The 70,119-nt window shown below is 48.7% G+C and overlaps 3 protein-coding genes across 3 annotated transcripts in view; all 3 read left to right on the top strand.

Moving 5' to 3' along the window:
- The window catches only part of VAX2 (ventral anterior homeobox 2), a 26,613-nt gene extending 1,533 nt beyond the window's left edge, over window positions 1–25,080 (top strand). The window contains exons 2-3 of the mRNA XM_033838579.1: window positions 18,165–18,352; window positions 24,643–25,080. Coding sequence (XP_033694470.1) covers window positions 18,165–18,352; window positions 24,643–25,080 — 626 coding nt within the window. The remainder of the gene's footprint in view (window positions 1–18,164; window positions 18,353–24,642) is intronic.
- A 2,311-nt stretch (window positions 25,081–27,391) lies between these two features.
- On the top strand, window positions 27,392–55,588 carry ATP6V1B1 (ATPase H+ transporting V1 subunit B1). Its single transcript, XM_033838358.2, has 14 exons — window positions 27,392–27,509; window positions 34,105–34,160; window positions 47,080–47,178; window positions 47,387–47,480; window positions 48,069–48,146; window positions 49,035–49,174; window positions 50,114–50,215; window positions 50,733–50,830; window positions 51,816–51,939; window positions 52,085–52,235; window positions 52,472–52,554; window positions 53,402–53,506; window positions 53,703–53,832; window positions 53,923–55,588. The coding sequence occupies exons 1-14, from the start codon at window positions 27,392–27,394 to the stop codon at window positions 54,084–54,086; spliced, it is 1,542 nt and encodes a 513-aa protein (XP_033694249.1). The 3' UTR covers window positions 54,087–55,588.
- A 12,073-nt stretch (window positions 55,589–67,661) lies between these two features.
- Window positions 67,662–70,119, top strand: part of ANKRD53 (ankyrin repeat domain 53) — a 5,364-nt gene continuing 2,906 nt past the window's right edge. Inside the window, exons 1-4 of the mRNA XM_073791761.1 lie at window positions 67,662–67,780; window positions 68,062–68,200; window positions 68,537–68,736; window positions 70,032–70,119. The exon at window positions 70,032–70,119 is cut by the window's right edge and continues 77 nt beyond it. Coding sequence (XP_073647862.1) covers window positions 67,722–67,780; window positions 68,062–68,200; window positions 68,537–68,736; window positions 70,032–70,119 — 486 coding nt within the window. The 5' untranslated portion in view covers window positions 67,662–67,721. The remainder of the gene's footprint in view (window positions 67,781–68,061; window positions 68,201–68,536; window positions 68,737–70,031) is intronic.

Genomic DNA, 70,119 nt, shown 5'->3' with positions numbered 1-70,119 from the left:
GCTCTGGGCAAAGGGGCTAAGGTAGAGCATGGAGGCGGCCCAATGTGAAGTTGACGGATGACCATCTTGGACACAGACTCAGGGACCCTGGTCTTCAGAAAACACAGGAAACTCCAGGCCAGGTATGGTCACCCAGCACTGTTCTGGGTCAGGCTTGGGTCAAAGGACGGTATGGGGAGGTGGTCAAAGGACAGGGTATGGGGAGGTGGTCCCCACCCAACAGGGATTCCAACAGGTATGTGGACCTGTTGGGCACCTGGGATTAAATTAGATCTCATTCCATAGACTGTGAGATGTCCTGGGTACAGGGTGTTAGCAGCCAGCTTGGAGTTCCATTAAGGAAATCTGCAGGGCTTCCAGAAACAGAGAAATCAGCCCCTTAAGCCCACACTCCCAAATTTAGGACCTCAAGTCCCTGTAGGACACTCACCACCTCACACTCCATCTATGGATAGTCATTTCCTTCTGCCTGGACAATTGTGAGTTCTGTGTCCACCTACCATCCCTTCTGCTCTACTAACTCCACATGTAGATCGAATAGATTTTGTGTATAGATGTCAGTCAAATAAATCCTAGGTAAAAAAATAATAATAATAACTCCTAGGTGTAGACTCACAAAAGGTAGGAGTAAAAAATTACCCTCCAAGAGACCACCCAGTCTAGGAGCAACCCACAGCCAGGAAGAGATGGACCCCCTACTGTATGTGGGGCAGCTTGTGTGCATTGGCAGGTGTACTTCTACAAATGCATGTAGGCAATACAGCAGCGCCATTACACTTATACAGCATAATGGAAATAGAGCACAGAGGAGGTATTTGTGCACCTAAAAGAAATAAAAGGTAAACAGGGCCCTCCTAAATCCCTCTGTCCTTTCCATTTAATGACAAGGAGGTTATTACAGGCCTGAGATACCAGGGACCTCATTTGCCGCTAATCCCTCCTAGCCAGGGTCACCTGTGTCACTCCAGCCCCACTGGGCCCAGGGCAGAGGCTCTGACAGATGAAAGGCCCTGCACTGGTGAAGGGAAGTCTGCAGCGTCTTGGCCCCTGGCTGAATGTCCCTCCAGTATGCTCTAAGCGAAGAGTACATTTTACCCTTGACTTCCAAGGACACATCCTCCCAAAGTACCCTTGGAGGAAACCATAAAAAGGGGGGAGGTAGGCGGTTAGCATCTCAGCTGTCAGGTTGCTGGTGGGGTGAAGATTCTGGGAAAGAGCCCCACTCTCTCTGGGTCTTTCTTTCTGTCTCTTTTCCACTCAGCACTTGCTCCCTTGAGGGCTCTACCCCAGGGTAGCAGATCTGCTGGGGGAGTCCCAAGGTGCAGGGGAAGAAGAGGAAAGCCTGGTGCTGGAATTAAGCGAAGTTGGTTTGCAATACAGGCCTTACTACAGCCCTTTGACCTTGAACTAGTGTCTTTGCCTCTCCGTGCCCCAGTTTCCTCATCTGTACAAAGAAAGCATAGTGCTTCCCTACAAGGGCTATGCTAAGGGTCAGAGATGGTGTCTATAAAACTGCAACCAACCGACAGGATCTCCATAAATATTCCATTGAATGAAAGGGGAGAGAACTCAGGAGACTCAAACTGCTTCAGGCAGTGGGCCTACTTCCTCAGAGGCCTCCCCAACTGCACCCCCTGGGCCCAGAGGCTGTGTTAAGTGTTGGGAGGTGAACGGCCAAGGGGTCAAGGACCGGCTAATGAAAGGAGGCCCAGTGCCACCTTGCAGACCACGCAGTGCGGCCCCCCGCATCCCCTTTGAGGAACCCTCGCTCCACCAATCACTCACGTTTCCCTGCCTCTGCAAAATGTGGGTCAGGGAGCCAGGGAGGCTGACCTTGCTGCATCCCCTGCCTCAACATGGAGGCTGCTTCGTGCCACACATGGGCACAAACAAGGCCACTGGGATGACAGACGTACACACAACAGGCACCCCACACACCCCACCGGGGACACAGCTAGGCTTCCACGGGGACTTTAGAGCTGCCTAGGCTGCCCCACACCTCTGCTTGCACAGCCCATTGACTGATGAGGGGAAGGGGTGGGAGATCCTTTTGTCTTATGTTTGGAAAGGACAAGGCGCGGGCAGGAAGCAGATGGAAGGAGAGCCATGGCTCTAAGTTAGCTGCAGCCTTGGGCGCTATGGCTTTTTCGGTTGAGCCGGGATCCCTGCAATCAGAAGAGGTGGGACAACTCTCCCCCCAGAACTCCCAAACCCCACAGTCTACGCACACTCAGATGCACCTACGTGATTCGCAAGTTAATCGAGAGTCGAATTCAACAACCCCTCTGGAGAGAGCCGGAAATGGCTGCCTGCCAGCGTCACCCCACCCAGCAGATGTTACGAACAATGCCTAGCGCTGGTCCCAGCTCACCCAAAGCGTCCCTCTGACCTGCCAGTCTCAAAACCCCAGTCGGGCCTCACCAACTCTGTGCTGCCACCTTGGCCTGAGTGGAGCAGGATTTAGAGGCTGCCGGCTGGGCACTCCCGCACCTTGAGGCCTGCGGCACTCCGGGCCTGGCTCAGCACCCCTCTGTCTAGGAGCAGGGAGACAGGAAAACTGTGGAATCCTTTGACTGAGTGAATGGCTACCCCCTCACCCCATAGCACCAACACCCACTAGCGGAAATGCTTTCATCCGGGAGCCTGGTGTATGTGACCAGTGGCTGGGGATGTGGGAGGACACAGGAAGTCCAGGGCCTCTGGCTGTGGCTGAACAATTCCCTCTGTGAATGTGGGTTTGCGGCAGGGGGTCATTGAATTTAGTGGTGTTGCAGCCCCCTGAGAATCCGAGTGCAGTGATGGACCCGCGCTGCAGAAATGCATGGGTCAAAACACAGCACAATGGTGTTCACCAGGCAGGGCACTGGACGGATGCTGCAGACATGTCTGAGGACGCTGGGCAAGGGGCCAAGCCTTCCGGGGCTTGAGCTAGTATCGACCCATGGGAACAGACAACCCCCTTCTGCAGCCAGGGCTGGGCTCAGCGTTGACCAGCGTCACCTCCCTTTCTACTTGAATTTACAGCAGCCCCTGGACCTAGGAGGACTCCGCCCAGACCTATCAGCCCTCCCCCGGCAGGTTGTGGCAGCTCCACAAGGGCACACCTGCCATCTTCCTGATGGGGTGTTTTGGCAGTGGAGTCGGTGAGGCAGAGTGTTGTATTGGAAGGAGCACTGGATTGCGAGTCCCAGCACCTGGGCCCTCCAGACACCGGACCTCGGGACTATAGCCTCAGTATAAGTCTGCTAAGAGAGGCGATAACCCAGGACCAGCCCGCCAGGCAGTGGTTAAAAGGTTTAAATGATTCATGCAGGGGATTGCATTTTGGGGTTTTGGGTTTTAGTTTTAGTTTGGGGGCTTGTGGCAGGTATTAGGTTTCTTTTATATTTTCCTGGGATTGTATTTGTTTTATGTTTATGCCTTGTTTTTGGCAGAAGGACCCGCATTCTCGGGCGGGTCTGTGCTGGGCCCTTTCATTTTTGCTCTTTATTTTTCTCCTTTATATCCATGCCCCCACCCCACCCCCAACACACACAAGCAGAAGCAGACCTGCAGCCAAATTCATCGTCTTGTTGGTGTGTCTTGCGTGCACCGTTTCATTTTCAGGGAACTGTGCAGGGCGTTTGGCGGCTCCTTGTGTTCTCAGCTCTTGCTGCCGCCCTGGGTGGGCTCTTGAACTCGGGTGCCGGTGGACCCGCTGCCGCATCCCGCGCGCGCGCGCACACACGCACACCTGAAAGGTCTGAGCTCCCAGGTGTCCCACAGGTGACCCAGCCGGGCAGGGAGGCTGGGACTGCATGTGGGTACTCGGAACTGGAGGGGAGGGAACGGACTGCAGCAGCGTGTGTCCCTGGGCCTTTGTACGGTGACACCAAACAGATTGGGTCTCCGCACACTGTGCACCCCCCGTGGCGACAGAGGGCTTCTAAGGCTCCTGTTGGCCCTACGCTCTTTCCTCAGTTATGCCGGACTCAAGTCTGGGGCCGTAGTAAACAACGCGAGCTCCCTCTCAGTTCGCAGTTGCTTTGATTTGTACTTTAAGTGGGCGTGGGGCCGGCGGGGGCGGGATAGAGAAAAGCTTGTGAATTTTGCCTTTTATTTCCTGTTTGCTTAATATAAACTAAAGATCGGCTTGACTCTCCTCGGAAAGCGGGTAGCGGATTGCTCTCCGTGCATCCGCGGAGGTGCGTACCCCAGTTTGAACATCTCTGACAGAGGACGCCGAGGCAGAGTAGGCCTGCCCAGGGATCCCCGGGACCAGGGGTGGTCAGTGCGCTTGGTTTACCCCACACCCCGCGCCCATCCAGGAGGGAGGTTGGAGGGTCTCGGCTAGGGGTGCCGGGGTGGCAGTGGACACTACGGAAAGAGGTGGCAGTGCCAGGACCGAATCTGGCCTACAAAGCCGGGGAGTGGGCGGACCCGGAAAAGCCGGGGCTTCGAGCGCGGCCGGGGGATGGGGGCGACCTTGGGATGCTGCTTGCCACCCCTCCCCCCAGGCCTAGTAAAATCCCCCGAACCAACTCTCCCACGTTCTCCCATGATCTCGCCCTTTTCTTGCTAGTTGATTCATTCCACAAACATTAATGAGTACCTACTACGTGCCAGACCGACCCGGTGGGGCTGCAGGTGCTCAGCTTACCAACCGAGAGACTGCCTCGCAAGCGGGGACTTGCCGGGGTCCTGACCCGCCCCGGCGGCGGGGCCCGGGTGGCGAGGGAGCGATGTCGGCGCTAAACTCAAGGGAAGCGGGCGCCGGAGCCCGGTTCCCTTGATGCCCCGCGGGGACCACGTAGGAGGTAGTCACCGCACTCGCCAAACCCACGCGATCTCCCCAGACGCGTTCCGTACACATACAGTAGGCACTCAGTAAATATTTGCCGAACGAATGAGAGGAGGCGAAACCATCCACATCTCGTGTTTCACGAGGTAGGAGGCCGCAACGCCCCTCCCTGGGAAGAACATCTGTTATGAAATGACCTCCTTATTTTTTGACGTTACAAAGTCGTTCCTTACATGAAATGGTGATGATGCCAGAGCGCAGAATAACTGTTAAAATATAAAGTCGACGACGCCATATTTCTGTAATTTCGTGCAATCCTCAACTTGGGAACCACTGAAATACAAAACCTGAAAAAGTTCAAATATGGTTTGTTTTACTGGTTCCTTGGATCCCCAGGGCCGGGGAGGCCCCCTAGAGGAACAGGAGGCCGCGGGAAGCACAGGGCCGAAAGGGCGGTAGTGAGTCTCCCGGCTTTCTGCAGCTGCTTAGGGTGAGGTTCCACCCGCAAAGACAACCAGGTAAACAACTAGATAAATCCGCGCTCCTCCTCCCCGTCCAATTCACACGTCCCCAGTCCTCTGTTGGAGCTTGAAATAGCCGGGTATTTAAAGTCACGGTTTGTTCTGTGTTTTGCTTGTCCCGCCGCCCACGGCGGAGCTGCGGGGAGCCAGGGCGCGGCGGGTGGAGGACCCCCCGCGAGGAATGTAAAGGCCACGCTCACGATGTAGACAGGAAGATAGAGAAATTAAATTCAAAAAGTAATATGTGCTCAAGGTAAAAACAAACAAACCGAAGTGGTAGAAGCCAGCATACCCAGTTTCAGGTGTGTTTCAGGAGATTTCCTCGCTCTCCTATACAGACAGTAGCGAAAGCGGAATCATATTACATAAGCTGTCTTGCGATTTACCATTTAAAAAAAAATACAGTCCGCAGGGATCATCTCTTTGGCCCGTTTCACACAGTTCCGTGACTGTACAGTACTCCTCTGGTGGGGGAATGCCGGATTCTCCTATCCTCTGGGAGGACGTTCCTGTTATTTTTCCCTGGTACAGGGAAGCATTGTTTGTAACTCTGAAAAAGTAGAACCAACGTAAATATCCATCAACAAGGGACTGGTTAAATTAAATTTTATTATATCTGCTTAATGCAGTACTATGCAGTGGTTAGAGCACTTCCAGATACAAAGATTTTTTGTTTGTTTGTTTGTTTGTTTGCGGTACGTGGGCCTCTCACTGTTGTGGCCTCTCCCGTTGCGAAGCACAGGCTCCGGACGCGCAGGCTCAGAGGCCATAGCTCACGGGCCTAGCCGCTCCGCGGCATGTGGGATCCTCCCAGACCGGGGCACGGTGTCGACTCTCAACCACTGCGCCACCAGGGAAGCCCTAGATACAAAGACATTTATTAAATAAAGTTTATCAAATAAAAAAGTAGTTTACACAAAATCTTACTTTTGTAATATATAACTTACATATTTATTATTTTTCAATTACTAGGGAAGGTGTGGGAGATTGCGAAATGAGCTCTCAATGCCGGGGTCTTTGTGCCCTTGAGTGTTTCCAAAGGATAAATTCCTAGCAGTGGAATTGCTGCTTCAAAAGGTTTACACACACTAAAAATTTTTTTAATGTGTTTCCTTTAATTTTAAAATAGTAACTATTTCATTTGATTCAAATATCAAAAGTTGTTTTAAGCACACAGTGAATAATCTCTCTCCCATCCGTGTCCCCCATCCTTCAGTTCCCACCTGGCTCAAAGGCAGCCATTATTTACTGCTTTCCACTATGTTCTTCGAAATAATTTCTATGCTTATGCAAGTCAGTGCAGCTATATTACCTTTTTTTCCTTTTGTTTTCTACTCATATGGTGACATCTCTATATATTTTTCTGCACCTTGTTATTTTCACTTACCAGTGTATCTTGGGATGTTAAGAACTTCTTGTTAGTTTTTTTACAGACGCATAGTATTCCATTTATAGAGACTGGATGGACCATGATGTATATTATATAACCCGTGCCTTAATGGCAGACATTTAGCTTTTTTCTTATCTTCTGTTATTACCTACAATGCTGCAATAAATCAGCTTGTTCCTTGGTCATTTCCACATGTGTGAGTATATCTGTCAGAGAAGTTCCTGCAAGTAGGTTACTGGGTCAAAGAGTATCTGTATTTGTAATTTGAAAGACAGTGCCCAGGAGCCCTCCATAAGATGGTACCCACCCACTGCCCAGCAACGCCTGAAAGTGCTTGTATCCCCAAATCTTGTTATCACAGTTCACACTTTGTATCTCGATAGATGTTAAGTTGTTCTTCCAGGGGAAAAAAATGTTTAGCAATTTATACCCCCACCTTTGCCCTTTCCCCATATTGGACATTGTATATCTTACATACCTTTGCTAAGAGGTGCCTCACCGACATTTTAATTTTTATTTCTTTGATTATTAGTGAAGTTGAGCATTTTTTCATTTTTATTGGCCAGTTGTATTTCTTCTGCTATCTATTAATTCATTTCATTTGACCATTTTAATTTTCAAATATTCCTTTCCTTACTGATTTGTAGAAATTCTGTATTATGGACGGTAGCTCATGGCTTTCAATATATGTTGCAATTGTTTCTTTAGTTTATAAATTGTTCTTTAATTTTGTTTCTGATGTCTTGTTTTCTGAAATACAAAATATCTTTCTAATTACAAACCAATCTGTGCTGTTTTGCTGTATCATGTAAAAATGGAAAGTTCTTCATTTCCTCCACATAATACACTTCTACTCCCAATATGCAATCTCCCAAACTTTCCCTAGTAATTGGAAAACATAAATATGTCAATTATATATTACAAAAGTGAGAGTTTTGGCAAACTGCTTTTCTTCATTTAATAAACATCTTTCTGTCTAGAACTGCCTCATTATTTTTAACAGCTGCATAGTACTACATTATGCAGATATAATAAACTTTTATTTAACCAGTCCCTTGTTGATGGATATTTACGTTGGTTCTAGTTTTTCACACTTACAAACAATGCTTCAGTGAACATCTTTGTATGCTAATTTGAACAGATTTTTTTTAAAGTCTCATGAGACAATGTGAAAAATATGTAAACAGGTGAGACATTTTATTAAGAAATGGTTGTTAATGTTTCTAATTGTGACAATAGTATTGTGATTGCTTTTTTAAAGGAGTCTTTAGAGATACGTATAAAAATGTTTCTGGATGAAATGATATGATGTCTGGGACTTGCTTAAAATTACAGGGATATAGAAGGAATGGGACTATTCCTGAGTTTATAATTGTTGAAGTTGAGGGATAGGTATATCAGAATTCATTATACTATTCTCTCTCATTTTGTATGTTTGAAATTTCTCATGATAAAAATTTTAAAATTATAAACATCATTTCACATATGTCTGGTATGCATATAATTACAGGATAAAGTCCTAGAAGTGAAATTTTAAAATACAAGTATATATGCTTAAAACTGTGATTGTTATTTCTAAATGCCAAAAATGTACAAATTTATACTCGCAGAAATTGTATATAAATGTGCCATTTCTCCACATCCTCCCAACCCAGGATATACTCAATCTTTTAGAGTAAAATCTTTTCAAGTGAAAAAAAATCTTATTTTATTTGGCGTTTTTAATTACTAGTGAGGTTAAACATATTTTCATATACTTATTTTTCATTTTTATTTCCTCTTCTGTGAATTTTTCATTCATATACTTAGCCATTTCTCTATTGGTTTGCTCATTGTTTTCTTATAGTAGTAAACATTATTTATACATATTTATATATCAATATATGTTATATAAATATACTTATGTAAACATATATATGTAGCATATGTAAACATACAAACGTATACATATTTTAAAATATTTTATAAAAGGGAAATGATCCCTTTTTCTGTGACGTGTTGCAAACATCCCCAGATCTTTTTCTTTTTCTTTTTCTTTTTTTTTTGACTTTGCTGTGAGTTGGAGGGTTTTCTGAACTCAAATTTAAACGTTAATCACATCTCATGGTCATTTCCTTTTGGACTTCTACATTTTAGTTCTCAACTAGAAAATTCTTCTCCAACAAAAGGTAACAATATTATATATATTATATATAATGTATATGTTATATATATTTATAATACAATACTCTTAAATTTTGTTACAAAAAATTCAGTATACATTACAATTTTTGAGTTTATAATTTATCTTTTATTTTTCTTTCTAATGTCTCTTCATTTTTGAAGTACAAAATATCCATTTTTAAAATTTTTTATTTTATATTGGAGTATAGTTGATTAACAATGTGTTAGTTTCAGGTGTTCAGCAAAGTGATTCAGTTATACACATACACGTATCTATTCTTCTTCAAATTATTTTCCCCTTTAGGTTGTTACATAATATTGAGCAGATATTAGGGAGTTTGAGATTGACACGTACACACTGCTATATTTAAAATGGATAACCAACAAGCACCTACTGTATAGCACAGGGAACTCTGCTCAGTATTGTGTATAAGATCCTTTTAATTACAAACCCAATCCATGCTGAAATCATGTGAAAGTTGAAAATTTTTCATTTCCCTCACACGATACACTTCCACTCCCAAGACGTAACCTCCCAAACTTTCCCTAGTAATTGAAAAACATAATTATGTACGTTATATATTACAAAAGTGGGATATTTTTGCACACTGCTAAAATAGTCTCTTCACAGACTGTGATAGTCTTGGCAACAAACCAAATAATAAAGAAGTGCATAAAGTAAGATGGGAGAGGGGCTTCCCTGGTGGCGCAGTGGTTGGGAGTCCGCCTGCCGATGCAGGGGACGCGGGTTCGTGCCCCGGTCCGGGAAGATCCCACATGCGGCAAAGAGGCTAGGCCCGTGAGCCATGGCCGCTGAGCCTGCGCGTCCGGAGCCTGTGTTCCGCAACGGGAGAGGCCACAACAGTGAGAGGCCCGCGTACCAAAAAAAAAAAAGTAAGATGGGAGAAATCTTCTCTCCCAGACCAGCTCCCACTCCACAGAGCAAACAGGAAAGAGAGGTGTTCAACCTGCCAGACTTAATTCTATGTAGGTACAAGCAGGCACACACACAAAGTTTAGTTTTCCCTTTTGTTCTTTATAAAACTGGGTTTGTACACATGTACTTGTTGTTTTCACGTAGCAGGATTTAATGGACATCCGTTCAGGTCAGTGTATGGAGATGTACCTCATTCTTGTTAATGTCAATATAACAGCCAAAGGCAAGACTCTACTGTGACTTTATCAACAGTATTCCTGTTGATAAACATTCAGCTTTTTCCTTTTTTTTTTTTTTGTCCTCTTACAAACTGCTACAAACAATGAGTCTATCTTTATGAAAGTATACCAATATTTCTCAGGGGTAGAAACCTCTATAAAATTTCTGAAACAAAGGAACTATGCATTTTTTAATTTAGCTAGGCATTGTGAAATGACCCTCCAAGAAAAACTTATTTTGTATTAATTTGTATTCTCACCAATAGAGCTTGAAAAAACCTATTTTCCCTCACCTTTGCCAGCACAACTTTCCCAGCCTGATAAATAAAATATGGTATCTGAAAAAAAAAATTATCTCATTGCTGTTCTAACTTTCATTTTCTCTAAGTCCCTCTGAGCTTGAGTATTTTTTCATATATTTTAGCCATTAGTATTTCTTCTCCTCTGAATAACCCTTTCGTTGAATTTGTTAAGTTTCCCACTGGACTGCTTGACTTTATTTATTAGACTATAGAGGCTGTGTGTGTACTAGACATTAAGACTGTTATGCATGTACCATTAACATTTTCTCCCAATCCGTCACTTGTCTTTTAACTGTCGCTCATCCTGCAGAAGCTTTTATTTCTAGGTACTCAAATCTGCCATTTATTTTTTTTAATTCTTCAGAGTTTTTATTCCATTTTTAGAGCTTTGTTTTTTACATCTCAAGTTTTAATCCATCTTGTGTATATTTTTGCATGCAGTGTGAGATAAATTACTTTATTCCAGATAATGAGCTAATCATCCAAAAGCCAGGTCTTTAATAATCTCATCTTTCCTCCAACTAACTTGAAATATCTTGATAATATACCAATTCCTCATATAGGCATGGATTTCCTTCATAACTCTTGTGTCATCATCATACCATTTTAGTTGCTGTAGATATGTAATATATTTTGCTGTAATGGTAATACAAGTATTCTCTCCTCATTCTTTACATTTTTTCTCAACTATTCTTCCATTTTTAATTTTCCCAATAAACTTGAGAATGAATTTTTTATAAGGAATTTTTATAGTGATCACATTATGTTTGTTAAGGCAGGAAGGACCTTGTCACACTTAAAAATCAGCACAGGACTTCCCTGGTGGCACAGTGGTTAAGAATCCGCCTGCCAATGCTGGGGACACGGGTTCGATCCCTGGTCTGGGAAGGTCCCACATGCCACGGAGCAACTAAGCCCGTGCGCCACAACTACTGAGCCTGTGCTCTAGAGCCCGTGAGCCACAACTAGTGAGCCCGTGTGCCACAACTACTGGAACCCATGCACCTAGAGCCCATGCTCCGCAACAAGAGAAGCCACTGCAATGAGAAGGCTGCGCTTCTCAAAGAGTAGCCCCGCTCCTTGCAAATAGAGAAAGCTCGTGCACATCAACGAAGACCCAATGCAGCCAAAAAAAAAAAAATCAGCATGTTAACAGCTTATCATGCAAAGGAACTACCTGGGTGCTACCTGGATGAAGTCGGGTAGGACTTTGAGGGGGTCTAGTGGGAGAGGTAGGTGGAGAGGGTAATTTTTGGTCCTGGAGGTCAAGAGCATTAGCTATCTGTTATCAAGCAGGGGTCATCACCTCTCCCATGGCAAAGGCTCTTTGGATGGAACTCACTCTCCCCTCTACCCCTAGGGCTCACCTCTCTTTGAGGAGATCTGAAAGACAGCAAAACTCAGCCTTCATTCCAGTTAGACTTACGCAATTCACCCTAACAAGACCCTACCCACAAAGAGGCTCTGCAGTTAAGCTGCCCCTCCTTCCCGGTGCTTCCCCCGCAACCCCACCTAGAAAAGGAACAATTCCGGAAAGGGGGCTCTGTCAGTAGGATGGACTAGATTTTGCTGCAGAGACAACCCAAAACTTCAGAGGTTTAACAAAACACAAGTATATTTCTAACTCACTTGATAAGTCCATCACAAGTGGGCAGGGGCTAGTCTTGGTACTCAGAAACCCAAGCTTCAGCTTGGCTCCCGCCTCTATGACTATCACAGTAGGGCGAAGGCGGCGTGCCAAATCACGAGCCAGCTTTTGGCGTGTTCTCCTGAAAGTGCCTGCATCCTTTCCTCTTGACTAAAACAAATTATATGGCCACATCTGATTGCAAAGGGCAGAAAATCAGTGCAACCCTACCACGTGCCTGGAAGGAGTTGAAAACACTGGCGAACAGCATTCATGGCTTATACATTAACTTGACTTTGATGAGTGGCCTTCTCTGCCACTCCTGGCTAAAATAGCAAATACAAAAACACACACTATGACTCTTTTTTTTTTTTTTTGTCTGCCTCGGGTCTTCGTTGCTGCACTCGTGTTTTCTCTAGTTGTGGTGAGCGGGGGCTACTCTTCGTTGCGGTGCTCAGGCTCTAGGCGCACGTGCTTCGGTAGTTGCAGCACACAGGCTCAGTAGTTGTGGCTCGCAAGCTCTAGAGCACAGGCTCAGTAGTTGTGGCGCACTGGCTTATTTGCTCCGCGACATTTGGGATCTTCCCCGACCAGGGGTCAAACCCACATCCCCTGCATTGGCAGGTGGATTCTTAACCACTGCGCCACCAGGGAAGTCCCACACACTATGACTCTTGTATGTTAGCTATTTGGAGAGGGTCAGTAATATCCCCTTATCTTGTTTTATTTTCTTCACAGCATTTATCAGTACCTTTCATATTCGTTTTTAAATTTATTATCTGTCTTTCTCCCTTACACAAGGTCTATGGGAACAGGGACCTTGTCACTTTTGCTCATTTCTATATCCTCAGACCTGAGAATACTATTTGGCACATAGCAGGCACTTATTAAATTGATGTTGAATGGTTGAATAGACACAGTTGTTTTATTTACATAAATGGGGTAGTACTACTTACTTTCTTTCACTTAATGTCAGTTCATATAGATATTGCCTCATTCTTTTACATTGCTACATGACATTTTATAAAATATGAATGGTATAAATGTACCACAGTTTGTTCAGCCATTTCCCTTACACGGAACACTCAGGATGCTTTCGAATTTTCAACATTTTGAACAATGCTTCAGCAAACATTCTTATATATACCTTGGAGCACGTGAGCCTGTGCTTTTCTGGATAAATACCTACTAAACTAAAATTGCTGGGGCAGTAGTTGTGTGCATCTTTAAACTTGACAAATGCAGCCTTAAACGTTGCGACAATTTATGGTTCTACCAGCAGTGAATGGGAGTGTGGATTCCCCAACAGCACATCATTGCTTTATTAATCATCTGCTAATGTCTTTCCAACCTTAAGGGAGATAAATGATTATCCATTGTTGCTTGAACTTGCATTATCCTGATTACTGTGAAGCTGTGCTCATTTTTTCATATATTTATTGGCCATTTGGATATCTTTTCTGTGAATGGCTCACATAAATTACTTGACCATTTTTGCTGCTAGACTATTGCCCTTTTTAAAAAAATTGTGTATTCATAATTGCATTTTATATATCTGGATATTATTTCTTTGCCTTTTAAAAAAAGATTTTCTTCAATTCTGTCTTTCATATTTTATCTTGGTTTTGGTGCCTTTGTCATACAAAAGTTTTTAGCTTTAATGTAGTCAAATACATCCTTTATTTTTCCTTTACAGTCCAGGTTTGCATTTTGCTCGGAAAGCTCTTCCCAAGCTTAGGATTCTAAAAATAGCCTCCTATATTTTCTTTTAATCCCTTTATCATATTATAGTCTATGATTTGCTCTCTAATCCATTTGAAACATTGTCCTTTATGGCGTGAGATGTGAAGTTAACTTGATTTTATTCCAAACGGATAATTTATGGTCATCAATCTACTTAACTCCACTGATAGACTAGACTAACCTGTCCCCATATAGAATGTTCCCTTTATCATAAACTCTGTCACTATATGTACATGGCTCTATTTTGTATTCCTTATTCCATTTTGTTTCCCAATATTCAGTTATTTGAATACCAACTTTACTATTTCTATTGTATCCATGTTTCATTTATTTACTTAATATTTTAGCATAATATATTTTAAAATGAAATACCTACTTTAGCTTCATGCTAAGCATATAAAATCATAGATTTAAATTTTTTCTAGTAAACCCTAAAATAAGTGCATATCTTTTGAAATGACAAAGGTTTATTTATGTACCATTTTAAATCATCTTACAAACCACAAGTGAAATGCAAAGGCATTTGGGGAAACACTATTGTATTCTTTCCACTAATGGATTTGTCAGTTTCTGTGACAAAGCATCATTCTAGCTTCATGGCATGTTTTGTTGTTGTTGCTGTTAATGTTTTATTTTGAAATAGCTGGAAAATCACAGGAAGTTGCAAAAATGGTAGGGAAATCCCATGTATCTACAACCTAGCTTCTCACAATGGTCACATCCTATATAACTATAGTAATGATCAAAATCTGGAAATTGACATTAGTACAATGTAATTAACTAGACCACTGACCTTCTTCAGATTTCACCCATTTTTTGCATGCACTTTTTTCTTTGTATATAGTACTATGACATTTTATCACCATTATAGATCCATATAACCACCACCCCAATCAAGATACAGAAACTGTTCTGTCACCACCAAGAAACCCCTATATAGTCACAGCGTCCCTTCCCTAACCCCTGGCAAGCACAGATCTGTCCTCCACTTCCGGAACTTTGTCATTTTGATAATGTAATATAAATGGAATCATACAGTACATAATCTGAAGGACTGCCTTGGCTTTTTTCACTCAGTATAATTTCCCTGGAGATGTATCCATTTTGTTGTGTCTATCAATAGTGATTGTGGTCCCACGGTTTGTTTGTCCATTCACCTGTTGAGGGACATCTGGATTGTTTCCATTTGGGAACTACCACAAATAACGCTACTATGAACAACTCCCTGTAGATTTTGATGTGAACCTAAGATTTCGTTTCTCTGGGATAAATGCCCAGGAATGAGGTCACGGGGTGGTTAATATAGGTTAAACTACCAGGTCAGTTTCCAGAGTGGCTGCACCATTTTACATTCCCACCAGCAAGGAATGAGAGACCTCGTTTCTTGGCATCCTCACCAGCCTATTGGCACCCTTTTTTTTTAAATTGAGATGCAATTCACGTAACATAAAACTTGACTTTTTTTTTTTTTGGCTGTGTTGGGTCTTCGTTGCTGCATGCAGGCTTTCTCCCGTTGCGGCGAGCGGGGGCTACTCTTCGCTGTGGTGTGTGGGCTTCTCATTGCAGTGGCTTCTCTTGTTGCAGAGCACGGGCTCTAGGCACGCGGGCTTCAGTAGTTGTGGTGCACAGGCTTCAGTGGTTGTGGTGCACGGGCTTTGTTGCTCCGTGGCATGTGGGATCTTCCCAGACCAGGGCTCGAACCCCTGTCTCCTGCATTGGCAGGCAGATTCTTAACCACTGCACCACCAGGGAAGCCCCTCAGTCTTTTAATTTTTGCTACTCTGATACGTATTTCTCCTGGTTTTCATTTGTTTTCCCCTAATGGCTAGTGATGTTGAACATTCTTTCATGTGCTGATTTGTAGGGCCTGTTTGGATATCTGGGGACCGGTCTGAGGTGCCTTTGTTCCATGCTCCTGCCTCTCCTGGCCCTGAGGAGGAGGGCTGCCTTTGTCTGCTCCCCAAGGCAGGAATGCTCCTCTTAGCTCCTCTACAAAGAGGAAAGGGGGGGCGCTATATGGTTTGACCTCAGTGGTCAGGAGCACAGGCTCAGAGCTTCAGGTGGCCTCCAGGACGCTTACCCGGAAGGAGATATGAAGCTTCCAGCACACGTATGATACCCCTCACCCTGTCTCCTGTTCACACCACCCCCCAAGACACTTTTAATAAAATCAGTGCCTGTGGAGCTGGGCTCGCTTGAGTGTTGTGAGGAAAGTTCTGAGACTGGTTTCACAGTTGTAGACAGTATAACCTGTGCAAAGGGGACCCAGTCACAATGGGATCACAAATATTATGCCACTATTTTAAAATGTAGAAAGTATCGGGGTGAGGGGAAGCTTGAGTTGTCCCCAAAGGCCTATGGTTCTACTAAGCCTCCAAGAGCAGGGCGCCCTTCCGTGTGCTGTGCTCTGCCCAGCGCCCTGGCAAGACTAGCCCAGTGGTGGGGGAGGGCAGCCTCTGGGCCATGACTCCGTCCCCCACCCAGGCTCACCTTCTCCCCGAAGGTTGACTGAGAACACGAAGGTGCTCGAACCTCTGAGCTCGGGGGCAGGACCTTCGAGCTAGGAGCCCATGAAGAGCTGAAGTGCACCCTGGAGGAGTGAACATTAACTGGCCCTAGCGGGAGGCAGGAAGAACCGGTCTCATAAAATACACTGAGGGACTTGGAGGGAGAGGTCTCAGGTTCACCCTCTAGAGTAGGGATTCTAAAAGTAGGCTTTACAGTCCTGTGGCTCAGAAGCAGCCTCTTAAACAGCACATCCCAAATGCAATTCCTTTCCTACGTCTTCCAGGGCAATGATGAACACGTTCAGAAGATTCCATTTTCTACCCATGACAAAAGTTTTCTTCACTATAACCTATCAATTGAATCACTAAGGATTACTAAAAGAGGGTATTCATCAAGTAAAATGAGGGTGTTTCTAGACCTTATTAAACAGTCAGTATGAACTTGGGTAAGTGACTTAAAATTTGTTCCTCCATTTCCCCATCTGTAAAGTGGGGATAATAACAGTTCCAACTTGACTGAGACATGCACAAAAGTTTAAGTGCTTAAAACGGTGCCTGGCCCAGAGCAAGCACTGCAGAGATGTCAGCTATTATGAGTGGCCACAGCCACTTAACGCTTCTGACCGCATTGCAAACTTCCACAGTGCATGCCCCCTGGAGATGGGCAGAATTCCTGCAAGCTTGGAGGTTTGCTTTGTTACCTGTGCTTGGTAACAAGTGCTGCCTTGAGTTGGTAAGTTTCCCAGTGACACTCACCTTCCTATGTAACAGTAAATTACTCTTAGTTTAGCTTTATCGTTATTAACAGCACGTGTTGGGAGAGGTTTGGTAAATCCTACAGAATATGATGCTGCATATTTCCACACTTTAATTTTTGACATAAAACTTTTCTAATAACTAGATTTCAAGCCATCAGTGTATGTGGTTCAGACGTGGATCATCTTTGCCCCTATACTGAAAGCTGATGTGTGTATATATGTATAAAACCCCCACCCCAAGAAAATTTGCTTTTGCTGAGTTCTTTCAGTGGGACTATATGGTGAATGTGGGCTACAGATTTTTCAACCTTTCCTAAGTAGGCTCGCAGGGGACACGGGTTCGTGCCCCGGTCCGGGAAGATCCCACGTGCCGCGGAGCGGCTGGGCCTGTGAGCCATGGCCGCTGGGCCTGCGCATCCAGAGCCTGTGCTCCGCAACGGGAGAGGCCACAACAGTGAGAGGCCCGCGTACCGCAAAAATAAATAAATAAAAAATATTAGAAACCCCATGCATGGAGGGCATCGGACCAGGGCCCAGGAGGGTGGCCCTGCTGAACAGAACTAGGCACACAAGGAGTGGCAGAAGTTTCCCCTCTCAAAGGCACCCCAGAAGCTTGATACAGTGGCAATGGTCCTCGGGCTCCTCTTGGGGATCCCAGCTCTACCCCACACCAGCAAGCCTCTTCATGGACCCCAGGAGGGTCTGTGGACAGAGACTGCACCCATACACACTAGACACACATACACACTAGACACACACACACACACACACACACACACACACACACACACACAGGGCTTAAGACCTGGCTCTGGACATTTCCTCTGGTAAGCCTTACCTGATTGATCATATCCAATTCTAATCCATCTTTTCCTCTGCACCTGAGGACTTGGTATTTCTCTTTCCATTTTTTTCTTATTCTGCTAAGGGAAGACAATCCTGACTGGGTCAGACTGAGTCCTTTCTGACCAGGCTATGATGATAGACCTGACATTTGTGCTGAGGCCCATTCGCATACATACATTAGATACAACATACTGCATTGGGTGATTAAGGAGGTAAGGCCCAGAGAGGGTAAACAACTTATCAGAGGTCACACAGCCAGGCCCAGACATGAGGAGCTCCCCATCAGATTATGCTGCCTCTCATTAAGATCCTCATTGGGGGCTTAAATCCTTAACTAGTGAACTAACTTGCCTCTTTTCATGACCCCTGCAGATGCCAAAGGAACCATCCGGGAAATTGTCCTGCCCAAGGGCCTGGACCTGGACCGGCCCAAGCGGAGCCGCACATCCTTCACAGCTGAGCAGCTGTACCGCCTGGAGATGGAGTTCCAGCGCTGCCAGTATGTGGTGGGCCGTGAGCGCACTGAGCTGGCCCATCAGCTGAACCTCTCGGAGACCCAGGTAAAAGGGCAGGGCCAGGCCACTCCATCCCTGCCCTGGCAGCCCAGGGAAGTCCTTGGGGTGTGAGGCCTGTGGGCTGCTGCTCGGAGACCCAGCTTTGGAGTTCAGACATGTACTAGGGAAGGGCTTAAAGTTACAGATAAACCAGAGAAAATAAATATAGTGCTGACAAGAGAAAGCTGGTATATGCCAACAGGGTGTGGGTGAGGGAGTCGGGGTGGCGGGGGGGCTTCTGAATGTACCAGGTGCTACTTCCAGTGGAGTATGGGAATGGGAGGAAGAGTCATTCAAGTTGCCGGGGGGTGTCTGTTGGTGCAGGAGGGATCCTGCAGGAAGGCATGGTGAGGGGTGGGCTTGCTGGGAGCAAAGATTCAGCGGCGAGATGAGGCATTACAAAATTGGGCTCGGGACCTCTCATTTCCCCATTCTGGGCCTTTTCCCATCCTCCCTTCATCCCAGTGTGCCTCTAAACCTCCTGTTGGAGAGAAGGGGTCTGAATGCCCCCTTCACCCAGGAGGGGCTTAGCACATAGCACTGAGCACCTACTCTATGTGAATGGAGGTATTTCAAGCTGGTAATAGAGCTAAATAATAATAATAGTAATAGTACTACTAATAGTATTGGGTTGGCCAATAAGTTCGTTCGGTTTCTCCATAACATCTTAGGGAAAAACCTGAACGAAAGTTTTGGCCAACCCAAAAATACTTCCCCAGTACTTACTGTGCTAAGGCGCTGTTCTAAGTTAGTTGTTAGTTTCCTAACCCCTCCCAACAACCCTATGATGTAGCTACCAATATTATCCCATTTTACAGATCAGGAGAGGTTCTGCCCAAGGTCATGTAACGACTAAGTTCCAGAAGTAGGATTTAGACAAGCAGCCCGGCCTCTTTATGCTGCCTGTAAACTGGGTAACCACCCTGGAGCTTGTCAAAAAAGACTTAGACACTCTAAGTCCAGCTACAGGTAAACAGCGAGGGAGGTCAGTCAATAAATGTATGGAAAGGGCCAAACCAGGACACATGAAGGGAAGGGGAGAGGAAGGAGAGGAGAAGGAAGCAGACAGTCTGGGGAAAGCTGCCAGAGGACCTGTGAGGCTCTCCGAGCACCGCCCGCTGCCGCCCTGGCCCTGGCCTTGGTACCGCCGTCCCGCGGCAGTGAGGTCAGGATCGTGGGCAGCTGGGAGCAGCTGCTGTCCTGCAGGCCGGGGCATCTCCGCCTGGACTGTTTTCCTCCACCTGCCCCTGTAGAGCCCCAAACAACCCGGCAAATGGCCTGGGGCAGCTGGGCCCTCCGTCCAGCTGAGTCACTGGGGCTGGAAACCAGGCTGTGTTCAGGGGGCCTGCAGTGGCCAGGCGGGGCCAGAGCTCCGGGTGGGGAGTCAGGGAGACCCCCTCAGACCCTGAGGTCTAGGCACAGAGTCACCCCTCCTCTTTGCCCTAATTTCCCTCTGCGTTGCCTAGCTTTACCCCCAAACTCTCCCCTGAAACTTTCTTTCCAAGGGCACCTCAGATGCCCAGGCCAGAAGCTCCTTCTCAGTGCTCATCCTTCCCCTGCCCTGCCTGCAGTACAGGCTACATTTATCTGCCCTTGAAGGTCAAGGCCAAGCCCCTTCTCCCCCAGGAAGCCTGGGGCTTACATGGCTTGACCTGTAAAAGTGTGTGTGTGTGTGTGTGTGTGTGTGTGTGTGTGTGTGTGTGTGTGTGTGTGTGTGTGTGTGTGTGTGTATGTCATGTGGTGGGCACCAACCAGTATGCACTTCCCAAAAGCAAGAATGTATTTGAAAGCCACATCTGCTCTTTAGGCCTCCCTGGGGAGCCCAGCACACAGCTGGGCACCCAGTGGGCCCTCAGTGAATCCTCGACTAACTGATTATTGCTTACCACCCTCCTCCTTCTTTCCCCAGTCCTGGGGTTTTGCAGATAATTTATAGTGTAACTAACACTTACTGAGCGCTTCTGTGCACCAAGCACTGTTCTAAGTGCTAGGTGTGTTCTCACTGGTTTAGTCTTCACCACAGCCTCGTGGGATAGGTGTGCAGTTTTTCTTCTGACACCACTTCCAACATTAAATGTGTGGTGTTCTCCCACACCAAGAGCAACCGATTCTCCAATACCAGCTGGGTTTTCAGCAATGCAACTCCATTCAGTTCTGACCCTAACTCCCGGAGTTAACACAGACACTACAGGTTAAGGGCTCAGCCTCATGGGACAGTCCCACATCAGATGCCAGTAGCAAGTCCCAGGGCCACCCATACTTCTGACCAGCTACAAATAGGGGGTTCCCATATCCCCCTCCTTAGGCTTGATAATTTCCTAGAATGACTCACAGAACCCAGGAAAACACTTCTCACTGTATTTACTTTTATGGATTTATTATAAAGAATACAACTCAGAAACAGGCAGATGGAAGAGATGCATAGAGCCAGGTAGAATGGGGAGAGTTCATGGAGCGATCCTCACTGTTCAAGAGACTTTATAACCCAGTCTCCAGCCCCCTCCGCTCCCTGGAGGGGTGGGGCTGAAAGTTCCAACCCTCTAGTCACAGGTCTGGTCTTTCTGCCACCAACCCCTATTCTGAAACTAGGGGTCCACCCTGAGTCACCTCATTAGCATAAACTCAGGTGTGCTCAGAAGGAACTGGTTGTGGATGACAAAAAGCTCTGGGCCAAGAACCAGGTACAAAGACCAGGTGTGTTTTTTCAGTACACCAGAATGGCGCTTTATTATTTTTACGTTAAAGAGAAGGAAACTGAGGCACACAGAAATTAAATCACATGCTCAAAATGTAAAGCAGGCACATTCATTAGCTCTTCTAATCTTTATAAAAAGATGACTTTCAGGGCTTCCCTGGTGGTCCAGTGATTAAGACTCCGCACTTCCGGGCTTCCCTGGTGGCGCAGCGGTTGAGAGTCCGCCTGCCGATGCAGGGGACACGGATTCGTGCCCTGGTCCCGGAAGATCCCACATGCCGCGGAGCGGCTGGGCCCGTGAGCCATGGCCGCTGAGCCTGCGCGTCCGGAGCCTGTGCTCCGCAACGGGAGAGGCCACAGCAGTGAGAGGCCCGCGTACCGCAAAAAAAAAAAAAAAAAAAGACTCCGCACTTCCAACGCAGGGGGTGCAGGGAACTAAGATCCCACATGCCATGTGGCATGGCCAAAAAATTTAAAAAAAAAAAAAAGATGACTTTATGGGTAATATTATCCCCAGTTCAGAAAGCTGAGCCTCAGAGAGGCTAATTAACTTGCCCAAGTTTATATGGCTAGAATTTTGTGGAATTCTCAGTATATTCACCCATACTTTGGGCTGAATATATTATTGAATGCCTGCTATGTACCAGGTGCTGTTCTAGGCATGCCCTCCCCTCTCTGTTACACCCAGAGCTGCAGCAGGACTGGATGGGTAGGAGATCACTGGTGAAATCTTCCCTCATCATTGGTGGCACCCCTGTTACTGCCACTCCCTTTGTACCTACTTGCCCTCCGTCTGCTGGGAGCGGTCAGTGCCACTCTCCACTACATCCTCAGATTCCCGAGGCAAGGAGCCATGACTTCTGAGTCTGTCCTCTCCCTCTAGTTCAGAAGTAGGAACAGAGAAAGTGAGCAGTAAACAATACCTCACACTGAGTGTGGGCCAGGCTAAGCCCTCTACAGGGATTGCCTATTTGATCCCTGCCACAGCCCAGGTTTTTTGTTTTGTTTTGTTTTTTGGCTGCGTTGGGTCTTCATTGCTGCACAGCTCTTCTTTGCTGTGCGCGAACTTCTCATTGCGGTGGCTTCTCTTGTTGTGGAACACGGGCTGTAAGCGCACAGGCTTCAGTAGATTGTGGCTCACGGGCTCAGTATTTGTGGCTCGCAGGGTCAGTAGTTGTGGCACACAGGCTTAGTTGCTCCGCGGCATGTGGGATCTTCCCAGTCCAGGGCTCGAACCCGTGTCCCCTGCATTGGCAGGCGGATTCTTAACCACTGTGCCACCAGGGAAGTCCAGCCCAGGTATCTTTATCCTCATTGTAGAGATGAGAAACTGAGACTCAGGGGTTCTTGGGGGTGGTGCCTGGCCTGAGGTAGGCGCTAGCCTGGCCGAGAACCCAGGAGGCTTCCCAGCAGGGGAAAGGATTGCAGTGACACGCAGAGCCACGGTCCCCACGGGTCTGGTGGGGCCACTTCCTGGAGCAATCAAATTCCAGAGTGACTACTAGTCACTTCCTTCAGCCAGACTTGGTTGAATCTTCCTCGGCCATCCCTTACCCATAACACCTTCCAATGTCACCTCTTCAGAGGTGCTGTGTTTGCCACCCCACCGATAAGATAGTCACCTCCCCGCCTCTCCCCTCCTTATTGTGCCTCCGAAGTGGCAGCCCACACACTGTTATCTGTGCATGCCATTAAGTACAGAAATGGAGAACAAGTGTTTAGACATACACATAGCAATTTTTCTAGTAACTCATTTTAATTGTATTTTACAAAAGTATTGGTCCACGGCAGATTGGAAACTTAAATAAAAAGTGGTTCCTCACCACGAATAGTTTGAGAGACGCTGCTCAAAGAACTTATTGCCACCCGACAGCCACGCCTGTTTGTTTTTATTGGTTGTTTATCTTCTATCTCCCCCTCTCCCGTGTGTCCACTCCACACGGCAAGGATTTGCTCTGCTTCGTGCACTGCTGATTCCGCCCGCCTAGAACAGCGCCTGGCACAGAGTGGGCACTCAGTACCTATCTGCTGAATGATGAGTGAGTGAGTGAATGCAGCAATCAACCTCAAGTAGATCCCGGAACTCCCTGGTCACTTTCAGTTATTGAAACTCAATGCAATCCCGTTTAAAACACCCAACTCACATCTGTTTCAAATCTTTTCTTCCCTCCCCCTTCGCCCACTCAGAACAGGCCTGACTCACTGCTGGAGGGACCTGCAGGGGAAGAGCCCCTCCCATCACAGCCGCTAGAAGGGAGTGTGCTCTGTCTGAGCCACCTGTCACCCTCGCCCACCAGCAACCTCCCCCAGGGTAGGAGGGCAAGGAGAGTGGCACCTTCTGGCCTGAAGAGCCTCATGGCTAGAGGTCTTTGCTAGAGGGGCAGTTGCTCCCACAGGTGGCATGTCAGGCATGGCCCCAGGCAGCCTTAGCTCTGCGCTCACCCTGCCCAGGCCAGCCTCCTCCTCTCCACCTCTCCTTCACCCGGGACTACATGAGTTGCAGCTTCCCTTATGTCCTCTGAGGTTGGAGGGAAACAGCGGGTCTCCCCATGCTTTTCTTTCTGGGCCCTCCACTCCGTGGTCCCTCCTGGTCCTGCTGGCACAGACTACCCAGCCAGCTGCCAGCCTCTGGGCCAGAGGCAGGACCAGCCTCTGTGCTCCTGGGGACACGGGTCTGGGTGCTGCAGTGATTGACAGGTTTTCCAGCTGAGGAGAAACTGTCAGTCTCTCCTTCTCTCAGACATTTCCAGGCCCTGCAAGTGATTCAGGACCCAAAACCTGCTTCCTGGGGGGGAGCACCCTGTCCTTCCCAGAGAAGGGAGAAAATCCCATCACTGTCAGGGGGCCCGCAGAACTGACCACTGAACTCCTCCCCAACCCCCAGCCTTCCTTTCCTTCTACAGACTAGGATGGGGTTGGAGTGCTGGGTGCTGGGTGCTGGGTGCCGGGTGCCGGGTGCCGGGTGCCGGGTGCTGGCAGAGGGCAAGTTCTCCTCCTCTCAAAGGCCTTGAAAAAGGTCTCTTCCCTTTGGTTGGTGGCTTCATTTAGGATGTCCCCAGCTTTGGGTGTGTGGCCATTGGAAGTGTCCCTCACCATCCTGACACATCTTCTTACACTTGGTATCACGTTGAGAAGCACTTATAGGTGATGGGGTGGGAGGGAACTGCTGAGAGTTTCAAACAGGGGGATGGCCAGATGGGCTAGGGAGCTCCCTTCAGAGGCAGCATGGGGGCCGAGACAGGAGGAGGGGGGTGGCTAAGAGTGGAAGGAGTGCGGGCCAAGAGGGGAACTCATCTGTGCCCTCCCACCTCCACCCTCCAGCTGCCGATCCACCCCTCCATCCTAGGGTCAGCATAGCAGTGGAGGGGTGCCCATGATTTGGGGGGCCAGTGTCTCTTATCAGTTCCCCCAGTCAGCCTGATTGTGGGAAGATCTTAATGACAGTCTGATTACTCTTCTTTCCTCTCTCACTGCACCCCTGCTCCCCCCTCCCCACTCCCCTGCCCCTTCCTTTGCTCGCCCCCACCCCACCCCCCGCCACCACTTTGCTCTGCCTGTCCCCTCTCCCTCGCTGACACCCCTCCCCTTGCTCCACCCCAAGGTGAAGGTCTGGTTCCAGAACCGCCGCACCAAGCAGAAGAAAGACCAGAGCAGAGACCTGGAGAAGCGGGCGTCCTCCTCGGCCTCCAAGGCCTTCGCCACCCCCGACATCCTGCGGCTGCTGGAGCAGGGCCGGCTGCTGTCCCCGCCCAGCGCCCCCAGCCTTCTGACGCTGACCCCCGGCCCGCCGCGCCTGCCTGCCAGCCACAGGGGCGCCTCCTTGGGTGACCCCAGGAACTCGTCCCCGCACCTCACCCCGCTGACCTCAGCCTCAGCGTCGCCCCCGCTGCCGCGCCCTCCGCCAGCCCTCTGCTTCTGCACCGCCCCACTCCTGGACCTGCCTGCTGGCTACGAACTGGGCTCCTCGGCCTTCGAGCCCTACAGCCGGCTGGACGGGAGGGTAGGCAGCCCCGGCGGCGGCAAGAAGGCCAGCGCTTAAGTCTCCACCCCCCGTGTGACACTGGGTCCCCAAGCACAGCACCACCCTGGCCTCCTGGGCCCAGAGACGAGAAGGGGCAGCCACACACCCTGCCCCGCCCACCCTGCAGCTCAGAGACTCTCCAGTGGATGACGTTGGTACCGCAGCTTGTGTGTGTGAGTGCAGTGTGTGTGCGTGTGCCTCTAACTGAAATAAAAGGAAAACAATGACAAGAAGGGAAACGGAGTCCCCACAGCACTGCCACTGCCCCGCAATCCCCTCTCCCGCTCCTCACTGGGAAGGAAAATGGGCTACAGTCAGGGGGACCTCTGATGGGAGAGGCGGAAGCTGGGGCCACGTTCGCAACTGCGAGGGATAGGGGTACCCACCTGACTCCCACTGCCTGTTAGAGCTCCCACCGGGCGTTACAAGTCCCATGGTACCACCAACGATGCTTTCGTTGGTAAGCATTGCCCTCTGCAAGCTTCTCTTTCAAACATGTACTCGAGAGGGGGGATGTCAAGGCCTTGGAGAGGGTGACTAATGAAGGGTGACACCAGGATCCAGAGAGCTGGAGAGAGGGCATCACAGGTAAACCCAGGCATGACCGCACAGTGCTTCAGAGGACCCACCCATTACAAACACCCCAATTTGAAGCACTTTTTAAAATGTTTTCTTGCTTAAAGAAGACACTTTTATTTAACTTTTTATTTTGCAATAACTGTAGACTTATAGGGAGTTGCAAAGATAGTCCAGAGAAATCTCAGTATCCTTCACCCAGTTCCCCCCAATGGTTGCATCTTCCATAATTACAGTATAGTATCAAAACTGGGAAACTGGCATTGGTGGGGTGTGTGTGTGTGTGTGTGTGTGTGTGTGTGTGTGTGTGTGTAGTTCCGTGTCATTTTATCACCTGTGTAAGATTCGTGGACCCACCACCACAAACAAGATACAGAACTGTTGATCACCACAAAGAGCTCCCCTGTGCTGCCCTTCGAAGTCACACCCATCCCCCACCCCAGCCCAAGAGAGTTCTTTGGAAGACTAGGAATCGTGAGGGGGTTGAACCTGAAGTGGGAGACGGAGAACCCTGAAATGGGTTCTCAGGTCGGAGGACGCAGGGTGAGATTTTGACTCTGAAGGAAGAAAAGGCAAGCACCTTCAGCCCCAGTCTGCTCTGGGAAGCATGTTTGGTTTCAAGTTGGCTGCCCTGAGTTACCCAGAAGGGGGTGCTGGGAGACAGGGAGCCCCAGACAGCTGTGCTGTGGGGCAGTGTAGTCTGGGGAAGTCCTTAGAGAGGCTGGGAGATCCTGAGTCTGCAAGGAGACACGTAGGTCACCGGAGCAGCCAAACACGGGTGCCCACGGTGCCTTGCCCAGCAGACCTGTGCGTGCTCCACGGCCCAGGGGACAACTTCTTTAGCCACCAGGCATGAAGAGGGATCCTCTATTTGTACTTTCTACCTTGGGTTGAAAATGTCAGGGCAGACCTGCTGTCTGGGACCCTGGAGGTGAAATATAAGGTGAGACAGGGTCCTGTGATCAGTGGAGAGAGACATGCCCTGGTTCTCAGGGAGCCCTCAATATTATGAGACAGAAAGGCTTAAGGAGACCCAAGTCTGATGGAACAGCACAGGCTGATGGAACCCACAGCTCGTGGGGGCTCACAGCCAAGTGGTGGCAATGAGAGAACTCCCCAAAAGGCAGGACATAGGAAAGAGATCAGATGTGTGGTGAATCCAGGGTGCTGGAGGATCCAGGGAAGGCTTCCTGTAGGAGGTGGCACTGAAGCTGGCCCAAGAATGATCCTCTATAGATGTGCGAAAAAAGATGATGATGGAATTTTGTGGGGGAAGAGGTACTCAGATGTGGTCAGGGCAAGGAGGGCAGGGTGAGAGCAGGTTGGGAGGACAGTGAGAAGACCTGAGGAGATGGCAGCCTGCCGGAAGCAGGGTGTGGGAGGGAGCCCAGCAGGAGATGTGAGGGGCATGGGGCTGTCAGAGCACCTGAGGTTCCGGGGGAAGGGCTGACTTCACACCGGCTGCAGGGCGGGGGGGCGGGAATGGAGGAACAGACAGAGGTGGGAGAAGCCTGCCCTACCCCTCTGCCCCTCCCCCAGCCTCCCACTCCCAGGTGGCCTAGGGCACCTCCCAGATCTGGAAGAGCTCAGAGCCAAAGCGCCCGGTTTCCGTGTTTACAGTCAACCCCGGGGGAGGAGAGGAGGGTGGAAGGGAGGGGTGGCCGCAGGGGGAGGCCGGCCGGCTCTCTCCAGCTCCAGCTGGGCCAGAAGTATTGGAGGCTCAGGCACTCAGCTCCCAGCCCTCCACCTCACCATGGCTGCAAAGGTAGACAGTAGCCCCGGGGGGGTCCCCAGCAGTGGCTCCAACCTGGGTGCCACCAGAGAGCACATGCAGGCGGTCACCCGAAACTACATCACCCACCCCCGTGTCAGTGAGTATGACCCCCAGTGGGTGAGGTCGGGCGGGCTGCTGGGTCTGCAGGTCCTCCTTCTTAGCCTCAGGGAAAGCGAAGGACCCGAGACCTGGGGAGACCTAAGGGGCTTTCGGTCCTGCGGAGTGATGCGGGTAGGGGGATGGGGGTCCCCAGCCCAAGGTACCCCGGAAGAAAGGGCAGGGGAGTAGCTGCAGGAACCTTCCTGTCATCAGTGATCTTGCACTGAGACCCCAAGTCCACAGAGAGCTCCCAACTGCCCCCAAGAGTGTGTGTGTGTGTGCACTCCTGTGTGCATATGTGTGTTTGGGGTGTGTGCATGTGTACACCAGAATACTCAGTGCGAGGAGTTGTATAATCAAGTGTCCCTGGGGGATGTATGTGGCAACGCAGAGTACGTGTGCGTTCTCAGGATGGGGAACACCTGACACCGTGTGTGTCACGTCATGTGTGCATTCTGGGGGAGGGTGCCTGGGTGTGGAACCAGGGGGGTGCCTGGGTGGGCGTGTGCCCCCACCTTCACTTGGGTGATGACATACGTGTGTGAATATGTATGTGACAGCGTGTGTGTGATCAGAAAGGAAATGTGTGAGACTGCGTGTGCGTGCTTGTACGCTCAGGGTGGGGGGTGTGTGTGCAAGCATGCGTGCTCACGGGGAGAACATGGATGAGTGTGTGGTCAGATGATGTCACATGTCTGTGTGAGCAGCTAGGAGAAGGGCACATGCCTGGCATCCGGGGGTAGGGGTGTGGGGACCACGGGCACTGGAGTGGACCCTTGCGGGCTTCCGAGGGGGCATCGGGGGCGTCTGTGGGTGTGGCTCGAGTGCCCATCCTGCAGGGGTGGGCCGAGTCCGGGTGTCTGGGGCAGAAAACCCTGGAAGTCCCCAGGACCAAAGTGAGCACCCCTGCTCCGGCCATATTTCCTTGTCCAAGGTCACATTCCCTGGTGTGGTGAATTGTTGAATTCTCAGAAGCCCCGTTCACTGGAGTAAACCGGCCTGGCCGGCACCAGCTAAGCAGAGCCAGAGGCTCCCAAGAGGGTGTGTATGGGGAGAAGCTGGCCTAGCACGGCCACCCCTCCCTCTGCAGCCAGCCAGCCCCACCGGGGCAGGGGGAGTGTCTGGAGAGGCAGCTGAGAGCTGCGTGTGCGGCGGGGCCACACCACGGAGAGCAAAGCAGGAGCAGAACGGCCAGACCCAGGGCTCAGGGGGAGCAGCGCCTCGGCTGGGTGGGCCACCACCTGAGGCCCGAGGCAGGCACCGCGGGGTGCGGAACACTCCAGCTAAGGAAAAACTGACAGCGAGTGGGGTCGGATTTATCAAGAAGGCCCCGCGGGCCCGGGGAGGACCAAGGTCCAGATCCTCCCCGACTGCAAAGCCGGGGTCACCAAGGCCCAGAAATATGCAGTAACTGTGCCCCCCCGGGGTCCAGAGCCCGGGCCTGGAGACCTGAGTAGAGTCGGCTGACCTTTGTCCAGGCCACCCCCGCAGGCTCCTCCCCCGTCTTCCCCTCCCCCTGTGAGAACGGGAGAGCCGCCTTGGTGCTGAGTGGGGGGTGGGGTCTGAGGTCTGGACCTACAGCTCGGCTTTCCTCGTCCCTGGAATGTGCCCTCCGAGGGTGCAACCTTACCCGGGATCCCCTCCCAGCCCGCCTCTTATTGATAGTCCACAGGCCCTGGCACTAGGGCCAAGGCCCAGGAGGTTTGACCCCGGCTGGAAGCAGGAACAGCAGTGTCCCCCCCGCCGTTGGCACCATGCGGCCCCCAGCCAGGCAACTGTGTTCACACCCAACAGCCCACCCAGAGTCACGGGTGAGCGCGAGGTGAGCCCCTCGCCCAGCGCCGCGTTAAAGGTGTTGCTATGAAGACAGAGGCCGCTCCTGTGCTTTCGCTGCACACCGGCGTCCTGTCCTCACAGGTCCACGCTGGGGCCGGCCGGCACCCCCCGCCCGAGGGAGGCTGGACTCCTCAGCGTGCGTCTGCACCTGCAGCTTTCTCCAACACCTCCCTTCCTCCTCGGGGGCCTGGTCAGGTGGACTCCTGTGCCCCTCTGTGCCCTCCTGCCCCACCAGGGGACTCTAAGCACTTCCAGGCAGAACTTTGGGTAGAGGCAGAAGGAGCCTAGGAGGAGAGCTGGGGGACCAGAGGGCCAGGGGACGGGGCAGCTGACTCCCAGCCCCAGAGCTCGCTTGGCCATGGGCATGGGTCCAGGGGAAGACTTCCTGGAGGAGGAGGTGGACTAAACAGGCCAGAAGCATTAAAGGTGATTTCTCTGCAGTGGCTGAGGGAGGGAATAGGGCAGAAAGCAGGGTGGGTAGAATCAGGATGGGGAGGGACCCCAGCAGTATCCACCCTGGGAAGGAAGGGACCCCTCTGCCTTCCTCAGAGCTGGAGCTGTGCTCCACGGAGAGGAGGCGGCAGGAGCTCTATCTGGTGGTGTGGGGCAGAAGGGGTGGGGTGAGGGGTCGGGGCGCCCCGCAGGAGCAGAGGTTAGGACGGACGGGCTGGCAGTCTGGCTGGAGGGCTGGAGCCCGGTCCGATGGCCCAGGGCCCTGAGTGCCAAACCACTGGCTGCCTTGGTTTCCTCAACAGAAAGGCAAGGGAGGTTACACGGAGAGAGTTCCACCGTCAGGGTCTTGGGCCGATTCTAAGAACCCTCCGCCCCTGCCCTCCCTCCCCTAATCCCTCCAGCGGGGATCTGGGAGGAGGTGCAGGGCCTGATCCGCTCCGCCCCGCCCCCCGGCCTCACGCATGGACGCCCGCCTCTGCTGGCTCCCAGGACGCTGCAGGTGTGGCTGAGCCGGCCCTAATTAGCGGAGCCCCGCTGAGCCTTTGCCGGGGAAGGCGGTGGGGAGGTGGGAGCAGAAGGGGCCCGCAGCCCGAAGAGCAACCCGAAGTGTCAGCTAGGACAATGGAGAGGGGGTGGGCAGAGCAGCTGGAGGGAGTGTCTGCAAAGTGTCCGTGCCCTTCAGGGGTCTTCTCGTCCAGCCCTTGCCTCCAGCACCACCTCCCGGGTCAGGGACGTGCCCCGGGCTGGGGTAGGGCCCTAGGCCTCGAGTGCCACAGGCTACTGTCCTGACTTGTGGTGGGCCCTAGGAGAAATCCGCCGACTTCCTGGGCCTCAGTTTGCCACTCCATGCGACGGACACCATCAGAGTTGGGGGTGGGTGCAGACAAAAGACCTGGCTTCCGGTCAAGGACACCTTTGTTTCTCAGCCACCACCTTGGCTGTGTCCAAACCAGACAGCCTCTAAGAGAAGATACTGTCTAGTCCTACAGAGGAGACACCCTGGTCTGAAGGGACGGACACGATCTGTCTCCAGTACCGGACAAGCGGGAGAGTAGGGTACTCACTGGGGTGGCAGCTGTGGGACTTCAGAGGGGAAAGGGCCCAGTGAGCTGCCGTAGTCAGTCAAGGGCGAGGCCTCGGACAAAGGAAGGCAATAGCCAGACACTGAACCGAAATGGCCACGTAAGTGGATTATCTGCGGTGAAAGGTCCAGGCTATGGAGCGATATATCCACCCAGCAACTAGAGCCCAGAACCACCGTGTCCTCGGGAATCCTGGGAAGGCAGCTTATGGATGAGGTTGGTGCGATGAGATGGGGACTTAGAGACCTCATGCTGCATAGAATTGAGAAGTGCCGAGCACCCAGCTCTGCTGCAGGCAAGCACTTTGCCTGGGCTCCCCGCAGACCAGCCCCTCCTTGGGAGCTGGAGTGGCCCCCCCACGTCCAGATCGCTCCCCTCCTTGTGCCTGTGACCTTCACCGCTCCTCCCCTTAGCGGGTAGAGTTGTTGGTACTTTAGAGTTGTCTTGGTATTTTCTCCACAGGGCTGGTAAGATGCCAGCTCTTCCCCAGGGCTATTGAAAACGCGGGTCTCCCTGCCCCGTGCTCCTTCCCCTGTTCTCACAATCCTCCACCCTCCCTCTGCTGGGCTCCCTGGCTCCTCTCTACTTCACACAGTCCTAGTAACCCAGAGGGTTTGATCAAAATGCCCCCTGGGCAGGAAGGGCTGTTTGGTGATTTTCTTGGTGGGCAGGTGGATGCGCTGGCCTCTGCCCTAACCCTCCAGAGGCTGGGGTCTTCCTGTGCCTACAACCCCTTTAGCCTGTGTATTCGCTTTATCATTCCTTCCATTCTACCTTCACAGGGGTGGCAGGAGCCAGAGTAGGCGACAGGATCCTCATTTGGTTTGGGGATGGGAAGGTGTGTGTGTATATGTAGGGGGAACGCATAGGTCCTGATGTGGGATATACGGGAATGGGCTGGTGGGACAAGGTGACACCTTCCATAATTCACCCAACAAGTATTTACTGAGTGTCCATCATAGGCCCACACTCTTCTAAGAGGTGGAATCCAGCAGTGAACACTGTTCCCCAAAGGCCCCAAGTTCTTTCTCTGGGCCCCTGGGCCTCCTTATCTCTGCCAGATGTGCCTTTTGCCCAGCTGTCTGGGTGCTGCCTGGATGACTGCACTTGACCCTGGAGCCTCAGCTCAAATGGCCCTTCCTGCAAGGCGCCTCCTCCGTGAGCTCCAAGCCTGGTGTTCAAGCCCGTTCCCGCCCACTCTGCTCTTTCCCTTCAGACCAGTTGGCAATTGTTTCATCTTTATCCCCTTTTAAACTGTAGGCTCCATCTTTCATCTGCCTCCTTTATTTGCCTAGCCCAGTATTGTGAAGGCATCTGAGAGGCAGGCTTGAAGATAGGACGGGAGGAGGGAGGGGGGAAGCAGAGCTTGCAGGGCAGGAGTGAGATGTCAAGAACCAGGTCCCAGCCTTGAGGTCTCAGCATCCAAAGGTAAGGAAATAGGCTGAGGAGTAGCCAGAGGGGTGGAGGGGCGGGGCAGGGCGGGGCCTCCAGGAACCTGTAGGAGAGAGTGCATCCAGGCCCTGGTCCCTTCCAGGGGCAAAGCCAGACTGGAAGGTGAGGTGTGGGTGGCAGGTGGAGAGGGCAGTGGAGCCAGGCTGTGATCGTCGCTGGACAAGGATTGGGGTGGAGGTGTGATTTTAAGATGGAAATACCAGAACTTGCTTGATGAGAAGGCCACAGAGAGAAGGAACGCTGGCGGGTCACCCTAGCGCTCAGCCTTCTCTAGGGCCTGGTTCCCAGTGCCGGGGAGGGGCTGGCTTAGATGGAAGATGGGACACCACCTCCGTGGGAAAAGGACAAGAGAGTGGCTCAGGTGCACGTGGGGGCTGGTAGCTTGAGGGCAGGAAGGAGAGGGGAGTGCCCCAGCTCTGGGCCCAAGTCTGAGAAGAACTTAGCTTTCTTGAGTTTTCCTAATAGTCCTTAAGTTCGGGAGAACATAGAAAACATCTGTGCAAGGATCACCTTGCCCAGTCGGTCTTCCTAGACTAAGTCCCCAGGAAAGGAACTTCGATCTGACAGAAATAAGGGGTTGACCACTGAGCCCCGCTTAGCTTCGCCTGGTGGGAGCAGCTGGGCGGCAGGCCTGCCAAAACCATGAGGGCAGGTGGGAGCCCATGTGGTGTGATAGGAAGCACGAGGGGGGCCCTGCCCCTGCTCTGCCACAGGGGTCTGTGTCCCTGGGTGGACTTTCCACTCCACTGAGCCCCATTCTCCTGGCCTGTTGAGAGGCGGGCTGCACCGCTCTCCTGTCGGAGGCCCTTCCAGCCTGGGAGTGACCCAGCGACCTCACAGTCACCCCTGACCATCCTGCCCTGCCAGGTCCCTTCACCCCAGTTGTCCCACTGGCACTTCAAAAGAACCCTGGAGAAAGGCTACCATGTCCTGGGGTCATGGGTGCTGGAAGGACCCAGGGCCCCTCAGCTAGCGCCTCACAGAACCAAAGTAAGCTTCCTGTCTGCCAGTCTGTGCTTCTCCTACTGGGGTCCCCAGCACTGGAGCTGGGAAGTATTTGCTGATGTCTAAGCCAATCCCTCCCTGTAAGCTGAGCTCACATCCCCATCTGTGGCTCTCTCCAGCCATCAGGACGGGGGCAGTCTGCTTCATCCTCCTTCTTTGTGGCTCTGCTCTCTCCCCGCTCCCAGAGGCGCCCAGTGAGCCCAGCCTCATGGCAGCGCAGGGCCCTGGCTGACTTTTCTCACTGATGCCTGCACCCCCAACACACACATACACACACACACACACACACACACACACACACGAGTGCCCAGTCAGTGTGGGGTGATGGAGAGAAGTGTGGCCCTGCTGAGGTGCAGGGAGGGCAGCTCTCATCACATTTCTAGCTTTTGGAAAATGCTGTGGGTCAGAGAGGAGGGAGTAGTGGGTAAGTGGGGGCCGAGGCCAGACGGGAAGTAGCCTCAGAGGTGGGAAAGGCCTCTGATGGCTGGGGGTGTGGGAGGGAAGGACTCGAGGGGCCTCTGCCCTTGCCCTGGCCCTCCCCCAGCCTCCTGCAGGTGTCCGAGGCAGCGGGGGCCCTGCGGGCAGGGGCATGACCCTTACAGCAATGGTGGCTGGCCCTGTCACAGCTAATGACCCTGACGGCCCAGGCTCCAGAGAGGGGAGGGGGTGGTGCTTAGAGGGAGGGAAGGTGGAGGATGCTTATGTGTGTGTGTCTGTCTCTCTGGGTGTCGGTGTGAGACCCTCACCCCCCCACCCCTCCCCCAGCCTACAGGACCGTGTGCAGCGTCAATGGGCCCCTGGTGGTGCTGGACCAAGTCAAGGTAAGACTTCTGTCTCTTCCCAGGCACCACGGCCAAATCCCAGTACTCTCGGCCCCTGTGCTGATCTCTTCTAAATTGCCCTGCTCCTCGGTGGCCCCCATGCTCCAGATCCCCAGACACCCACCTCCACATTGTCCCTCCCTGGCCACCCGAGGTTTTCTCTTCCTGCCTTTTCTGTGGGCCCCGCTGTGGGCCTTAAGAGACTTGCTCCTACCAGCAATGAACAGGGGCATTGCAGCTATCGTGCCCCTTTCTTCATCAGTAGAATGGCTGTGTCCAGCTAACCCGGAAGGCAGGACCCTCCCACCTGCCTTTCATGGGTCTTCTTCTTCTTTTTTTTTTTTTGCGGTACGCGGGCCTCTCACTGTTGTGGCCTCTCCTGTTGTGGAGCACAGGCTCCAGACATGCAGGCTCAGCGGCCATGGCTCACGGGCCCAGCCGCTCTGCGGCATGTGGGATCTTCCCGGACCGGGGCACGAACCCGTGTCCCCTGCATCGGCAGGCGGACTCTCAACCACTGTGCCACCAGGGAAGCCCTCACGGGTCTTCTTTTAAAAGGAAGAGGAGGAGGCGGCAGGCAGATGGATACCAGCTGACTCTCCAGAGCTTGAGGCCTTCAAAGGTCTTTGGACTGTCTCCGCCCGGGAGCCAGCAGCTTGAGCTTGAGGGAAGTGGGGCGGGCCTCACGGAGGAGGTGGGGTGCGAGCGACTTGGTGTCCTCGGGGAACCGTAGGACCATGGCAGACACTGGCAGTATTCTGAGTCCCGGGGTTGGGGATTCTCGAGGCGTAAAGAGCTCTGCAAAGCTACCCGATCACTCTGCTTCCCCCCCAACCAGTTCTGCCCCTGTCTCCCACCCCACGCCACCCAACCCCAAACTGGAAATCTGGGTGCCACATTGATTCCTCCCTTCCTGGCCCATGTTCTGTCGGCAATCTCCCACCCACCACACCCTTATCATGGCCATGGCCTCAGGGGCCCCAGCCTAGCGCCCTCCCATCCTCTACCCTGCAGCCATGCAGCCCTGACCCCTTCCCTCTGCTGCTCCAACCTCACTAGGTCTCCCCATGGCTTCACCTCACAGGCCCTCTGTCCTTTAAGGGTCCTGCATACCTCTCCACATCTCATCACTCTCCCTTCCCCACTTAGAAACCCACACTGTCTCTGTGTGAAGCTGCCATTCGATGTCTCTGGGCCTTTGCGCATACTCTGCCTTCTCCACTGCCTGTCCCCCTGGTCCCTTCTTCTGACTCACCTTCTCCTGGAAGCGGTGAGCCTGTCCCTGCTCTCAGCTTTGTGTATTGTCTTGCTGGCAGCATCCTTCGAGGCATTTGGTCACCACCAGGCCCCATGTCTTCTCCCTGCCCCTCTCCGCCCACCACAATGTGCCCTCCTATTGGACTTGGACGGTGTTTGTCAATCCCAAGCTCCCAGAGCCCCACGGTGCACTTTTACTGAACACCTAGCCCATCACGGGGGCTCAGTTTGTTCAAAGGAAGGGTGAGTGAATGAATGAATGAATAAGAGCATGAATAAGTATGGGCCTGTCAAAATCTGAGCCAACTCTATTAAAGAGATCAGACCCACTCATTTCTGGAAAACAGATTCCAAGCTCATGGAGACATCACGGTTGGGCCCATTAGTGTCAGGGACGCCCTGGGAAGAAGTGTGGCGGAGTTGGTCTGCACGTGCGCACTGGAACCAGACCGTGTGATTCAGACCTCTTGAACTTTAATCCCAGATCCACCCCACCCTTTCTATCAACTATCCGTCAATTCTAGATCAGCAGCAGCAGCACCACCTGGGAACTTGTGAGAACTACAGATTCTCGGGCTCTACCCCAGGCTGACAGAATCAGAAACTCTGAGGGCCCACAAGTTTGTTTTCACAGCCCTCAAGGTGATCTGATGCTGCCTGAAATCTGAGAACCATCCGTCTAGGATTGTAAATCCTGGTTTCCTCATCCATTAAAAGACAATAGGGGACCTCCTTTGGTCGTCCAGTGGTTAAGACTCTGCATTGCCACTGCAGGGGGCATGGGTTTGATCCCTGGTTGGGGAACTAAGATCCCGTGTGCCCTGCAGCAAGGCCAAAAAAAAAAAAAAAAAAAAGACAATAGAATTGTGGTGAGGATCAAATCAGTTAAATGTATTGTTATTATTCCTCCTTGAGAACAGCTAGCGAGAGCCCTGCCTGGAATGCGGAAATGCTAATATGCCTCATTAAATAAACAGTTGGTCAATCTCCTGCGCCTTTGTCCACCTCGGCCACACTCCCTGTCAGTCTATACAGGACTCTGTATGGAGAGTCAGTACCTATGCAGACATCCATTTTCCAGCTGTCAGGTGGGGCTGGACTAGGAAACTGGAGATAGATTCCCAGGCTATGGTTCTGTGATTACTGGACCCATCGGTAACTCGTGTAGAACAGAGTAACTGGGTGAGGGAGACACCCAGAAAATCCTGGGCTTGCAGAAGGAAGGAAAGGAATCAGAAGCTGACAGTCTCATAAGTGCAGGAGATGGAGAAGGCACCTTTATGCACCGCTCTCCACTGTCCCACACGCCTTGTTCTAGAGTTGCTTGGGCAAAAATGCCACAATTCTGTCTCTGTAGCGCCACCTTCTGCTCGAATTGAATCACACAGGCAATAACGCTTTCTGCTTCCATCCTTCTCAAATGGAAAAATATTGGGGGGAAGAATTTTGCATAGATCCAAAGTTCTTAGACAGGTAATCAGGGCCTTGAAATTGTATGAAAACCTCTTAAGGTAGCAGCCTGGGTTGAGGCCCAATAATGTGCATTCCTGACAAGCTCCCGGTGGCTAATGCTGCCGGGAGGGCCGGATCACCCTCGGAACCGCTATTCTAGAGGATCTTCCGCCTGCTATATTCTGTGATTCAAACCGGCCCTTGTTTGAGATTCACATTACCCACCAGACTAGGTTCCAAATGTCTGTGGCTGCTCCCAAACTCTTCAGGGAAAAACTTTCAAAAGTGTGTGCAGGGCTTCCCTGGTGGCGCAGTGGTTGAGAGTCCGCCTGCCGATGCAAGGGGACACGGGTTCGTGCCCCGGTCCAAGAAGATCCCTCATGCCACGGAGCGGCTAGGCCCGTGAGCCATGGCCGCTGAGCCTGCGCGTCCAGAGCCTGTGCTCCGCAAAGCCACAACAGTGAGAGGCCCGCGAACCAAAAAAAAAAAATAAAAAGTGTGTGCATCAGCTCCAAAAACAATTTCCAAAGAGGAGTTCCCAAACTGCCCTGGGCGTTGTCATGGGGAGAAGCCTTGGAGGCTGCACGCCCTGTCCAAGTCCTGCCAGGCTTGCTAAGAACTTCCCAGGCTCCTGAGTGGATGCGACAGCACCCCTGTGCCTGACCCCTGGCTGGTTGGGAACTCGGTTGAATCTCCAGCAGAGGAGGTGGGCTGCACTCCCTGCAATTCTCTTAGTAACCAACAATGAGAGCTGAGAGAATCAGGTCTGCGGCTGGGAAACGGGGTATAAATAAAAGCTCACTGCTGCACGTTGGAATTCTCCCGCTGCACACACTGCTCTAAGTGGCTAAACCCACCCTTCCCCCCAAACAAATAACTGGCATTCTCTTCCTAAGCATTCCAGATAACACCCTCCATGCTTGGGCTCCATGGTTCTGAGAGTTCTTCCTCCTATCTGGCTGTAACCTCTCTGCTGCTTAAAGTTCACTTTCTGTGATGTTTCATCTTTCAGGGACACACAGTGTGCCACCTCTTCTCCCCTCTCCATCACCCGCACAAATCCACATACCAACGATCGCTTTTTTTTTTTAAGGTAATAGAGAATTTTAAAAAAATATTTATTTTGAATGTGCCGGGTCTTAGTTGCGGCATGCGGGATCTTTAGTTGCGGCACGCATGTGGGATCTAGTTCCCAGAGCGTGGAGTCTTACCCACTGGACCACCAGGGAAGTTCCCAAAGGATCGATTTTTATCAGCCTGCTGCCTGTTTTTCATTGGGCCCACTGCCTAATTGCTTTGGGGCCCGCTCAGGCTGGTGTTCTGTCGAGCATTTTTCCTCCTGAGGTTAGCAGCCCACCATCTGCGCCCCAGACAATGAGGCCAGTGGCCATTTCAGAGAGAGAGAGAGAGACACAGGCCCACAGAGACCGGAAGAGGGGTTGGAGCCAGGACTTGTATTTAACTTGTTTCCCGGGGCCTCGCAGTCCTTGCTCTTGGGCTCCCTCTTGTGGTTATGAAGCCAAAGGCTGTCCGGCATCAGCCCCTCCGCGGACCTCAGCACTCCTCTTGGGGCGAGCCCCCTCCCCCAGTGACCCCATTCCGTGGGGCCTGACGGTGGTTTGGGAGCGAACAAGATCGCTTTCCTGGCATCCCCAAGCCAGAGCTTCTCTCAGTGACTGTCAGAGCTGGGAATCCTCCTGTCTCAGGTTCAACCTCCGGTCGCAGGGAGCCCTGGGGGGAGGACCCCACCCTACGCACACCGCTTAGGGGAATTGAGCCATCTACCCCTCTTCGCTGGCCCTGAAGGTCACTGGTGTGTGGACAGCAGGAGATATAATGATAGTCGTGATGGTGACAACGACGTCACTGTACTTGAACATGTTCCCCTACTCTCCCCGCCCTTTTTTTTTTTGGCCGCATTGCGCTGCTTGCCGGATCTCAGTTCCCCGCCAGGCCTGGAACCCCGGCCCCCTGCAGAGAGAGCGCGGAGTCTTAACCCCTGGACCGCCAGGGAATTCCCCCAACCCCCCCCTTTTTTTTTTTTACATTTTAATTCCACGCACACGCAAAACAGGCTTTTTGTAACTAGTGAAACAAAAGACACAAAGTTAACTATTTGCCCCTAACCTCTTTATTCCCACCCTCGTGTGATAACCAATGTAAAGATCCTGCTGTATATGGGCAAATATAAGCAAGTTAGATGTTTACGTTGGTGTTAGTCTCTTAAAATGTATCGAGTATTTTCCTCCATGTCAGTAGATACACATTTTACTCGTTCTTTTTGATAGCGACTATGGTTTGGACATACTGTGGTGTGGATGTACCGTGATGTATTCCATTTTTGATAGACAATCAACATGTTTCCAGGTTTTGCTATTACAAACAGTATAGCAATATATATCCCTTTTATACTGGTGCCCTTATTGCTACAGGTTAGATTCCCCCCAAATGGAACTGCTGGTTCAAAGTTCTTATTTATTTTTAAATAGATATTGACAATTTGGAGCAAAATTGCTTGCCCAGCAAGGTTGTGGTAATTCATATTCCAACCAGCCATGCATGAGAGGACCCACTTCCCAGCATCCCTGCCAGCACTGAATATGTGCTCTCCAGTAATTTTGCCTAATGGTTAAGACTAGTCCTATCTTGCTTTTATTTGCATTTCCCTGATGACTAGCGGAGCTGAGTATCTTTTTATCAGTTGAGATCGCAATTCCTCCTCTGTGACCGTTTCCTACACACTGAGTTGTACGTTTTGCTTTGTTTATTGTTCACCTTTGTTTATGGTATCTTTGCCATACAGAAATTTCAAATATTTATATTATCAAAGATTTCTATTTTTTTGTTTATGGCTTCTGGATTTCTTATCTTGCTTAAAGATGTCTCTCTTATCCAGCTTTTAACTGGATTATTCTATAAAAAAGGAAAGAAGAAAAGCTTCTGGTATTTTGTTTTAGTTTTATATTTAAATTTTTATATGGCTGGAATGCGTTTGTGTTTATGATAGGGATAGATACCCAGTGTATTAGCACCATTTGTACAATAAATTCTTTTTCCCTATGAACTTATATGCCACATTTGTTCTCTAATAGTCTCCTAAAATCTGGGATCTGTTTCTGGACTCTAGCCTTCCAACATCTCCGTTCATCTGCCTCACCCCAACACTGACCACTCGACCTCAGTAGCTTTAGAGCAGGTTTCAATTATCTGACAAGGCAAGTCCTCCACCCCTGATCTTTTCCATAACTGTTTTTGGATATTCTCAGACATTTACATGAATTTTAAGATCATTTTATCAAGTTCCAGGAGAAAGAATCCATTGGGAAAGCATTGAATTTATATATTTTTGAAAAGGATTTATATTTTTGTGACAGTAAGTCATTCTGTCTTGGAAAGCACTAGTGCTCTCCATTTGTTCAGGGCTTGTTTTCTGTCCTTCAGTAAGAGTTTATTATTTTCTTGTACCTTTCTTGTTAAATTTATTTCCAGATATTTTATGGGTTTCGGCCCTATTGTGGATGAAATATTTTTCTCCATTTCCTCTTCCGTTTATTGCTGGAATAGAAAAAAATACCGATTGGTTTTTTTTCACTTTTTGCATAAATTTTGTTTAATGATACGTTTTAATATTCTGTGATTCTTTTGGGGGGAACACTTTTCTTAATTGAAGTATAGTTGATTTACAATATGTTAGTTTCAGGTATACAGCAAAGTGAATCAGTTTTATATATATATATATATTTTAAATGAGAAGTTTTTTTTTCTTTTAATAAATTTATTTTTGGCTGCTCTGGGTCTTCGTTGCTGCACGCAGGCTTTCTCTAGTGCGGTAAGCGGGGGCTACTTTGTGGTGCGCGGTCTTCTCATTGCGGTGGCTTCTCTTGTTGCGGAGCACAGGCTCTAGGCGCACGGGCCTCAGTAGCTGTGGCACGTGGGCTCAGTAGTTGTGGCTCATGGGCTCTAGAGTGCAGGCTCAGTAGTTGTGGCGCACAGGCTTAGTTGCTCCGCGGCATGTGGGATCTTCCTGGACCAAGGCTCGAATCAGTGTCCCCTGCACTGGCAGGTGGATTCTTAACCGCTGCGCCACCAGGGAAGCCCTATATATATATTTTTTCAGATTATGAGATAAATTAGGAGTGTGGGATTAACAGGTACAAACTACTTAAATAAAATAGATAAGCAACAAAGATTTACTCTATGACACAGGGAACTATACTCAATATCTTATAATAACATAATGGAAAATAATCTGAGATTGATTTTTATATATTTATCTTGTATACAGCCAAATTCTCTTATTAATTCTGGATGGGGTTGTTTTTGTTTGTTTTCATTTTTAACTAGATCCTCTTAGGGTTTTTTAGATATACAATATCATCTGCAAATAAAGGGAATCATGTCTCTTTTTCCACTGGCATACTTTAATTTGACTTTTTATTGAAACAATTTCAAATTTATAAAAAGTTGCAAAAATGAAAATAGTACAAGGAATATCCATCTACCCATTTGTTCTATCACTGCTCTGAGTGTATGTGTGTGTGTATGCTTAATTTTTTTTTTTTTAGGTTTTTTTTTTTTTCGAAACTTTCTATTTTTTTTTTTGAAGATGTTTGGGGTAGGAGTTTATTAATTTTTATTTATTTATTTTTGCTGTATTGGGTCTTCGTTTCTGTGCGAGGGCTTTCTCTAGTTGTGGCAAGCCGGCGCCACTCTTCATCGCGGTGCGCGGGCCTCTCACTGTCACGGCCTCTCTTGTTGCGGAGCACAGGCTCCAGACGCGCAGGCTCAGTAGTTGTGGCTCACGGGCCTAGTCGCTCCGCGGCATGTGGGATCCTCCCAGACCAGGGCTCGAACCCGTGTCCCCTGCATCAGCAGGCAGATTCTCAACCACTGCGCCACCAGGGTAGCCCTTTTTAGGTATTTTGAGAGTAAGTTATGCCCAAAACTCTAGTGTGTATTTCCGAAGAATAAGGATATTCTCTTACACAACCACAGTAGTTATCAACTTTAGAAATTTACACTGATACTTTAATCTACAATCTATATTCCAATTTATAAGCTGACCTAATAAAGTCTTTTATAGCATTTTTCTCCCTCCAGTGTAGGATCCAGTCTAGGGCCTGGTATCACATTTAATCATCATGTCTGTTTAGCCTCCTATAACCTGGAATATTTCCACAGCCTTTCTTTTTTTTTTTTTTTTTTTGATAACTTTATTTATTTTATTTATTTTATAAAATGGGTCTTCGTTGTGGTGAGCGGGGGCTACTCTTTGTCGCGGTGCACAGGCTTCTCATTGTGGTGGCTTCTCTTGTTGTGGAGCACAGGTTCTAGGCGCGCAGCCTCAGTAGCTGTGGCGCATGGGCTCTAGAGCACAGGCTCAGTAGTTGTGGTGCATGGGCTTAGTTTCTCTGCAGCAAGTGGGATCTTCCCGGACCAGGGCTCGAACCCGTGTCCCCTGCATTGGCAGGCAGATTCTCAACCACAGCACCACCAGGGAAGCCCTCTACAGCCTTTCTTTAACATTTCTGAAGAATACGGTCTTTCCTCACTACGTTTTTTTAAAATAGAACATTCTCTATTTATGTTTATTGGTATACTTCTCAATTTCTTTTTTTGGTCTTATTGTATAAACCAAAAATTCCAAAACATTATGTAACAACGGTGATACAGGCATCTCTCTCTGTGCATTGCTGATTTTATTGGAAATGAAAATAGGCTTAGCATTTTACCATTTAGAAGGATGTTGATGTTGGTTTTGGTAAATAGTCTAGTATTCAAAGAGTTACCTTCCATACCTGTTTTACATAGAACTGCATTACAAACAGCTGCTGAATTATATCAAAAGCCTTTTGATTTCTATTTGCATAATCCTGTAGGGTTTTTCTTTTAGGTTCACAAACTCCCTATTATTATAAATGATGTTGTGAAATGTTGACTGATTCACAGAGGTTGATTGATCTAAGCTTGTATGCTTGGAATAAACCCTATTCGGTCATACATGTTTATTTAATACATTGTTTGATTTGACTGGCCAGTAGTTTATTTATAATTTCTGCATCTATATTGATAAGAGAAATTAGTCTATAGTTTTTGGGGGGTACTAGATTAGATTTGGGGTTTGGGAGTTTTCCATTTTATAGTTTTGTTTTCTTCTAATCTCTGTTTTCTCTTCATCTTATTACTTTGGTTAGTTCCTCCAGTACGATGCTGAATGGAATGATGATAGCAGGCAGTGTTGTTTTGCTCCTAAATTTAAAGAGACTGTTTTATACTGTATACCATTGAGTATATTATCTGTAGGTTTTCTGAGGCTACTTTTTGGGGTTAAAGAATTTCCCTTTTATTCTGTTTTCAAAGAATAGTTTTGTTCTTTGTTTTCAATCATAGTTTTTTTTTAACTTTTTGTAAAACTTGTTGAGATAACATGTTTTTTAATCCTTCAATTCATTAATAAGATAAATTTATTAGTAGATTTTCTAATGTTAGACTAACCTTGAATTCCTGGAATAATCCCAACTTGGTCTTTTGTGTGTATGTGTTTATCTTCATTTTTTGAATTTTTTCTTTTATTGTTTGGTTTGTTTGTAACTTGTGGTCTTTTTTGGTACATTGCTGGATTTAGTTTGCTAATATTTGCTTAGGATTTTTGCATCTATGTTCATGATTGAGATTGCCTATAAATTTCCCATTATTATTTTATTTTGTATCAAGATTATCCTTGCCTCATAAAATTAATTAAGACTGGAGTTTTTCTTCCAGTCTTTTGAAGAGCTTAAGTAAGTTTCAAATTATTTGTTCCTTGATTGTTAGAACTCACTAATTATCTGGGACTGGTGTTTTCTTCCTGGAAAGATTTTAAGTTATTTATCCAATATCTTGAAGATTATAGGACTATCCTGGCTTTCTATTTTGTTTTTAATTGGATTTGGTTTGATTTGTATTTTTCAAGAAATTTATTCATCTAAGTTCTGAAATATATTGCATAAAGTTATTCATAATTTTAAAATTATTTTTAATATTATTAGTATAGCTAGCTTTGACTTTTTTTATTCCAACAATTATTTACTCATGTCTTTTAGTCAGTGATGCCAGAGATTTGTCTATTTTATTAGTCTTTTCAAAGAACCAGTTTGGCTTTGTTGATCATCTCTATTATATGTTTGTTTCTATTTTAACGATCTCTGCCCTTTTATTATTTCTTTTATTTTATTTGGAATTTTAATGCTGTTCTATTTTCTAACTTTTCATGTTGCATACATTTAAACTACCTCTACCTTTTTTCTTTTCTAATATAAGCATTTAAAGCTTTAAATGCATCGTATGTGTGTTGAAAAATAGTTTCTCATTATTGTTTAGTGCTAAATGTTTTCTAATCTGATTATAAGTTTTTCTATATTTATTTATTTATTTTTGGCTTCATTGGGTCTTCGTTGCTGTGTGCGGGCTTTCTCTAGTCGCGGCAAGCGGGAGCTACTCTTCTTTGTGACACGTGGGCTTCTCACTGCAGTGGCTTCTCTTGTTGCGGAGCACAAGCTCTAGGCACGCGGGCTTCAGTAGTTGTGGCATGCGGGCTTAGTAGTTGTGGCACATGGTCTTAGTTGCTCCACGGCATGTGGGATCTTCCCAGACCAGGGCTCGAACCCATGTCCCCTGCATTGGCAAGTAGATTCTTAGCCACTGCACCACTAGGGAAGTCCCACTTTTTCTATATTTAGAACATTTCAAAATTTCCAAATGTATGAAGTTTTTCTAACTATCCTTTTGTTATTGATTTCTAACTTACTTTGATTATGATCAGAAAACACTGATGTGTTCGAAGTGATATCCTTTTCATTATTTTCTGTTTCTTCTGTGATTTTAGTTTTGATTTCTTCTAATGTCCAAGGAGTAACTTAGAGGAGTACTTTAATTTCCCAGAATATTAGAAACATTGCAGGGAGAGATGCAGTCTTTTTTACATTTATTCTTATTGGATTAAGATTATGACTTACCCCTGAAGTGAATCAAGGAAGCCAGGTGGATGGGCAGCAAGGTGAGGGAGCCTGGGCGATGCCATGCATTCTCTCCAGGACCTCCCCTGGGAAGAAGGTGCGGGTGGAGGGCTTAGCTCTCCTGGTGCTGACCAGAGCTGAGGACCAGTGTCAGCTGGGAGCGTCTGCTCTCCCAGCCCAGCTTCTTTGGCTTGGCTCATAGCCTCGTCTAGAACTTGGCTCCTGAAGCACACACAGACAGTGGAGCTCAGGGATTCCCTTGGGGCAGACATCCACCTACCCACTTGCTGCCTGGGTTCCTGGAGGGACAGCCTGATTGGTTTTTAAAATTGAGTTATAATGTGTATACTATAAACTTCACTCTTTTCAAGTGTATAGTTCAGTGGGTTTTAGTCTATACACAGAGTTGTGCAACCATCACCACTACTTGATTCCAGAACATTTTCATCACCTCAAAAAGAAACGCTGAACCTGTTAGTTGTCGCCACCAATCCTCCCTCCTCCAGTCCCCAGCAACCACTAACCTTTTTGTTTTATGGATTTGACCAGTCTGGACACTTCATATCAATGGAATTATATACTGTGTGGACTGTTGTTTCTGGCTTCTCTCACTTAGCATGATGTTTTCAAGATTCATCCATGTTGTAGTATGCATCAGTACTTCATCCCTTATTTTTTTTTTAATTTATTTATTTTTGGCTGTATTGCACGCGGGCTTTCTCTAGTCACGGCAAGTGGGGGCTACTCTTCCTTGCGGTGCACGGGCTTCTCATTTCTCACTGCGGTGGCTTCTCTTGTTGCGGAGCATGGGCTCTAGGCGCACAGGCTTCAGTAGTTGTGGTACGCGGGCTCAGTAGTTGTGGCGCACGGGCTGAGTTGCTCCGTGGCATCTGGAATCTTCCCAGACCAGGGCTCAAACCCGTGTCCCCTGCATTGGCAGGAGAATTCTTAACCACTGCGCCAGCAGGGAAGTCCCCTTCATCCCTTTTTAAAGCTGACATATTCCACTGCCTGGATATCCCACCTTTTGTTTATCCATTTGTCAGTTTGTGGACATTTGGGTTATTTTCACTTTTTGCCTATTATGAATAATGCTGCTATGAGCCTTCATATGCAAGTTTTTATGTGGACATGTGTTTCTATTTCTCTTGGGTGTACACCTGGGAGTGGAATTGCTGGGTCATATTGTAACTCTATATTTAACCTTTTGAGAAACCACCAGACTATTTACCAAAGTGACCACACAATTTTACATTCACACCATCAGTGTCTGAACGTTCCAGTTTCTCCACAACCTTAACACGTGTTATTATCTGTCTTTTTTATTACGATCATATTAATGAGTGTGAAGTGCTGTCTCATTGTGTGGTTTTGCGTTTCTTTAGTGACTAATTAGTTGATCATTTATGTGCTTATTGGGCACATGTATATCTTCTTTGGAGAAATGTTTATTTAGATCCTTTGCCATTTTTAAAATAGCGTATTTGTCTTTTTATTGTTGAGTTGTAAGATTTCTTTATATATTCCAGATGTTGGCCTGATGCTTTCTACATTGATAAGAATGAATACTTCACTTGATCTTAGCCAAAAGCAAAGTGATTACCTGATTCGTTTTTTTCCTGAAGCCTGTGAGGACTACATGTGAATTGATCCCAGCCCCATGGCTAGGGAAAGATTGCCACTGGTAGATGGGGACATCTGGGAGCCGAGGAGAGAACTTTGCCAGTGTGTTCACCATTAGTCCACAGGGGCAGAAACAATGGTGCTGTCAGGAGACCTAAACAGCCATAACAGCTACTACATTTTATTGAGCTGTTATAAGGTCCCGGCACCAGCTAATGACTTTCCATATATTTCCTCCCCACAGCAGCCTTATGAAATAGGTGTTAGTATTATTCCCATTTTAAAGATGAGGAAAGTAAGGCTCAGAGACATTAAGTAACTTCCACAAGGTCACACAGCTTCTAAGTGTCAGAACTTCAATTCTAACCCTGGTCTTCCAACTCTGAAGTCGGTACTCCTACCCACCCAGGTATACTGCCTCCCAAACAGAATTTAAGCTTTCCACTTACCAGTCTCTGAAGTTCATTTCCAGGAGTATCCGGGCACAAGATGGGAGAAAGGAGCTTGAGAATGGGTCAAGGAAGTCTGGGGAGGAGACAGGGACTTCACCTCTGGTCTCACTGACACTCTGGGGTGCTCTCCCCTCCTGCCAGTTTGCCCAGTATGCTGAGATCGTCAACTTCACCCTCCCCAATGGGACTCAGAGGAACGGGCAAGTGCTTGAGGTGGCTGGGACCAAGGCAATAGTTCAGGTAAGTGGTGTCAATAAGATGTTGGTGGTTGAATAAATGAATGAATCCACAAGGTTTCCACACTATCTTATAAACTCCAAAGGCAGAAAATGTTCTATTTCCCCTGAGAGAGCTTTGCCCGGAGCTGGACACAAAGGGAGCCTAGAATGGGAGGCCCCGTTCTCCCCAGCAAACCGCTTATTAGACTAACTAACCTCTTACCCTGTAGGTGTTTGAAGGGACCTCTGGGATCGATGCCCAGAAGACCACCTGCGAATTCACAGGGGACATCCTACGGACTCCAGTGTCGGAGGACATGCTGGGTGAGGGGTAGGGATGGGCAGGGTGAGGGCGTCCCTCTGTCCAGCCAGCCCAGCTTCCCTGACCAAGTGCTTACCTAGCAGACCGCACTGTCATTGCCTCTTTACCTAGTCTGCCTCCCCTAGGAGCCCTTTAAGGTCAGAGGTTGTGCCTTGTCTTTGACCCCCAACCCCAGCTCAGGGCCTGACATACAGCAGGTGCTCAATACATGAGGAAGGCAGCTTCAGTAAATTAGAGGCAGAGGAGGTAGCCGTCTATTTGGGGTCAAGCTGAAACGAACTGCACATCCCTAATTTTCTCCCAAGATCTGCCATACCTGGCCCTCTCCTCTTTCCAGCCCTAAAACTCCCCATTAGAGTCATTGTCCTGGGCCAAGGCCTTGCCTGTAAAGGTTTCCAGGAGAGGAGGAAAGACCCCCAAGGAGGCAGTCACTGTAGCCAGCTGCCTGGGGGTAACAAGGGCTGAGGGGAGGGGGACATGGGGCAATTGGGACACGAGGGCTGGGTGAGAGCTGCTGGTGTGGAGGGTGAGTGGCAGTGAGACCCAGGGCTGTTCCTGAGCACCACTCAACCCCTCTCACCCACTCCCAGGTCGGGTTTTCAATGGCTCTGGCAAACCCATTGACAAGGGGCCAGTGGTCATGGCAGAGGACTTCCTGGATATCAATGGTAAGTGACCGGAGGTTCGGGACAGCTCTCGGGACCCAGCCCCCAACTGCCTTCCCCACCCCAGTCACTGCCTCTGTCACCTCGCCCTTGGAAATTCTGCCCCAGATAAAAGCCAGGGCCATTGCCCAGGGCTCACCCCCAGGACTGGTCATACTAACAGGCAGGTCAGGTGAGATACGAGAGCAGCAAAGGCCCCTCTGTCTGGGGCCAGCTGCATTTCATGTCCCATTCCTATAAAATGCTATCGTCATAGTGCAAAGTTCCCCAGGTGCCCAAGACCCTCACTCTCCTGCCTTCTGGGATCCACCTGCCTGCCACTTCTAATGTGCCTGGGTGGCACCGTCCAAGGGAGCACTGGACTGTGGCTACTGAAATACAGACCAATTCAAATGAAATAAAAGTTCATTTCAAAACCACGTGGCAGGACTTCCCTGGTGGCGCAGTGGTTAAGAACCCGCCTGCCAATGCAGGGGACACGGGTTCGAGCCCTGGTCTGGGAAGATCCCACATGCCGCGGAGCATCTAAGCCCATGTGCCACATCTACTGAGCCTGCGCTCTAGAGCCCGTGAGCCACAACTACCGAAGCCCGCGCGCCTAGAGCCCGTGCTCCGCGACAAGAGAAGCCACTGCAAGGAGAAGCCCGCTCGCAGCAAGGAAGACCCAACACAGCCAAAAATAACATAAATTAATTTTTTAAAAAACCCCACATTTTGCATGCTCAATAGCCACACGCGGCCAGGGCTACGTTTTGGGCAGCGCAGTTAGAGCACATTTCCATCATGGAAGAAAATTCTTTTAACCAGTGCTGCCCCGGAGTCTGGGACGGGGTGGGGGAGGGCGGGCAAGGCCTGAACCCTTGAGCAGGGTCCATGGTCACTGTCTCCCAGGCCAGCCCATCAACCCCCACAACCGCATCTACCCGGAGGAGATGATTCAGACGGGCATCTCGCCCATCGACGTCATGAACAGCATTGCCCGTGGCCAGAAGATCCCCATCTTCTCAGCAGCTGGGCTCCCCCACAATGAGGTGAGGACTTCGAGGGGCCTGTGGGCACGACCAAGGGGAAGGGACGGAGCAGAGGCCGGGGCTGGTGGGCCAGCGAGGGGGGCCTCCTGTGCCGAGCAGGCTGGGGTCTCCGGCAGCTGTCTCCTGGCAGCTCAGGGACTCGGGGCCCCCAGACAGATCTCCAAGCCTCCATCCTGAGTGAGTGGGGCTCGCACTGGCTCATGAGAGAGCCCACAGGTAGCCTCAGTGTTGAGTGTCCTGCGCAGCTGAGCCCACGGCTCTACCACTGGTCCTTTAAATGGTCTTTACTTGCCTACACTGAGTGAACCCCACCTTGGGCCAGCCCCACGGCCGTCTGAAGCCTCCCTGTGCAGGTTTCCTGCCCTACCCCCTCTACCCAGAGTGGACAGCCCATTTCTTCCCAGAGCAGCTGGTGTGACAAAGTTTCTAGAGGGTCCCCCCTGACCACCCCCACTCCTCTACTCCTGGATGCGCCCCGGCTCACCCTCGAAATGCTCAGAGGGATTAGACGGCAGAAGTGTCCCTGCCTTCCCCCTACACACACGCTCATCCTGGATCTGGACATGACGACTGGAAACTCCACACGCTGCAGGCCTGGGGCAAACCCCAGAGATACCCCTAGCAGGCTGCGGGGCAGAGGGGACTCTGAAGGGCCAAGTTGCCCCTAACCCGTGGTAGGCAGTTGCTCTCTGGAACTGTTTTTCCACACTGCTCCTCATGACAGGCACCCTGTGTCCTCAGGTGCCACAGAATAAGGCAGCCCTCCCCTGAGAGCGGCTGTAGGACCCAGGGCAGCCCTTCTTCCTTGCTGACCTTGGGTCCCTCCCACCGAAGGCCTTGGCGGCAGGATGGGCTGGGAGTTACCCTGTCCGTGCTCCTCAGTGGTGCTCAGAGGGCTGACTCGAGCTCTGGTTCTGCTGTCCTTCTTCCCATCCCCAGATCGCCGCCCAGATCTGCCGCCAGGCTGGGCTGGTGAAGAAATCCAAGGCCGTGCTGGACTACCACGATGACAACTTTGCCATCGTCTTTGCAGCCATGGGGGTAAGAGGGGCTGGGCCGATTGGCAAGTTCTGGAAGCTATGGGCGGGCAGCCTTGGCCCCTGGCACACCCAGTCTTATGGGGGAGGCATTATCCTTCTTCTTGAGAAGCCGTCAAAATCGGAGCCTGTCTGGTGAGAGAGGCAAGAGCATGACTGGAGGAGCGGGCAGTGTGTGCCCCACGGAAGCCCAGAGGCCACGGCAGCTATCAGATGAGCCCAGGACAGCTGGGATCCCGGGGGCCCTTAGAGGGCCCAAGGCAGGGACGGGGAGTTTAGCAGGGAAGCAGCGGGTAGGGGAAGGGGCAGGGGTGGCACTAAGCAGAGCTGAGCCTGAAGTCTGAACCTCTCTCTGGGGCTCTGATGAGACCCTATCCCGGCCTGGGCAGCAAACCCAGCCCCCGCCTTCTCAAGCCCCAGGTTCACCCCAGTGACCGTTAGCAGGTCAGTCAATGGGCATTACTGAGAAGAGAGGGAAGGAGCCTGGTCCCCGCCTCCAGCCCTCCCTGCTGTGTGTCCAGGTGAACATGGAGACAGCCAGGTTCTTCAAGTCCGACTTCGAGCAGAACGGTACCATGGGCAATGTCTGCCTCTTCCTGAACTTGGCCAACGACCCCACGTGAGCCGTCCCCTGGCACCCATACTGCCCTTAGGCAGCAGGCCCTGTCCCCTTCCAAGACCCAGAGTACCAGGTCTCAGGCATCCCAGAACTACAGCCATGGGCCAGAGCTGGGAGAACAGCCCCTCATTGTGGAGATGGGGACACCGAGGCTGGGGAAGAGGTAGGGACAGCACACGGAGAGACAGGGAGCTGGGCCACAGCCCGCCTGCCACCTGTCGCCCCTCCGCCCTGCCCTCAACCTGCATCTAGCCACCATCCCAAGTCAGGACCCCTCATCCGAGACTCACTTCCACAAGGCCACCACTAAAGAGATATTTCCCTAAACCATTCGCTTAGAAAAACTGCTATTTTAAAAGTTGAGAAAATGTGAGTTTAAATCTGCAGGTTAGGTGATGAAAAAAAAAATCTAATAAACTGTCCTGGGAACTGAAGGTACTCAGAAGGAACTCAAACCAGGTAGCAGAGTTCAGGAGGCCCAGATGACGTCACCAGAGAAAAGCGCCGCAGGCACAGAGCCCGGGGACTGAGAGTGCCTGGACTGCCCCCAGTGGAAGGGGCTGCCAGGGCAGGCCAGCCTCTGACCCATGCCCAGCAAGGAATAGTGAGGGGAACAGTCAGGAAAGGACCCCGAGGACACAGAGTGTGTGAGTGCTCCAGATGCCCAAGCTCGGGTGTCCTGGGGGACGAGGGACACTGTCATCCTCATCAGTCACTCCTGGCCCTGCCTGTCCCTCTCTCACCCAGCTCCCTGCCTGTCCCCGCCTCTGTCCTCATTCCTACCTTGAATAGCAGGACGTGATTGAGGGCCCACTCCCAGGAACCATGGCCTGGATCTGGGGGCTGGGGCCTGGGGCTCATCTTACCCAGTCCTCTGCTGCTGTGCACTGTACCAGCTTCCCAGTTCACCACCCACTCAGCACTGGGGCTAAATGGAGCACAGGCCTGGGCCTCGAGGCTCTCTAAACATTGGCCGTATCTGCAGGATCGAGCGGATCATCACCCCGCGCCTGGCACTGACCACGGCTGAATTCCTTGCTTACCAGTGTGAGAAGCACGTGCTGGTCATACTGACGGACATGAGTTCCTACGCAGAGGCCTTGCGGGAGGTGAGGTGGCTGTAGTCACTGTGCCCAGAGCTGGCCCACGCAGGCCTGTCCCCACTCCTTTCCTCATGGTCACTGAGACCCCACTCCCCTTCCTTGTGTCAGCCTCTTGCCCCCTTTCTTACCCCAAGGCCCACAAACATTGCAGGTCTCAGCTGCCAGAGAGGAGGTGCCCGGGCGCCGAGGCTTCCCTGGGTACATGTACACAGACCTGGCCACCATCTACGAGCGGGCAGGCCGTGTGGAGGGCCGGGGCGGGTCCATCACTCAGGTCCCCATCCTCACCATGCCCAATGATGGTGAGCCGCCTCCCTGCCCACTACCCTCTGCAGCCCTCCTGCCCTCCCATCCTACCCAGACACTTAAAGGACCCATGCTTCTTTATATAGGTGTGCAGTAGCTCTGTTCCTCCATCAGGGTAGACTGTCCCTTCCTTGCGTCCCCCGATCACCCACTCCCATGAGGGAATAGAACCTACATGGCCCTGAGTGGGTGGGACCAGGATCTACACTGACACCAGTGCCTTTCCTTGCAGACATCACCCACCCGATTCCAGACCTGACGGGCTTCATCACAGAGGGACAGATCTACGTGGACAGACAGCTTCATAACAGACAGGTACTGTCCCCTCCTTACCCACTTCCTGCTCTCTCCACCATCTCCAAGTACACTGACTAATAACCAATGTCCCACCACCCCCTGTACTTCATCTCCCTGTGAATGAGGAGGGGCCAGACAAGGCTAACCGCTAACAGGAGATAATCCCCAGGAAGACTGTTTGGTTCCCAGACAGAAGACAAGTCTGGGTGGAATCCAGCCTACCTGGATGTGGGACCTTGAGAAAATCATTTCATCTCTCTGATCCTAGGTTTCCTCATCTGTAAAATGGGAATGATAATATATGTCACACAGTTGCATTGTGGAGAATAAAATAAAATAAGTTGGCCCACAGAAAGCATCTAGCAGATCGTAGATACAAAATAAATATCACTTCTCTTTCCTTTCTAGTAATTTGTTTTGGTGAACAAAAACAATAGGTAACGGACACAAGTAGGTGGTGAATAATGTACCAAAGGGTTAGAAAATGTGTCTGTCCCACCTTAGGCCACCCCCTTACTCTTTCCTCTTTGTTTGGCAGTTTTTCTTTGCAACTATGAACTATTAAGTTTCTACCTGGCTTTTGTCCAAATAATCAGAAGTTTTGAAATAGCGAGACTTTCATGAACTAATGTCATGTCATCTCCCCCCTCCACTCTCCTGTCTAGGTGCGCACATGTAGACACCTGTATACCCAAGCCTTAGAATTTGTGGGCGATAGAGGGCGGGGTGTGGCCAGCTGACCTCTCTGTGGGATGAATAACGACCAGTCTGCTGAGAACCACAGGGGGAGGGAAGACAAGTAGAGGTGGGAAAGAAGGGAAAGTTTGGACTCTGCCTTCTGACACGCCTTCTTCGCCCCGCCCAGATCTACCCCCCCATCAACGTCCTCCCTTCCCTCTCGCGGCTGATGAAGTCCGCCATTGGGGAGGGCATGACGAGAAAGGACCATGGCGATGTCTCCAACCAGCTGGTAAGGAGAGAGCCCAAGGGCTGGTGGGGAAGCTAGTTTCAGAAGCTGGAGATTGGAGCCCTAGCTGGACCACGAACTTTTCTCCTGGAAGAAAAAAATTCCTCCCCTTCTGGGGTCCCCGCACAGTCACATGGGGGAACACGGGACTCCTGCGGTAAGCCTGCCGTGACCGCTGAACCCCTCCCCCCTTCACCAGTATGCCTGCTACGCCGTCGGGAAGGACGTGCAGGCCATGAAGGCAGTGGTGGGGGAGGAGGCGCTCCTTTCCGAGGACCTGCTCTACCTGGAATTCCTGCAGAAATTTGAGAAGAACTTCATCAACCAGGGTGAGGCGCGTTGGGGGCGTTCAGGCAGCAACCCCCTTGGTCCGACACCCACACGCGCATACACCCTTAACACTCCTGCTCTGTCCCTAGGTCCCTACGAGAAACGCTCGGTGTTCGAGTCTTTGGACCTGGGGTGGAAGCTGTTGCGCATCTTCCCCAAGGAGATGCTGAAGCGCATCCCGCAGAACATTATCGATGAATTCTACTCCCGCGAGGGGGCGCCGCCGGACCCCGAGCCCGACACGGCGCTTTAGCCCCGCGGGAAGCCTGGCCCCGGAGCCAGGTCCTGGCACCGCCCTCGCCGGGCGCCCGCTCTACACACCCCGCCCTATCGTCTTGGTCCGCACACCTTAACCCATCGCTCCGTGCCCACCCTCAGTCCCCTACAGGTTATGGGGGGCTCCTACGCTCCAGTCCTCTCCCTGGATTCCCCGACATGGGAAACAGAAGGTGGTTAAGCCTATATTCTCTGTCTTGTTCTGATAGGAGCATTTGTATTTTAAAAGTACCACCGCCCTCTCCCAAGAATTTATCTCATGTAAATACAAGATTGGCAAAACACTGATAATTGTTGGAGCTGCGGGGGTACATGAGGTTCACTAAACTATTCTCTCCACCTTAAAAAAAAAAAGGCTACATTAGTGTCTTAACAGGTGACAACAGAATTCTTCTTAGGGAGATATTTATCTTTGTTAAAAAATATCTTGATAAATTTCTTGGGTGGAATGTGAGCTCATGGGCCATAGAAAGGACAATCTCAAGGCCACAAAAGATGTGTCTGATTCTAAACAGCTCTGCCTAAGAGATGCTAGGAAGGAATTTGGTTTGCTCCAGATGGGGAGGGGAGTTGCTGGGGAGATGGCCTGAGGAACAGTGGGGGCAGTGGGCAAAGGCTGAGGAAAGGCCCCCCAGTTAAGAAATGGGCGAAGAGCTTCCTAAAAACCAGGATACCTGGTGTTCCTTTGAAAGCTGCCTGCTCTTCTGTAATGCCATCCCTTCCTGTCTCCTCTGCCCCACCTACGATGAAGTCATGGGTGCTTCCTAAGAGGTAGGGCAGGTTGGGAAGATAGAACTTCAGCAGAAGGCTGAGTTCCATTTCTGGGTCAGTGTGTTATGGAACGAGGCCAGAATTCTTGGATCAAGAGCTGACACCAAAGGAGGACTTGAGAATAAAATTCCCATCCCCAAGACAATTTACAGCCATTTTAGGGAAAGCTTCTGGGTGTCCACAGGACATAGGGTTGTTCTGACTTAATAACAGCTTTATTGAGATTGATTCACGTACCATACAGTTTACCTATTTATAATTGTACAATTCAACAACTTTTAGTATATTCACAGAGTTGTGCGATCATCACCACAATCAATATTAGAACATTTTCATTACCTTAAAAAGAAACCCTGTACCCCAAGTTAGCACTTCTCAAACCACACTTCTGCCCCCTCCCCAGCCCAAGACAATCATTCACCTTTCTATCTCTGTAGCTTTGCCTACGCTGGTCAACTCATATAAATAGAATCATACAATACGTGGTCTTTCGTGTCTGGCTTCTTTCACTTAGTGTAATATTTTAAAGGTTCATCCACGTTGTAGCCTGTGTCAGTACTTCTTGCCTTTTTATTGCTAAATAATATTTCACAGTATGGATACATCTTTTATCTCTTCATCAGTATATGGACATGTGGTTGAAGCAACTTTTCACTGTCATAAATAATGCTGCTATGAACAGTCATGTACAAGTTTTTGTGTGGATGTATGTTTTTATTTCTATTGCGTACATACCTAGGAGTGAAATAACTGGGTGTCAGATGGTGACTCCCTGTTTAACCATTCGTGGAACTGCCAGACTGCAAAGCTACTTCCAAAAGTGGCTGCACCATGTTACATTCCCCAACCATGCAAGAGGGTTCCAATTTCTCTACATCCTCAAGCACACTTATCTTCCCCCCCCTTTTTAAATTGAAGTATGATTAACTTCCAATATTAGTTTCAAGTGTACAACCTAGTGACTCGATATTTTTATACATTACAAAATGATCATCACAGAAGTCTGATTACTGTCTGTCACCATACAAAGTTGTTACAATATTATTGACTAATTTCCTATGCTGTACATTACATTCCCGTGACTTATTTATTTTATCTACAAGTTTGTACCTTTTTATCTCCCTCATCTATTTCACTCATCTTCCCCTACTCCCCTCCGGCAACCACCAGTTTGTTTTCTGTATCTATGAGTCTGTTTCTGTTTTCTTGTGGGTTTTTTTTTAGATTTCATATATAAGTGAAATCATACAGTGTTTGACTTTCTCTGACATTTCACTTAGCATAATACCTTCTAGATCCATCCATGTTGTTGCAAATGGCAAGGTTTCTTTCTTTTTATAGCTGAGTAATATTCCATTGTGCGTATATATGTATATACCACATCATCTTGATCCATTCATCCATCCGTGGACACTTAGTTTACTTCCATATCTTGGCAACTGTAAATAATGCTGCAGTGAACATAAGGGTGCATGTATCTTTTTGAATTAGGGTTATTGTTTTCTTCAGAGAAATACCCAGATGCAGAATTGTTGGATCGTATGGTAGTTCTATTTTTTTTTTTTAAAGAAGATGTTGGGGGTAGGAGTTTATTAATTAATTTATTTATTTTTGCTGTGTTGGTTCTTCGTTTCTGTGCGAGGGCTTTCTCTAGTTGTGGCAAGCGGGGGCCACTCTTCATCGCGGTTGCGCGGGCCTCTCACTATCGCGGCCTCTCTTGTTGCGGAGCACAGGCTCCAGATGCACAGGCTCAGTAGTTGTGGCTCACGGGCCTAGTTGCTCCGTGGCATGTGGGATCCTCCCAGACCAGAGCTTGAACCCGTGTCCCCTGCATTAGCAGGCAGATTCTCAACCACTGCGCCACCAGGGAAGCCCTGGTAGTTCTATTTTTAATGTCCTGAGGAATCTCTGTACTGTTTTCCATAATGACTGCACCAATTTACATTCCCACCAACAGCACACGAGGGTTCCTTTTTCTCCATCTCCTTGCCAATACTTGTTATTTGTTGTCTTTTTGAAATTAGCCATTCTGACAGGTGTGAGGTGATATCTCATTGTGGTTTTGATTTGCATTTCCCTGATAATTAGTGATGTGAACATCTTTTCATGTATCTCTTGGCCATCTGTACTCTGGAAAAATATCTGTTCAGGTCCTCTACCATTTTTTAATCAGGGGAAAATGTCTATTCAGCTATTCAGCCCATTTTTCAATTGGGTTGTTTGTTTTTTTGATGTTGAGTTGAATGAGTTCTTTGTGTATTTTGTTTTTGTTTTTGATTTTCGGGGCTTTTTTTTGGCTGCAGTGGGTCTTCATTGCGCCGCGCAGGCCCTCTAGTTGTGGCATGTGGGATCTTAGTTCTCCAACCAGGGATCGAACCCGCGTCCCCTGCATTGGAAGGCAGATTCTTAACCACTGGACCACCAGGGAAGTCCCTCTTTGTGTATTTTGGATATTAACTCCTTATCAGATTTATCATTTGCAAATATCTTCTTCCATTCAAGGCAGTCTTTTCATTTTGTTAATAGTTTCCTTCGCTGTGTTAATCTTTTTAGTTTGATGTAGACCCAATTTGTTTATTTTTGCTTTTGTGTCCCTTGCCTGAGTAGAATGTTGCTAAAACCGACAGCAGAGAGCATACTGCCTGTTTTCTCTAGGAGTTTCATGGTTTCAGGTCTTACATTTAAGTCTTTAACCCATTTTGAGTTTATTTTTTTATATGGTGTGAGTCCAGTTTGATTTTTTTGCATGTAACTGTACAGTTATTGTGTCTTTTTTTTTTTTTTTTTTTTAGCGGTACGCGGGCCTCTCACTGTTGTGGCCTCTCCCGTTGCGGAGTACAGGCTCTGGACGCGCAGGCTCAGCGGCCATGGCTCACGGGCCCAGCCGCTCTGCGGCATGTGGGACCCTCCCGACCCAGGGCACGAACCCATGTCCCCTGCATTGGCAGGCGGACTCTCAACCACTGCGCCACCAGGGAAGCCCTATTGTGTCTTTCTGATTAATAGCTATCTAGGGGGTGTGAAATGATATCTCATTTTTGGTTTTGATTTGCATTTCCCTGATGACAAATGATACTGAGCATATTATCTTTTCATGTGCTTATTGGCCATTTGTATATTTTCTTTGGAGAAATGTCTGTTCAGATCCCTTGCCCATTTTAAAATTAGATTGTCTTTTTTATTGTTGAATGTAAGAGTTTTTTATATTTTCTAGACACAAGTCCTTAATCAGTAATTTGTAAATATTTTCTCTCATTCTGTAGGTTGTCCTTTCACTTTTTTGATAGTATCTTTTGAAGCACAAAGGATTTTAATTCAATAATGTCCAGTTTGTTTGTTTCTTTCAATGTCATATCTAAGAACCCATTGCCTACTCCAAGGTCACAAAGCTTTGCACTTATGTTTTTTTTCTAAGAGTTCTATGGTTTTAGCTCTCACATTTAGATCTTCCTTCATTTTGAGTTAATTTTTGTTATGATACGAAGTGAGGTCCAGCTTCACTCTTTTACGTGTGGATATTCAGTTGTCCCAGCACCATTTGTTGAAAAGACTATTCTTGCCCCCATTGAATTATCTTGGCACTTTCATAAAAACTCAATTGACCAGGGGCTTCCCTGGTGGCAGGGGACACGGGTTTGATACCTGGTCCGGGAAGATGCCACATGCCACAGACCAACTAAGCCCGTGCGCCACAACTACTGAGCCTGTGCTCTAGAGCCCGCGAGCCACAACTACTAAGCCTGCGTGCCATAACTACTGAAGCCCGCGCGCCTAGAGCCCATGCTCTGCAACAAGAGAAGCCACCTCAATGAGAAGCCCGCACACGGCAACAAAGAGTAGCCCCCTTTCGCAGAGAAAAGCCCACGCGCAGCAACGAAGACCCAACTCAGGCAAAAATAAATAAATAAATAAATAACTTGATTGACCATTAATGTGAGGTTTTTTTCCCCCTGGATTCCAGATCTATCCCATGGATCTGTATGTCTATCCTTTTGCCAGTACCAGGTTCCTTAAGATTTTCAATATACAAGATCATATCATCTGTAGAGATAGTTTTACTTCTTGCTTTTGAATGTGAATGCCTTTTATTTCATTTCCTTGCCTCATTTCCCTGGCTATAACCTTCAATACAATGTTGAATAGAAGTGGCAAGAGTGGACATTATTGTCTTGTTCCTGATCTTAACAAGAAATCAATCTTTCACTATTATGAGGTTACCTGTGGATTTTACACAGACACTCTTTATCAAGTTGAGGAATTTCTTTCTATTCCAAGTTTGTTGAGTGCTTTATCTAGAATAGGTGTGGAATTTTGTTAAACACTCTTTCTGTGTCTGTTGAGATGATCATGGGTTTTGTCTTTTATTCTATTGATATGGTATATTACGTTAATTGATTTTCAGATGTTAAGCCAATATTGCATTGGCTGGGATAAATTCCACTTTGTCATGGTGTACAATCTTTTTTATATGTTACTAGATTCCGTTTGGTAGTGTTTTGTTGAGAATTTTTGCATTTTTATTCACAAGAGCTATTGGCCTGTAGGATTTTTTTTTTCTTGTGATGTTTGGTCTGATTTTGGTATAAGGATAATACTAGCCTTACAGAATGAGTTGAAATTGTTTGATCTTTTAGTTTTTACTTTTGGAAGAGTTTGTAAGTAATTGGTAATAATTCTTCTTTAAATGTTTGGTAGATTCATCAAATGTCTAAACCTGGGATTTTCTTTGTGGGTAGGTTTTTTAAAGTTTATTATTACTAACAACCTCTTTACTTGTTATAGTTCTACTCATATTTTGTAATTCATCCTGAGTCCATTTTGGTACTTTTTGTCCTAAGAATTTGTCCACTTCAGGGAATTCCCTGGGGGTCCAGTGGTGAGGACTCCATGTTCTCACTGCCAAGGCCTGGATTCAATCCCTGGTCGGGGAACTAAGATCCCACAAGCTGCACAGTGCGGCCAAAAAAATTTTTTTTAATTAAAAAAAATTTGTTTTAAAAGAAGAATTTGTCCATTTCATCTTAGCTATATAAATTGTTGGAAAATGATTGATCATAGTACTCCCTTGTAATCCTTTTTGTTTCTGTTAGGTCTGTAATAATGTCCCCTCTTTAATTCCTGTTTTAGGAATTTAATTCTTCTTTTTCTCTTGGTCAGTCTAGCTAAAGATTTGCCAGTCTTCTTGATCGTTTCAAAGAATCATCTTTTAGTTTTGTTGCTTTTATCTACTGTTTTCGATTCTCTATTTCATTAATTTCTACTCTAATCTTTCTTTCCTTCTACTTGCTTTGCTTTGCTCTTCTTTTTACATTGTTAAGGTGGAATTTTAGATTATTCATTTGAGATCATTCTTCTTTTTTAACATAGGCATTGACAGCTATAAATAGTCTGCTTAGCACTGCTTTAGCTGCACCCAATAAGTTTTGGTATGCTGTGCTTTTGTTTTTATTCATCTCAAAGTAATTTCCCTTGTGATTTATTCTTTGACTCATTTGTTATTTGGAAGTGTGTTTCTTAATTTTCATAGATTTGTGAATTTCCCAAGTTTCTTTCTGTTATTGAGTTCTAATTTCATTCCAGTGTGGTCAGAGAACACACAATTGTACGATTTACATTTATTCAAGTTTATTGAGGCTTTTTTAATAGGCTAATATGTTGTCTATTTTGTAGAATGTTCCATGTACACTTGAGAAGAATGTGTATTCTGCTATTTTTGGGTGAAGAGTGCTATAGATGTCTGTTAAGTCATTTATTTATAGTTTTGTCAAGTCTTCTAGTTCCTTGTTGTACTCTGTCTCCTTGTTCTATCCATTGTTGAAAGTGGGGTGTTGAAGTTTCCAACTATTATTGTTAAGTTGTATATTTCTTCTTTCAATTCTGTCAGTTGTTGCTTCCTATTTTGAGGGCTGTGTTGTTAATTGCATATCTGTATACTTGCAATATCTTTCTGATGGATTAACCCTGTTATCATTATGAATTGTCCCTCTTTAGCTCTAGTAACAGTTTTTTGTGTTAAGGTCTTTTTTGTCTGATACTAGTATAACCGCTCCAGCTTTCTTATGGCTGCTGTTTGCAAAATATAACTTTTTCTTTCCTTTTATCCTTTTACTTTCAACCTATTTGTGTCTTTGAACCCAAAGTATATTTCATGTAGAAGGCATATAGTCAGATCTTGATTTTTATTCAGCTTGACCATTTCTGTCTTTTGATTGGATTGTTAAATCCATTCATATTGACTATTATTTCTGATAGGGTAGGATGTACATCTGCCATTTTACTTTTCATTTTCTATATGTGTCTTTTTTGTTGTTATTGTTCCCCTATTCTTCCTTTAATGCTTTCTTTTACATTAAGTGAATCTTTTGTAGTTTAACATTTTAATTCTGTTAATGATGAGTTAAACTCTTGTTTTTTATTTATTTTCTTAGTGTTTCCTCTAGGGCTTACCATATACAATCTCACCTTAGCAGAATATATTTTAGACTTACATTAACTTAATTCCAAGGAGATACTGATCTTAACGAGTCCTATATGTCCTGTATATCTCTATTTTCTCTTCCACTTTTTTGTAATATTATTATTCATATTACAATCTGTATATATTACATATGCATTGTTACTATTGCTTTATGTAATTTTACATCCTTTAAAGAAGCTGAGAACAGTATATATTTATAGATTTTGTTATACTAACTTTCTAATTTACAATTTCTGGTTCTCTTCATTTGTTCCTGTGGATTTAAGTTAAAATTGTACTTTCTGGGACTTCCCTGGTGGTCCAGTGGGTAAGACTTCGCACTCCCAATGCAGTAGGCCCGGGTTTGATCCCTTGTCGGGGAACTAGATCCCACATGCATGCGCAACTAAGAGTTTGCATGCCGCAACTAAGATGTCTGCATGCCGCCATTAAAAAAGATCCCACATGCCGTAACGAAGACCTGGCGCAGCCAAAATTTAAAAAGTAAATAAATAAATATTTAAAATCTTACTTACTTATTTTCTTACTCCATACAGCTTTGCTCCCATCTACCTCCTTTGTAGATGTAGTTGTTATTGTGAAATATGTTTCTATATGTTATAGGCCCAACAATACAATTATATGTATATTGTTTTATACAATTTCTTTTAAAATCAGTTAAGAGAAAAAGGAGAAGAAATACACATTTATATTGTTTTTTTATAAGTACATAACTACCTTTACCAGTGCTCTTTGGGTTTTTTGTTTGTTTTGTTTTTGTTTTACAAGGATCCAAATTATGGCATGGGGTCACTTGCTAGTAGCCTGAAGAATCTCAATTAGTAATTCTTGTCAGGCAGGACTGCTAGCAAAATATTTTCAGTTTTTGTTTTCTGTTTTTGGGGGGTGTAGGCAAAGTTTTTATTTCATCCTCATTTTTTAAAGATAGTTTTGCTGGATATAAGATTCTCGGTTGACAGTTTTTCTCTTTCAGCATTTGCGTATGTCATCTCACTGCCTTATGACATTATTTCTGATGGCAAGTCAATTGCTTATCTTTTTTGGATCCCCTTGTATGTGGTGAATCACTTTTCTCTTGTTGTTTTCAAAATTTTCTCCTTGTCTTCAGCATTTTTAGTATGATTGCCCAGGTGTGAATCGCTTTGTGTTTTTTGTACTTTAAGTTTGTTGAGCTTCTTAAATGTGTAGATTAATCTTTTTCAACCATTACTTCTTCAAGTATTTTTTCTGCTCCTTTCTCTCACTTCTCATCCTGGTACTCCCACTATGTGTATGTTGGTGTGCCTAATGATGTCCCATATGTATTTTTCTTTTTTTTTTTGAGGATCTGTTCATTTTCCTTCACTCTTTTTTTTAATCTCTGTTCTTTGAATTGCATAATCTCTATCCACTTATCTTCAAGTTTGCTGATTCTTTTTTCTGCAAGGTCAAATCTACTCTTGAGAATTCCTAGTAAACTTTTCATTTCAGTTATTGTATTTTTCAATTTCAGAATTTTCATTTGGCTCTTTTTTTAAAAGATAATTTCTCTTTATTGATATTCCTTATTTGATGAGACACTGTCATACTTTCTTTTAATTCTTTTTAGTATGGTTTCCTTTAGTTCTTTGAAAATACTTATAATAACTGTTTTGAAATCTTGGTTTGTTAAGTCTGATATCTGTGCCCTTTCAGAGACAATTTCTGTTGTATGCTTCTTTTTTTCCCCTGCTTATGGGTCATACTTTTTCTGTTTCTTTGTATGTCTCATAATTTTTTGTTGAGAACTGGACTTTTTAAGTAATATATTGTAGCAACTGTGGATACTGATTTTCCCGCCCCCTTCTCCAAGGTTTGTTTGTTGTTGTTTTCTTGTTTATTCATTTAGTGACTTGGATGGAATATTTTAGTGAAGTATTTTTCCCCATCAGTGTGAAGCCTCTGATATGACTGCTAAGAGGATGCAGCTCTGGATATATGCAGGTAACTCTGGGATGGCAGTAGTTTTAGCAGGACTCTCTCAGACTGTCTCTTTCCCTGAGTCCTCTGTTCAACTGGCTGTCTCTGCTGGTATCATACTCGACTTTTAGGCTCCACTAATTGTCAGCTTATTGCTCTATTGTCAACAATGCCCTAGGACATAAATTGCTCTAGGGTCCGATTCAATTAAACTTGGGTCCCTTTGTGAAGGTAGTTTTTAAAGCCATTCTTTGAGGTTTGTTCTGACCCCAGGAGGGCTCTTCTAAGATTTCTCTTTCCCTGGTTCTCTCTGGTAAACTAGCTGGCCTACAGCTTGTTGTTTTTAATTGCTTACCACCAGAATCTCCATTGTTTTCAGAGCACTCTTAAGTTTGAATGTCCCCATGCTCTGTTCCAAATAAAGTCAGTGAATTTCTTTTTTTTTTTTTTGTGGGTTTGTGGCTTGTGGGATCTTAGTTCCCGGAGCAGGGATCGAACCTGTGCCCTCTGCAGTGGAAGCATGGAGCCCTAACCACTGGACTGCCAAGGAATTCCCTAAAGTCAGTGATTTAGGGAAGAGCTTCGGAGCTCTTAGTTTTTATGGATTGACTGGGCATAATCTCTGAGTCTCTGTTGAGGAGCTGAGGGCAAGGACAGTGGCTCATATCTCTCAGAATGACATCCGGCTTTGAGAGTAGGGTTCTGGGCACTGGTGGTAGCCTCTGATCCTGTCGGTGGACATTTAGGTTGCCAGTAAGCCTCTCCCAACACAGAACCCCTGCCCCATGAGCATGTAAGCTGGGACAAGGGTGATCAGTGTTCTCAGACTTCCATGCCTGAAATGAAGCCTCTGCCCTGTTGGTGAGGGCTGGGTGAAGGAAGGGAGCCCCAATCTTTTGGCTACACTCACCAGGAATTTAGCCTCTACAACTTGGAGCAGAGAAAGGAGGCATTGGTGAGATGCCGGCAGCCTGCTCCTCTCAGTGAGATACCATATCTCTTGACTGGGAGCTGAGGGGAAAAGGAACCCCATTTTCTTGGCCACACTCACCTGGATCAGAGCTTCAGGCATTGCTCTGAGATGGGGAGAGAGGAGGGAGGGAGCAGGTTGTAGCTTAAGTGCCACAGACTCTCACTGTTCTCGCTGAGATTTAGTAGATTTTCTTGAATAAGTTTCTTCATTTGCTGTATGCCCTTAGGAAAATTTCCAGAGACTTTTACAATTGATTTGTAAAATAATCTTTACCAGTTACGGTAGGACAGTGGGTCAACAGAGCGCCTCATGCTACCATTCCAGAAGTGGAAGCTGGGCATAGGGATTTGAGACAAACTCACTCTAGCTCTCAGCAGTTCAAGAGACATTAGAATTACATTTTAGATCCCTTCTGGGGTTATTAGACTTAAGCATGATACGCAGGTGCTAGCCTGATTAAATCATCTCCCTGTTACTGAAAGCTTCATGATAACCTCCAATCTCTGAGACACTCGGTGGTGGGTTGAAAACACCAGCCCAGCTATGGTTCTGCTGATCCTTTGGAATTGCTCTGAGGCTGAAGCAAAGGATTCATTCAGATTTGACGCCTTCATTGAGACTACTAGGGAGAACAGATAAGAAAATGGGCACACAAATCTGAAAGAGGCCTCACTCTGTGACCTTCTTTCCTCAGGGGTTCCTGTCCTGAACAGACTCCACCTCCATGCTCACAATGTAATAGGCACCCAGATTCCTGTCTTTCTCCAAATCTGGTCTCAAGAGGCAGGCATTCCCTCTCCTATCTCTTAGGACCTGTCTTCCAAGCTTCCTTTCTACCGCAGATGGGAGTGTTTACCCCATCAAAGTAGCATTATTCCTCCCTCCCACAACTACAGCTCAAACTACCTCAAAATCAGTCAGCCCTGTTTCCTATGCCATTACCACCACAGCCAGAAACCAGACCCATCACTCGAGGACTTCAAGTGCTTGCAGCCAAGATCCCCGTCCTACGACCATTCTCAGACAATGTGCTAGCACCAGCCAGGCACAGTAAGAGTGCCAGCCTCCTCCTGCCCTAGCCCAAGTGAGTGTGCCGCTGCTCAAACCAACCAGTCCTGGCGTCCAAAGCACACCCACCCCTTAGGAACTGGTCCCAATGTCCTCTGGGGTTCCACAGTGCCCTGGCCCACACAGCATCCTCCAGGGACCACCCCACTGGTCCCAATAACTTGTTCCTATGGAGAATTTAACCTCAGGAAGTTTTTACTAGTGGGGCTCCAGTTAAAAGCGATAGAAACAATCCAAACTAGCTTAAGCTTCGGAAGGATCTCGGAGCGGCTTCGGGAGCAACGAGGGGCGGGCCTTGGGCACGGGACCGCGGTGTGGAGACGGCAGGCTCTGAGGTCCTGCCTCCGCTTCTCTCTGGGTTTGCCTCTTCCCTCTGCCTTCCATCACCCTTGCCTGGAGGCTGTCAAACCAGTTGTTCAGGAGATATACCCTCAGCATCCCCTTCCAGAGAGGAAATCCACCCGCTCTGGGCACTTTCTGCCATCTGCCCTCCCCGTGGTCTGGCTTCCATCAGGCACTGTCTGCCCAGCCGCATGGCTCTAGCTCTGGCCAAGGGGTCTTTAGGGTAAAAGCCATCCTCTCCTCCCATCTCCTCCTGCCTCCCTCTGTGACCTTCTTTCCTCAGGATCATCGGCAGCCTCTGGCCTCCTCAGGACGAGGACGGAGGCAGGAATGCCTCAAAGTCCTTCTCAACCCTGGCCGCATGTGACAATCACCTAGAGAAATTTACAAAACGCCAACTGCTCAGGCTCTAAACCAGATCAATTAGTTGACCCTTGAACAACGTGGGGGTCAATCCTCACCTAACGTAGAGTTGGCCTTGCATAAACGCGGTTCCTCCTTATCCGCAGATTCAACCAACCAGGGACCATGTAGCATTTACTATTGAAAAATATGCACGTATGAATGAACCCGCGTTGCGCAGTTAAAACCCGCGTTGTTCTAGGGTCAACTTGTAATTTGAATCGCTAGGCACAAGTCCCCCACATTGATACGCACCCCCCCACCGCCAGGTGATTCCAATGTACAGCCAGGGTTGCAACCACCGCTATAGAGACCGCAAGATACCCCAGGTGAAGATAAAGAGCGTTTACTTGAAGAGGTCCTGAGATACACCCTCCGACCCCTAACACAGACATAAGGTCTTGCTGCCATTGTTTGGATCCTCATATTCCAAAAGCAACAGCCCAAAGAATCCCTCAGCTTCCAGGAAATCCTCAAAATCTGTCCCTGCAAAGCACTGTCACTTTATCTTACTTTGAAGCCAGTTGCTAAGGCCCCACCTGGGGCAAATATCCAGTAGGAGTTGCTGGTTTTCAAAGTGCTCAGGAGGGATGCTGACTCCTTCTGACCACTGGGATTGGAAGGCAAGTGGGCTACAAAAGGAGGTTTCCCTGGAAAGGGGGAGAGGTCCTTCTGGTTGGAGAATCTGCATTTTTGTCTCTCCTTGCAGGTCACTGTGGTCATAAAAGACCCTCTCCCCTCCATCATAGACCTTCCCAGTGCAAACACTGGGAAGTCCGGTGCAGAAGGAAGAAGGTCGTTAGAAGTGGGTGGTGTGGCCAGATAAGCCTAGAGTCGACCCTGGGGCCTCAGTAGCCCTCTAATAAGCTTGGGGTCTGTTTCCCCTGAGAAGGGGTGAAAATGTGGATGGTTCAGTAACACTAACACTGATTCAAGCAACACTTATTGCTTGGCTACTTGACCAAAGTCACGCGGCTGATTTACAGTGCACCTGTTTCGCTTCAGGTGGAAGTGTAAGGGAATAGAAAACCTTGCTGGAGGGCAGTTTGGAAACGTATATCAACAGCTAAAAAATGTTCATTCCCTTTCACTTAGTAATTCTACTCCCAGGAATCCATCCCAAGAAAACAACCAGAAGTGAGCCATTTAGTTTTCTGCAGCACATGTGAAATTGACAGCGCACCCATCACGATGTTGGGCTCTGGTTGCGTCATAATACACGTTTAGGATGTGGACTGACAACGGAAGCTGGCTCATAATTTAGCGCTGAAAGAAAAGAGGCACAAAAACGTATACAATATGCATACGCATAGAGTAATAGACCGTGATTTCTGTGGGTGGTGGGATTGATTTTTAATATCTTCATTGTCCTTTCTGTTTGGTACAATCAGCACTTAACCAATTTTATAAACAAGAGGTACGCGTCTTTCAGTGTGGGGTGTGTGCGATGTCGGGTCTCCAGGACGACTGGGCCGCGGGGGTGGGGTGGCAGGCTGGGCGGCGCCGGGGCCGAGGAGGCGAGCGGGACCGACACCGCGACCCTCGCCCGAAAGCGCCCGCCCGATCCCCGGAGCGGGAGCTGGAACCTCGGCGGGCGGGCGGCACCCCGCAGGCGGCGGCGCCTCTCAGGGGTCGTCCCCATGCAGCTGGCGGAGAAGGTGTCAGCCAGGTGCGGCGACTCGGCGGCCCGGCAGCCCAGGTGGGCCTGGGAGCGGGTGTGCGGGCGTCGGGGCGCGGGAAACCGCTCGGGCCTCCCGGAGCGACCGGGCGTGGAGCGGCGGGGGTCGGCCGGGTCACGCTCGCCTCCTGAGCGGTGCCCGGGGCCTTCGACGACGGTCGCGTCCCCATTGCCCTGCCGCGCAGCGCGCCCTGGCCCGGCCTCCAGAAAGGCCTTCGTGCACGTGGGGGCCTGACCCGCGCGGGCCCCGCAGGCCGCCGCTGCCCGGCTCACTCCCGCCTTCCTCCCCGCGCCTGCTCTAGCTCCGTGAGTCTCGCCGAGGTGTGGGACCAGAGGGCGATCGGGAGCTACCACGAGCTGTTCGCGGCCTCGTTGGGCAACCTGGAATGGTTGCGGTTCTGTCTAAATCGGCACCGGGGGAAAATCCCGGCCGATGACAAGGTAAGGCCTCGGAGCTCAGGGGCGGGGACCGAAGTCGTCTCCACCCCACAGAGAGCTCCGTACGTAGTAGTTACCTGGCGAAGAGTGACAGTGGAGCATCCGGAGATGTCCTTTTCTGGGTAGATGGTCCTAATTCACCTTCCGACCGTCTGGAAGGTCATCTTGGGGGAGCGAGGAAGGGTGAGCCATACGGGAGTGGGAAAGGGGTACGTGCGATTCCCCGGGGGCACAGAGAAGAGGGGGAGGGTAACCCCAAGAAATTGCTCTCTAGGTTAGGTTGTGGGCCCTGGGTGCCAGTCCTGCTCAGCCTCTTCCCGCCTCCTCTGGCCCCCACAGGGTTTCACTGCCATCCACTTTGCAGCCCAGAGCGGCAAGCTTGCATGCCTGCGGGTCTTGGTAGAGGAGTACGAGTTTCCCGCGGACCTGCCCACCAACAATGGCCAGACACCTCTACACCTTGTCATCCGCAGAGACAACAAGACCACGGCCCTGCCCTGCATTCACTATCTGATAAAGCAAGGGGCGGCCCTCAACACGTGAGTCCAGCCTATGCGGGGAGAGTGGCTTGGAGCCTGGGCAGATAAGAACCCCACTTCCAGGCAGGCAGATCCAAGCAGGACAGGCAGAGGGGCTGTGGGGTGACAAGGATTGATTCCCACATGAACAGTCAGAGAGCCCACATGGTGTCGTGGTTAAGAGATTTTGGGAGAGGACAGACCTAGTTCGTGTCCCAGCTTTGCTACCTGCTACCAGACAGAAAAACCTCAGGCAAGTCACTCAACCCTAAGCCTCAGTGCTCTGGTTCCCAAACCTGTCTGTACACTGGAATCACCTGGGGAGCTTCAAAAATACCAATGCCTGTGTTCCAATCCAAAGGCTGTCATTTAACTGGTCTGAGGCGTGGCCTGGACTCTGGAAGGCTCAAAAGATCCCCAGCTATTTCCCATTTGCAGCAGAGTTTGGGAACTTCTTGCCTCAGTGTCTTCAACTGAAATTTGGGGGGATGACAGTGCCTATCACGTGAGACTATTGTGATAATTGAGAAAATGCATGGAAAGTGCATGGATGGCATATAGGAGACTGCATTCATTCAAAATACTTATTCAGCATGTAATGTGCTAAGCGCTGGGCCAGAGCTGAGGAATACAATGGTGAACATACAGCAATGGTCCCTGCCCTCGTAAAGCTGATACACTAGCGCAGGAGCAGACAGCCAATTAGCAAACTAATGAATGAACAAAATGACAGAGTGTGGTAAGTGGTTATGAAGGGTATAAACAGGGTGGTGGGGTGGTGAGTAAAGCGGGCAGGGAGAAGATCTATTTGGGAAGAGCAGTTACCTCTAAGGAGAGAATGGAGAGGTGAGCCAGCCTAGCAAAACCAAGGACAAGTGTTCCAGGCAGAGGTGTAAAGGCCATGCTGGGAGAGAGTGGGGCAAGGTCAGAGGGCAAAGTTGGGGAGGAAGCAGGGCCCCGGCCATGCAGGCCTTGTGGGCCATGGCTAGGTGTGGGGAAGGGGCAGGAGGGCTGAGTGGTTTAAGAGGAGATGAGGTTAGTGGTCTCTGAGCTCCAGCCAACCAGCTCTCCTTCTAGCATTTCCTCACGGGCACACACCCCATAATCAGACTTTTGCTGTTCATTTAGTACAAACCCTCCTTCTACAGTTGAAGAAACTGAGGTACAGAGAGGAGAAGGGACATGCCAGGGTCACCCAGTGGACTGGTGGCAGAGCAGGCCTGGAAGCTGGCTGGCTCACCTATCTGACAGGCAGATGCCCTTGGTCCTTCCTTTCTGCCCTCCTCCCACCCCCACCCCGGCGGGGCCCTCCACAGTCAGACATGCAACGGCTCCACACCCCTGCACCTGGCAGCCCGCGAGGGCCTGCTGAGCTGTGTGAAGGTCCTGGTGCAGAAAGGTGCC

Source organism: Tursiops truncatus, chromosome 14, assembly GCF_011762595.2.
Source record: "Tursiops truncatus isolate mTurTru1 chromosome 14, mTurTru1.mat.Y, whole genome shotgun sequence".
In the NCBI taxonomy this organism is placed as follows: domain Eukaryota; kingdom Metazoa; phylum Chordata; class Mammalia; order Artiodactyla; family Delphinidae; genus Tursiops; species Tursiops truncatus.
Note: the sequence above shows the minus strand (reverse complement) of the source record. Positions and strands in the feature narration are given on the sequence as shown.

Bases quoted from the DNA above. Each gene is read 5' to 3' on its own strand.
- ATP6V1B1 (XM_033838358.2), top strand. From the start codon at position 27,392: ATGGCTGCAAAGGTAGACAGTAGCCCCGGGGGGGTCCCCAGCAGTGGC. The intron at 49,175-50,113 runs GTGAGGACTTCG...TCCCATCCCCAG, and splicing joins CTGGGCTCCCCCACAATGAG to ATCGCCGCCCAGATCTGCCG. The intron at 53,507-53,702 runs GTAAGGAGAGAG...CCCCTTCACCAG, and splicing joins GCGATGTCTCCAACCAGCTG to TATGCCTGCTACGCCGTCGG.